The sequence below is a fragment of the Anticarsia gemmatalis genome, chromosome 16, assembly GCF_050436995.1.
Source record: "Anticarsia gemmatalis isolate Benzon Research Colony breed Stoneville strain chromosome 16, ilAntGemm2 primary, whole genome shotgun sequence".
Lineage (NCBI taxonomy): Eukaryota > Metazoa > Arthropoda > Insecta > Lepidoptera > Erebidae > Anticarsia > Anticarsia gemmatalis.
In genome coordinates, this window is record NC_134760.1 from 8476160 (window position 1) to 8532921 (window position 56762).

The window sequence follows — 56762 nt, forward strand, 5'->3', positions numbered from 1 at the left end:
CGTCGTTGAAACGTGCGTTGGGTTTTACCAATTGCTATTGGAATGTTCTTAGCAGTAGTTTTAGATTCTGATAACAGCTGTATTGCTATTGATCAGTGTTCTAAATATATTATACTTATAATACTCAAAGGTGACTGACTGATAAAGTGATCTATCAACGCATGGCATGCAGGTAGATGTTATGATCTAGGCAGCCGCTAAGAGAGTACTCCCCCAGAGATAAATTGTAGATGAAAGTTTGAATGAAAATTCTTTCCTACGTCACAAACCATGCGGCCCAAGTCGCGGGCAAAAGTTAGTAATATGAATTTCCGAAAATAAAAAAAATACCAAACCCAAATTATTTAAACCCTATGCCATGATTATTGCTAGTACTTTAGACTTCAATTATTTTTTTACGCTACCTTTTACCCTAAACAAATCTGCTTAAAGTAGCACTTTCATATACTGATTGCAGATTGGCACAGAGAAAAAAAAATTTTAGAAGATCGTCACTACATTTAAGTTACTTGTATTTTTCCCCACAGCATTGGTAAAAAGCCCACCGACCTGTGATATTAGTTACTGATATGTTTTGACATAAGAAAGGTCAACAAACTTTGTTAACAAACTGTCAACACATGATACCGTGTTGAGAAAACTAGTATATAATTGGACATTGGGAAAATGAGGATAAAAAGTAGATATAACATCTCTGACGGGATAACTCGTACTGTGATTGGTTGTCGGCAGTCCCGTATCCGTCACTAATGTCAGTTTAGTGTGTGTTTAGTCTTAAAGCCTGGGGATGCGAGAAAATATAAGTGAAAATATAAGTTGTTTTACAGTTTAAGTGTTGTTCTGATATCTACTAGTCTTCTATCTAACGATGGGGTTAGATTTTCTTTATATATCATAAATAAAGTCTATTAGCGCGTTAGTTTTTTTATGATGGATTTAAAAACATCTGTATGAATAATCTTGCTCTCGTAAAGTCAAAAATAGAAAGTTCATAATAATGAAACTGAGTTCAGAAAAGTTTCATAACAGAATGCTAATTTTAAGCAGTCACAGTTTAGAAGATAGTCTATGATTTCCTGACCATTGAATAAGAACACATTATATATACTACTTTATCCTAATGATTGACTAAGGCAACTTTTAGACTTTGTAAGCTACTAAACTGTAGGAAGCCAATTGCTTCATCATGACTAACCCAATGAAAATATTGGACTGTATAAAAAAGATTTTTCCCTACAGTCTTTGATTCGATCATACTTAAAGGTTTTATAAGTCATTGTAAAAAGTACAAATTAATATGAAATCCTGTATGAGTCAGGACTTATGTAAATTAATCGAAGATGGTCGCGGTTGCAAGTGATGCACTCAAAATCGTGAGTTGGGGCTTTATGTTGAGTGAAGAATGTTTAGACCGGGCTAGTACAACTCGCTTTTGTACGCGGCTCCATTCGCTTATAAGAATATAAATATTGTTTTCGCACATAATAATATTCTGATGGATAACGTTATGAGTAACAATCGATTACTATGTTGCATTGAGATTTTTCTATGTCTATTTTCACGTCTGAAATGCACAGAAGTACTGAGTTTTTACAGGATAGACATTAGACAAGTTTTTTTTACAGAATATACTTATTTTTATGTCTCTAATTTAAAGTGCAACACTTCTTCTAGTCGCTTCACCTTGCAAATAACAACTCCCGAACAATCTCAAGTCAGATAAGTGCTAGAAAACAGCGCTGCCAAGGATTTTAACTTTACAGTATCACTCTAAATAGTTGCTAGTTATACCTATGTACACATACGGTCATTGACTTGGTTCAAAAATAAAAGAAAATGTAAATTGCTCGCACCTGATTTATTAAAACTAGTGCAGTTGATATTTTGCTATAAATAGTGCCCCTATTTATAGTAAAATATCAATTGTACCAGTTTTAAGTCTCAAGTTTATACCTATTTTTAAAGTCGTATTGTAATTTTAAGTTATGTGTCAGAAATTACGTGTTAAAAGTTTTAACAAACCATTTTTTTAGACCAGTGATAGCTAAAAATGCTCCTCCCACGGAAGTGCGATTACGACTTGTCCCAAGGGCAAAGTGAAACATCCTGATGGAACCTTGCATGTCTGAGATTTCCTTTCTTTCAATTCCTTAACTAGCACTTGGCGAGCGGGGTGGACTCCTTATATACATATAATTACTTGTTTAAAATATTTACTGTTCATAAGATGTTCTTATTAAAACCTGCTATCTTGCACTTTATTCATTACTATTTGCGAATGCAAGGGACTCGGAAGTTTTACCAGTTGGAGTTCAAAAAGTGAATAATTAAGGATTTGTTTTACTCTTATATTGATTCTGGAATATGTACAATTATTTATGCACAAGTATAAATTGTAGGATGTTTTCGTCTGTGGACATTAAACTTACAGTAATTGTAGCAAACACTCGTATTTTGTACTTAAAATTGTTCCGTATTGTTGGATGATTTGAAATTATTAGGTGAGCACCAATTGTAATTTGTTAACCTATAACAATTTACAGGTAAAGGTAAGTTTATCAATATGGTTAAGATCTTTGGTTAAATGCATGCTCGATAGGTCTTAGTGTGCGACCATACTTCGGAATCATATGTTTTACATAAGTATTTTCTGAATACGCGGTTGCATATCAGCCAAGTTCAGGGTTTTGTTTTTAAATTTCTCGAACATTGCGTGCTAATCGTAATGCTAAACGCTCGATAAATAAAAACATCTCTCTTTCAGATTACCATGTCTCCATTCCTACTCCTCATCATGTCCATCGTGCCATGCTTTTGCCAGCGGCCATCTTACGCCGGTCTCCATGCCATCGGCTACCCAGACATTCAGTTTCAACACCAAGACCAGTTCCAAAAGCAGCCTGTACCAACTCGGCTGAACGGAGACCGCTTGTTTACCAGCCAGTTGACCAAGATGCGACAGCAAGATCAATCTTTTTACCTCATAAATAAGGAACATATTGACAATCACATGCAGTTCCCTCATACTTATCAGCATAGGCCTAGTGCGTTCAACGAGTACAGAAAATTTTAGTTTATAGTATCTAAAATTGTAGTTTATGTTTTTGTACGGTATTAAAGATGAAAAAATTTAGTACTTTTTATCTTTTCATTGCTCAATGCAGAAATTAAAGAAGCTTGGAATCCTTCTTGTTTTTAAAAAGCTAAAGTGTTGCATGTTTTGTATTTACCATCTAAGAAGTCAAACATCAAAATAAATATTTTCCATCAGCACTCATACAATTCTGTACCTATAAGTTAATTGCATCTTTCCTGAAATTTAACCATGGCCAGATCGTAGCATTACTACCCGTATTGAGGTCTGTGGAGAACCCAGTAGGTGCAAAATTTACCCGATGGCATAAACTAAACCGCTATATATTGTAGGATGTGTTACTTTGCAGACATTCTACTTGTGATAACTGCACCGCTCACTCGTTGACACTTGCTAGTTTATAAATATCGCAGTGCATTTCGCGATCGCAGTTTAAAACGTTAGAATATTGTTGTGTCCTGTTAAAAGTAAGTAGTGGACTGGTGTTTTCGAACTAGTGATTATATTATTCAATTCGAAATCAGTGACGTTCTAGTCTGTGCGGTGGCTATAAGATAAATTTTATTGTATTGTCGTTGTGAATGAACCGCTGGTGCCAGGTTCGATTCTCGGTTAATAAGTAATTTGCGCAGTCTTTAAATGGGTTTTCGCATTTTCCTAAGTGTTTTTAATTTATTATGTAGCAGTGCAAAAGAAATTATTTTGGCAACAAAGTCATATATATTTTAAAATATTGTGTTTGGTGAATGTTCTCGTCTTTCCCCTATTACATGGGACTTTGGCATCTCGTCTTTTCTGTGACCGTTCACCTCTATCGTCAATTATTTTTCTACTATTGGTGCCAAACTTAAGGTCATTAAAATAAAACGAAATGAAATTAAAACCTTAACAAGTCGAGTAAAAAAATCAGTAGCAAAATAGGAACAGTGTTTCTTATTGTCAACTACGATTTGACATACTAACTCCATACATACTATGTAAATGATTGCATATTATTTCGCATACGATAAGAAAAACAAAGCATTATATGTGCTGTAATTCACAAATTCAATTTTCTACCAACAATAATTTGTTTTATAGCTTGTGTACTTAGGTTGCGTTTGTTTTCATTTGTAAGGGTAATTGCTGGTGTAGAATAATATGTATGCACCATAAATACTCTAAATATGGGTCAAGTTTATGCAAGCGTGTGTTGACTCGATTATGTTACATAGAACAAAAGGCATTTTATTTTATTTACAAAAGGCGATCTTGGTTTCTGAGGTGTAATCTGCCAGTCTACTTATATCTTACTGAAATTATTAATGCCAAATTATAAATTGTATAATTATTCTGTAATACATTTCATTATATTTTTTAGATTCAGAATAATTCTAAATTCAGGATTTTCATCTATTCTAATATTATAAAGCTGAAGAGTTTGTTTGTTTGATTGTTTGTTTGTTTGTTTGAACGCGCTAATCTCAGGAACTACTGGTCCGATTTGAAAAATTCTTTCAGTGTTAGATAGTCCATTTATCGAGGAAGGTTATAAGCTACATATCATCACGCTACGACTAATAGAAGCAGAGTAGTAATAAAAAATGTTACAAAAACGGGGAAAATTTTGACCCATTCTCTCTAATGTGACGCAAGCGAAGTTGCGCGGGTCAGCTAGTCCTGTATAAAAACATTGACTGCTTTGACGTCGTTTGTGACTTGTATCTCTTAGGCTCAAATTCTGAGTTCGTTCATAAATCCGATCTTTTGTCTAATATCTTTTTCGTCTTACTCACACAGGCCTATGAAAGTTATACAATTTGGACTGCAGCTGTTTACGGAAAATATATACAAAGCCCGTGCAGTTGTCTAATTTAATGAAACTGACCTGAAAACCACTAATTTCGTAAATTGCCATTTACCAACCAACCCGCTACTGAGAATCGTTAACAGGACGCCAATTAACAATGTCCACTGTTCAGAGAATCTGGCACAGATTTGGTCTCTAACATTCGTCAGTCAACAGGGATTACGACAGGGTAATAGAAAATAGTAATATTATGGCGAGCACACGTAATTTTTCTTTTATAAATACCCGTTTCCTGTTGACAATTATTGAGTTGCAGTACTATAACAAAAAGCGCATTTACAAACCCATTTGATTTAGGTTTAATTTAAATGTTGTTTAGTAAGATCAATATTATATCTAAAATATCAAGTCATAATTATTTCATGTACCAAATTAATACTTAATAATTCTGTTGAAAAAATTTAATGCTTATCAATGTTTCAATGTTTTCGTCACATTAAATTTGGTATTAAAACAAAATACTACACTGTAGCACTTGGATTTTCTACTGATTGTATCTTCATATCAGCATTCCCTATTCCTATTGTTAAATATGTTTTTCTTACTTGCAGGTGAAAATGTCTCCACTAATCCTGCTCATCTTAGCTGCCGTTCCCTGCTTCTGCCAGCGTCCATTCTACGCCGGTCAGCGACCAATCGGATTCCCGGCTGTAGCTGATCCCTTAGAAGACCGTTTCGGAGACCAGCCTATACCAGCCTCGCTGAACGGTGACAGAGTATACGCAAATAAACTGTCAAACATGCCAGTTGATCAACAACCTTACTTCTTCGTAAATAGAGACCAAATTGCTGAGCATTTAAAGAACCCGCAGACTTACCCCCAAAGGCCGAGTGTGTTCAATGAAAATAGGGTTTAAGTTACTTTTTTGTATTATTAGTATTGTTATGAGCAAAGATATAAATTAATGTAAGTTATTTTAAAATAAACAACACTATTTAAAACTATATATTTTTTTATTTTGAGTTTATTATAGAATGGTTAGAGGTCAACCTATTGCTAAAGTTGGTCAAGCCGTCCATAAGGCCTTTAAATGGCTTAACGACTCTTACCTTGCTGGACAACAACCGGCATCGACTTTATACGAATGCTCGAAGCACGGAGATGTTCAGATGCCACTAAGCGGTCACCTATCTATAGAACGACTGCAACAGCGCTTGCTTAATCATTCATCGTTTACCGACCGGTGAGCGCAACTGGCTATGGGCGCCACATCAATATTGAAGAAAACACGTCGAAACATAAAATCACATTGTCAAGTTCAAGATTACGATTAGAATGCCAATGCTAAGTTTTTTCAAACCAAACATGTAAATCGATATTGGTTTTCTTACAAAATGTAATAGTTTATTTAATGGTTATGCATTCAAAAACAAATTGGGTTCTATAAACATGCATCGGTGTTCAGTCGACCAAATAATAACGCATGCTGCAAAATAAATATATAAAGGATTAAATCGTACACTACTGAGTTATTCACATTATTATGGATAGATGAATTAGTAATCTCTGCGATAAAAAAAAAACTTTTTGATAAACGCTGGACTTTAAAGGAGTAATTTTTCATTTGAGGACTGGTCAGTGGAAACCGCATCGCTTGGTGGAAAGTGAAATTTGTAAGTTGTATTTAATTTCATATTATCATATTTTAGTACTCAACAAAATAGATTTTGGATCCATTAAATTTATGTCTATTTAGAAAAGAAAACTCCCGCATTAAGAAACTCTCTTGTGTCTCGGGGACTTTACGAACAACGGAAACAAAGGTATGACTAGAACCGAAACAACTATTTGTAGACCGCAAAAATACTTAATTGTTCCGTATGGAGATCAAACCCACAACCTCCCGTCACAATGGAAGCTTTTTGCAATGGAATTTAAATTGTGCCACGGATGCAGTCAAGTCATAGGATTTTAATAATAGAAGCAGTACCAAAAAGATGCATTTTTTACTTTCAGGTCACCATGTCCCCAAGCATATTCGTGATCTTCGCGCTATTTGCTTCCGTACATATGTATGTATGCCATGACAGAGACTACGAAGTCCAAGTGCTTCGTAACAGACTATTACAAAACATGTACAACAAGAAAGTAGCACAGAGAGCGATAGGAGAAACTGATTATGATGTTATCAAGATTGATTCCATACCGTTATGGCATGCGCAGTTTTATCAAATATTTTAGTGTTAGATTTGTTATTTGATCTCTGCCTAACGTGATAGACATGATTTTATGTATGTATAGGGATTTAAAAATATGCTTGTAAATTTTTCTCTTAAGATGAGTGTCTGCTAGGAGATCCGAGCAGGAGCAATGTGTGAGCCGAAGAAAATAGTCTTGTTTTGAAAGTAAATCGCTTGAGTCTTGTAAGTCAGTCCTCACTATATGGATACATACTTAGCCCGTACTCCGTTCGTGCTCAGCTTCTCTAGCGTAGACCTTTAGTCTTAAACATAATTAAGCGTATAAGAGTAATTTAGTAAAAATAATATTATTGTATAAAAAAAAATTAGTTGAATGTATTTTTTTTAATTAAAAAATAAAATTACTTTTCTGTCCGGTTACGTTGAGTGGGCAAAAGAACACCTCCTTCCCATCATTCTGGTTTTTCATTTGTGCCCAGCAATGTGACAGCAAAGGTTTATTAAAAGTGTTTAATAAGAAAAATAAATGTTTTAGTAGCATATAAGAGCAACAGTTGTGAAAATAAAGTAACACAAAATACGGAAGCTCGAAGTGAAGGGCTGGTCTGGTTTATTAGTTAAATACCGACTACAAACATGTAACTTATAAACAAAGTCATTGTACTACATAATTACATATGTAAGACTTCCTATGTGTTACTTACAATGAATGTAAATACTTATGCAGATACTAGAAAAGCCATAAAAATTACGATAGTTATTAAAACGCCTGTCAGTTACACACACACGTTGAATGTAAAACACCCATTGAATCATGAGAAAGCCCATGGCAGTTCAGAATATACTCATATAAATAAAAAAGGCCTAATGGCACTTTGCCCGATCCGGGAATCAATGTCTCTATTCTATCACCTCGGGATCATCAGTCATAGCATTAAAGTGTGTGTATATTTTGGCATATTAACCTATTTATTCAGGCTCAAAAAGACCCATGAAAGCTAAATAAATGAATTTATATAAATAAAAGAGTGACAGAACAAAACAATAACAACGGTAACTATTTTGAATCCAATTAGCTACCTTATTTTGTCAACAGTTCGTTACAGAACAATAAACAACAAACCTACTCTATTATTTTAACGGCTCGTGCTATTTCATACAATTGAAACGTTCAATATTTATATTGTAGTTTTGAATTGAACATTCAGCCGGTCGACAAATCTCTGGTGCGGTCATTCTATGGATGGGTGGCCGCTTAGCCTATTTGAACTGAGCGTCTCCATGCTTTGGAGAGCACGTAAACATATCGATCTCGCTTGTTGCCTGCTAAGTCAACAGTGGAAAAACTATCAAAGGTTTCGGGCGATTTGAACAACTTTGACTCTAAGTTGACTACTAAGTTTATGAAAAAATTACAAATAATGAAAATAAAAAATAATTTGTGCATTTAATTGAATTGCATCGTTCAATATTTAGATTGTTATTTTATATTGAGTATTGATAGTTCGTTGTAACGATAATGTAAAAGTCAAAGGCTTTTTACGGTGTTTTGCATGTGCGTAGTTTTAGGAACTACCACTAGATGGAGTTAGTATACTTTTATACGAGCCTTGTTAAGTATTATCGTCAATTCCACCAGCTTTTAATAAATATTGGCCATTAGGTGGAACTTGTGCGGGACGGTTGTTTTGGTTTTTTGACATTTCCTTTTAGTTAATCTGCCGGATAGGTTATGCGGTACTTAGCAATAAGCCTCGAAACTGGCTGTTATAATATACTAGCTGACCCGCGCAACTTCGCTTGCGTCAAATAAGAGAGAATAGGTCATAATTTTCCCCGTTTCTGTAATATTTTTTATTACTACTCTGCTAATATTGGTCGTAGCGTGATGATATATAGCCTATAGCCTTCCTCGATAACTGGACTATCAAACACTGAAATAATTTTTCAAATCGAACCAGTAGTTCCTGAGATTAACGTGTTCAAACAAACAAACAAACTCTTCAGCTTTATAATATTAGTATAGATTCTACAATAACATTGAACACAACAACTTGCTGAGTTAAAACTGGATAGCAAAACAAAGCTTTAATGAAAAAGCGTTATTCGAAAGTCGAGCCGAGTGTACGAAGTGTCATAATTTAGTAATTATGATTCATCGATATCTCGTTATTGAAACAGTTATGACAACAGTTGGCTGATCTCTATCGAAGCAGAGAAAACAAATTCATTATTAATATTATTTGTTTTGGCTTTTGGTAATTTATTAATTAGGGTTTAAATTAACATAAATTAATTGTATTGCTGTGTTTTAATAAAGATTGAATAAATATTTGATACATTACCATTCATATCGTATATTTTATGTAGTTTTGAATTTACAAATAATTATTGCCTTTGCCTATTGGCATTAACTGTTGTAGATATGACTATACAATCTGTTATCATGTGGTTTTCAGGTTTGACATCCCAAAAATAGTTATCGTAAACAATATATTATTTCCTTTTATATTGGAGCTTAATAATTCTCTCCTGCTCTCTCTCTCTCTCTCTCTCTCTCTCTCTTCTGCTTGAAAAAATCATGTAAGAACATACTCAAGGCCTAACCCATCCCTCGAATTCGGAAGGAGACCCTTGCACAGCAGCGAGACAGCAGTGTATTTAAAGAAAAATAATATAGTTGAATCAGGACATAAAATTTTAGACTACCGTTCTATTTCCGTTTAGTTATTACCCGTCCTAATTATCTAATTAAAACCAACATTCAAAAAACCTCCAATACATTTCAATAAAGTCCATAATGCAATATTTTCATTCGTTGCAATAAACTACCCGAACGTTATATTATTATGTCACTTACCTATATTTTTATGGGAGACGTCGCCATTCCTCGTCCCGTTTTCCCATATAAATGTCAATTTGTGAAATTTGCCCTTAAAGGAATGACGCACATATTTTTTTTGTAAATTGACACGCGTATTTATAGGCTAGAGTGTAATAGATATTGATGTGAATTGCTCGATTATACGAGATGTTTTTTTGGTTTTACTGTTCGGAATATTGACTTCATTTTAGAGAGGTGATTTCTTACCACTATTTTATAGTTATCGATATTTTTTATAAAAAAATATTATGTTACTATTACTTATTATACATAGGAATAACAATACTTGTGACAAATTTAATTCGTGAAGATCTTTAACCGGCAGTAAGAAGCGGCTGAGTGAAAGCTTCCTCTCAGAATAAGTTAAAACTCTCAAAATGGAGGAAAGGTTAAGGCTTAAGTCCGCGATGTACAGGTTACAGATTTGGTTACGGTTGGACCTACGACAACAGTTAAAAAGATTGTCAAAATATTATCAATTTTTCTTATTTTTTTATTCAATTTGTCTTCAATGTAAAATGTAGTTTTAAATAAAAATTCAGCAAGTAATAAGTGAAGGAATAAAATAGAGAGGGATAACAACTTTCTTGACCGTATAATGGCAAACTCTAAGAAAACATTGAAACGATCTTCAAGAGAGAATTTAAAATTTTCATTCATATTATAATGGGCTTCATTTCTTACTTCAACTGCACTTACTATCTGTTCTTCGCAGACCGTTGGGTTACATTTAAATGTTAAGTATGGATTTTAACTACGAATATTACCCACTACTATTTTAATATTGAAAGTTTGTTAGACTTCTTTTCCTCTCGAATGCACCAATTATATAATGACATAAATTCATTTTAAATAGTTATTTACATTTGTGCCACGCATATTGTTAAAGTGGTTTACAGTAGCGCAGTTTTATTCAATCGATACGATCGAATACCATATATCGAGTATCGACCATTAGACAGTTAAAATGTACTTTAAATTAACCCCGAAGATATACGCTAGGGGCGCTGATTTGAATTTTATACATTTGTTAATAGCTAGCCAGTTATCGGTCTTTGATAGTGATAGAAAATCGCGATAGCCGTTACATTTAGTCAACTTCATTGCTCTTGTACAAAAACAAATTTAAATAGTTTTATGAATAACTGCGAAAGTTTATCATAAACATCAGTGAGTTAGCTAATAACGAAACTTTGAGCGTTAAAACTGAGACTGAATTCATTAAAACAATTAATTGCATTAATTACTTCAGAATAATTTTGTTTTGTCAAACAATTTAAAGCAATTTAGGAAATATTACTTAAAACAAATTTGTGAACGGCCATTAAGCGAATAAAGGTGTAATTTATGAAATCATTAGCACCATCTAAACAGGAAGGTTTGTAATAAAATTAATTGAACTTAATTATATTGTCATTAGTGGTGGCCGAGTGAGAGGCCTTCCATTTGGTGAGAAAATATACGAAATTGATGAATAAATCCAATTTTTATTTTTTCCGACGTGACCAGGGATATAATAATAATTTTAACTATCAACTATTGGAAATGAAGCATAAAGCACATTTCGTGCGAAATGCCGTGAACAGTAGACATAGCGTATTTTGTAGGAACTTTTTCTTCAGATAGTAGTTTTTTATTGTTGAACACTCTCTATTTGTAATTCGTTGATCGCGCATGTTGAAAATCGCGTTGCAATGTGTCAATCAAAACAACATTTGATTTGTTAATGCAAGGGTAGTGAAAATACTAAATTAAAAAACAAAGTATTTTATTTTTGCACCATTTGTTAAGTACATTATTTTGTAAAATAAATCAAAAACATGTTTGTAAATGGCAGTCAAGTATGAAAATTTCTGATCATTAATCAAAATCATGAATGAAAATCAGTCACTTTTCTTCTTATTCATATAGTTTAATAATTAATTTTGTGACTTCGCATGTAGTATGATAACTTGTGACCTTGTTCACTTAATTACAATTTTCATATTATTTTAAAATGCTTTGGCACCACACTTAATCTTATATTATTTTAATATTAGGTATATGATGATTAACATGACCCCCCAATAATAACTATGGCTCTATATTTTAGAAAAGGCTACCAACAGATTTATTCTAGATCAAAGTAACAAATGTTGCCTGTGCTTGGTATAGGCCGACAACTTAGTATAGAACCTTGAATGCGAGGTGGTGGAGGATAAATCGTGCATTCCAAGGGTCCATTTAGTCCCTGTCTGCATTGACATTACTATTGAGTGCTCACGTTAACCTGCATATAATATTAGAAATCAACAATTACATTTAGGAACTAATTAATAATATTTAAACAAACACAGCATTAGCATTGCTATCAACGAAGCTGTTCCCTCTTTGCGGGAAGTTTTGTGGTCTGTTCCTGTTTTCTTCAAGGGCTTTCCAGTTCAGCAACCAGAAGGGTTGCTGGTCGATCGGTAGAGCGCTAAGTCTTTTGACTAATTCAGCGTCACCGTAAGCTTCTATTGGCAGTCTCATTGTGGTTGTGGTACCGCCTTCGCCGAATCTGGAATAGAAAATCGATCAAGTTAATAATACCGTTTATTATTTTGTGTTTGATTCTAACTTCATTTGTCGTAAATTCAAAAAGAAACTAATTGCAAAAGTTTACTATTATACTTTGAACACGTTCAAGTGTTCGACCGTATTTTTTTAGGCTGAAGGAAATTGGTGAAGGAAGATGCTGCCCTGGACTGTGACAAGGTTGCAATATGGGAGTTTATCGCCTTTTTAATAGTAAGATATGTGGTGTGCGAGTGTGATTTTAAGAGCTAAAAGTGGAACGATATGTTCTAGAATTTGCACAATCGCAATTACAGGTTAATCTGCGTACTTATTTCAAACAAATTTGAAAGATGACCTTGCAGAATGAATAAAATTAAAGCATGACATCAAGTCCCAACATAGAGTAAATAAAAGTCTAAAACTATTAAAAACCTGTCTCTGAACGTCAATAGACGCATCATTCGACGTCACAATTATAAAAGTCGTTAAAAACAACTTAATTCACGATTAGTGAAGAATTTTAATAACTTTTGATAAATTCTCTAGACCTAGAAACTTGAATTTAGGTTGTAATAGTTTATTAATAGAAAGCGCTTAAAATTTTACGAGGTAGTTTTCAATATACATAATACTTCTAGGTTCTCATAGTTATTTTATGGTTCTACCGCTGCAGTTTGCAACAGTTTCGATGAGCAACCACTTAAATGTTTTGTAACTACACGTCAAAGTCCCTCAGTCGCTAATGTCAAATAAAACATCTCTAGAATCTTAGCAAACTAGATTTTTGATTGCTGTAGGCACAAAATGTAGTGACTTTATAAACCTTACTATTTTTCTTTTAGAGATTACATTCGCTTTAACAATCACGGTGAATTCTATAGCATCAAAATAAACCTAGATAACGCAAAAAACTATTAATATCAATTAACTATCTAACAGATTAATAGCAGCTCTAATACTATCCTTGATTAGGAAAGTAAGTGGAATAGTTACCTGTCAGAAAGGGCACTCGGAGCTTCAGTGCTTGGAGGCACGTATGGGAAGCCGATGGGCAGCCTGCCGGCGTACGGTGATCGCTGAGCGAGGCAGCTGACGACGACTGCTGACAATACTATGAGGAACTTCATTGTGGATTACTGGAATGGAAAAGAAAACATTGTAAAAAATAATCTTTTAAAAGAAAAGTAGGCTCTAATTAGTAATAAGCAGTATTTGGTTTTTATGACCAGTATGTTATTTTTAGACTATTGTGTCTACTATTAAATTTATATGATGTGTCTATGTGTTCACTGGTACAAAAAACATCCCATAACATAATTGGAAGATAGTTTGGTACTACGATTTTCCGAATGAAAATTCAAATTACTGTTTTAATCTAAATAAAATTGGTTAAACGTAGCACAAAGTCTATAAATAACTATCAAACGACGTTATCTAAAAATCTATTAAGTAGTTTAAAATCAGTTTGTAACCAACAATGTAACTTAATTGCCTGCATGACAATTAGTAATAATGCAAGTCATTTCCTGTATTAAAGCCATTTGTGGCTTGTAGAGAAGTAAATAAATAGAAATAAACAAATATGACACATAAGTTCAACTTCCTCTTGCATTTAATTAATTAACATAGTTTATTAAACAGGTATTTTGCATGCTGCAATTAAAGCAAAGGAAGTTTACTGAGGAGAATCATAACTCGTGATATTCCACGCAGAAACTTAATAGCAAAATTTCAGTTTTTTTTAAGTTCTCCGAAAGACATTCTAGTCTATCTTTACTTCATACCAGTAAGTATTACTGATGCAAATTTTGTCTTTCTGTCTTTCGTAACTATTTTAGAAATAGTTCAAAGTCAAGTTTTAAGTTTAGACCAGGAACAACGAACATAAGCACAAGATATTTTAAAATGTTACCGCGGAAATAGGGGAAATGTTAAGCTTTAAGGTTGCGGACTAGCTAGACGTATCGTTTTAATTGTAAAGGGAAAATACCAGGAAGTAAAAGGTGTCAAGTTTCAAACAAATTAGGACTGAGGTAGGACTAGCGTTTAACCCATATCGTACTGTATGTGACCCATGTCCAGCAATGGGACAGTAATGGGTTTGCTATAATAGCAGTAGTATACGTGTTTCTTATCACAAGCGTTACTAACCGCAATAAAACCACAAAGCTGATAGCTGACCTCTGTCGTGATTATATTGATAATAAAATGTGTTAGTTATTACAGACGTAAACATCAACTGTATGAATATGGGAGCTGGCTTTTTGAAAAATATACTATAAAATATCTATAAAAGTAGCTCCTCAAAACCATTCGTTTCTGTACTAAGATGAGTTTATTTCACGGATCTTTTACAAACATACGAATGACGAAAGCACCACGCGAGCCGTCAGGCGCCGAAGAAAAATGAGTCTAAGGTATATGCGTACGTATGAGTATCCAGTTCTGACTAGATACACATACTACTACAAAATATTTAGTATGCGTTCTACCTATAGTATACAAGTACTAAATAAATCCCTATTTCCTTTGTAATAGATCCTAGGTTCAAAGAGATATTATTATCAGTACCGCAGAAGAACGTTGGTTGAGGATAACAAAGCGTCTTAAACTAGGCACCCACTATAAAAACATATTAGCCTTTTTTGTTGTTTGCCAAGTAAAACGCCGAATACTCAACTTTTCTTTTTCCTTGTTTAATGGCTTGTTTTTAGGTAAAGATGGCCAGTTTGATGTACCGTTCAGAATAAATAAAAAACTTATTGGTGACTTGTCTATGATAGACAACAGGTCATTGATCGGAAGAAGTACTTTTTAAGGAAACAGCGAAATGAAAATATGCTGTATTTTAAATGATAAAACAATTGATGAAACGGAAATAAAGCTTAAAAATAGCATATTCTTAACTGTGCTATGAAATCCTTTTATTCGTTACAAAAATGAATTTTAATTAATTATATATTTTCCCAGACGACTAAATTAATGCAAAAAGAATATACTTACGAATTTATTTCTCACTAAACAAGATCACAGACACAATAGAACGAATTCTAATAATAGTATAATATTTTAATTTTATTATAAGATGTTCACTTTACAGACGTAAACAAACTAATGAATACAAACGCGCCTCACATTTTATATATAAACAAAATAAAAGACCCAATCGCGTGGGAAGGAGATAGCTAGTTGTAAAACCAGTGCGTGTAAGAGAGACGGGGTTATCTTGACCGGTGAGGTGTGACGCATAATGCATCGTAGGTTTTACTTTAAACGGATTTCCCCACACTTGAGGTTTTACGAATTCATTTTGAAGTGGAATCTTATGACGTTTATCAATATTTTAGTTCTAGAAATTAAAAGTACTATTTATTTTGTTACGTCACTCTTTACAACTAACTCTAAAACTCTTAAGAGTGGTTTTTCTAAGTGATTTTATTAACACTTTTGAGTTAAAATATCGAATGTAAGCTCTCTGTATTAAACTTTAATTAAAGCGTTAAGTTCATCGTTTAACATAAAAATTCAAGAAAATATAAGTATTCAAGATCTGAATTATATTATTACACTTTTTCAAGATTACGTTTCGTAGGCCCGTAGATTCGTTTATTGCTAACTTGTTAAAAATTTCAGACACCTTTACAAACGTTAAGGTGCTTTAAAATCTTCTTATTCTTAGGCAATCGATAGACCACCATTTTTTTTTAAATGTGCATCAAATTGAGTTCCTATAAATAGAGAAATTTGTCATAATTATGTTTGAATCTCTTTCAAGCTTTATACTTCCTTCACTTCAAACTTATACGGAAAATCCCTATTAGGAAAAACCCTACACTGTACTATATATAATATGTATTTTATTAATAAGAGCAGTTTTATGAGTCAACCTTCAAGCATTGTTTAATTTTGTGTACTGTAGTACTAGTATTAGGGCCATGGTTAGTTTTACGAGCCCTGCAGAGATAACTTCGTTTGTTCAGTATTGTTGTGTACTAAGAGCAAATAGAACCTAGTTAATTTTGATTCCAAATTCCATTTCTCATGTCACATTTATTGTGAAATCGAATAAATTATCCATCGTAGAAAACACATATATATGTGTGTTATTTTTTCAGTTTCCACTGACAACTGACAAGTGATATTGTAAAAACAAATACATAAAATCACGCCTGCTACCAATAAGGGTAGACGGCGTGATTTAGACCAGAGAACATATAAGATTTTGTATGATGAAAGGAAGATAAGAGAAGAATAAAACTTCTTAAAACATACTTCGCTTATTTTACAGTAAGGTACCTACAGGAATTAGAATAATTGAACAGATTACATAAATTGCGCAAAATCTCGTAACCGAATTTAAGATTCATATCAAAAATACGTTCTTATATTAATCGACTGAGACAGGTTATCTAAGACATAACTAGAATAGAATATGGAAATATGTTATTTATTTCCATTAATTCCTACGACCTACCTCAACCACTCATAAAAAATGATAAATTTTACAATAATATATGATTAGGAAAAACCCACATCCATAAAACAGCATATATATGACTAAGTGATTGCCTTTTCTATGTATTATGTTGATTGATTTACGTAGGCATTGATGAGAAATACATTACTACATGTCAATGACGAAGATTTAAACATAAGTCATCATAATAAACTTCTGATGTTATAGTAGTCCTTAATTGTTATTAGATGCACTTTGGGGATAATGCAGGAAGAAATTAGTTGTTTCTTTAAATAGGTAATTTTAAGAATTTAAGAATAAGTCCATTTAAGAATAAGCCATTCCGTGAATAGGTTAAAAACCTACTTAACCATAGTAAACCATAGCGGATAGTCTTTATCATGGTGTAAGAAGGAAAGATAGCCATGTTAAAAGACGAGCGATGACTATGAATGTGGACGGACATGTGAGAAAGATCGATTAATTGTTGATGCAGTTTGTATACAAAGACAACTGACTATTTGTAAATGGCAAAACGCGTGTGTACATATTTGATACACCCTTACCTATACAGCTGCGGGTATAACGGGCGTCATATTATGTATGATAGTATGTATAAATGTACTTATTTATGTACGTATTGGTACTTAAAAATTGCATGCTCATCACACATTTTGTTTTCCACAAGATTAATAAGTGTGTAACGTTGAGGCCTCCTCATTTCTCACGTCCTAATTGGCTTGTTACTTGCGTGGAAGGCATGGAAGCGGCTAAAGTGACAAATCCTCCGCTTTGATAGACGTTAATCTCGCGAGACGTATACTTCTCATAATTCAGACAAATGGATTTTGGGAACACGCTCTACTTGCAGGAAAATTTCTTTACAGCTATTTTTAAATTGTTTGCTGGTATTTTTATATTTTTTGGATATCACGCCGTGGAGGTCCGTAAGCGGTCACTCCATGTAAAATACCTGTATTTAGCTGTATCCATTGAGACTGGAAGCCGACTCCAAAATAGTTGGAAGAAAGGCTAGCTTAATGATGACGGACATCATGTCTATTAGGAGTGTTATGTCGATGTATAGGATGTAGGCGGAGATGTACAAAAGAGTATCACGTTTCGCCATTTATAATATCGGTTTCATGTATGTAGACTGCCTCCGTGGCGCCATGCCGCTACTGCTTCGGGAGGTTGTCGGGTTCGATTCCCAAACTGAACAATTATTTGTGCGATTCTCAAATAATTGTATCGAGTCTGGTTGTAATTTGTGTCCGTTATTTGTATGTTTGTTAATGTCTCTGCGACACAAGAGCATTGCTTAGTGCGGGAGTTGTCTTGAAAAAAAGAAGTACATATACATATTATATTATGGCATAGCTGACGTGTGTATAGTTAGCAAATCTATTGCCATTTACTGGGCACGTAACCAAACTCAGTGCTTTCATTGAGATAGTTTTAGTCTAGGCTACCGTTGGTAGAATAAACAAATGAGATCGATTGTAACTGCCAGCTCTTCTCATTGGCCCTACCTTCCGAACTGGCGGTAAATTCACTCTCTGTATCATTGACTATCGTAAGTGTCAGCACTTGACCTAAATGAATAAATGATTTGATTTTGATTTTCACTGGCTGTAACTGTGGGGTTAAGATATTTAAAGACACAAAAAGACATAAATACAATAAATAATAATTAACACGGTATCTATGTACCTTTTCCTGTTTGTTTAATTAATTCTAATGATTGCGACAAAGGAACTGCAGGTGTTCTTAATTAGATTGATTCTAATAATAATAATTAATACTACATAAAATAGATAAAAATAATAAACAACATATTAACTTTATACTTCCTTGAAAACAATAGATAAGAAACTCATGCAACATGCAAAAAATTGTTAAGAACGTTATACGGCATACTTAAGCTATAATTAAGCATAGCTAAGAACTTTATACCTATATAAATAAATAAAATAAATCGGTTATTATGTATAATATTTCTTGCAAAAACCATAAAATATAGATTTTTCTATATTAAATCAGACGACACTTATCATTGTCAATACATTACGCGTTGGGTACTGGGAATCACCGAGGCAGTGTTTCCTTGAAACCTCATCGCTGCGTTTAACTAAATACAGAGAAGTGACCAAATATATGCGTCCAAATTATTAATATTTATATCCTTACGCAGTGTTTGCCTTGAAGACGTAGGGAAACACTGGCCAGTACTTATTGGTATGTTATTGAGACTCAGGTAATATCTGTCTTCTTCTGGCTGTGCGTTGCATACATCTTCATGTTATTAAAAATTATTTCTTTAAACGTCTAATGTTTGAACTTCATCAATTTAGTTATCCAAAATTAATGATAATTTGTGATTCTTTCCGCATATAGTTTCCATGTAGCAAAGCTCTAATTTAGTTCTGTAACCCGCGTAAGAAAAAAATACGTTAACCTCTCTACCTGATATGAGTATCGAAACAAGGACTTTGATGTTAGAAATCTAAGTATCCCTGAACACTTACCTTCTTATTCATAAACACACTATAAACCTATTTTAGTTAAAACACTACTAAAATATGTTTTCTCTTTTTAATTTCGCTAAAGAGCGAAAGAAACAAAACTCTTTATAAGCGTTTCATAACTTCATATATTTTTATGAATAAGAGGGTTAGATTCCTTTTTTATTATTTTAAATAAATAATTTGGTTTTTAATTAAAATGTTTCTTCAAGGCTATAAAAATTGCATGGCATTTTTTGTGCGTTTACCCATTTATATCCCTATATATTAAAAGGGGACAAGCACAACATTGCCCTCTATTATTATATCCACGAGTCCTATCATTATTTTAATTGGACACAAGCAGTTTATTTTTCAATGGTATTTCCTTAAGTTTTATGATCATTTATATAGTTAACATCTTTCCTGGCACTTTAATATCTCTGGGATAGACTATAATATTATTGTTTTGTCAAAAAATATATCGTATATATGTAGGTACTAAAAAATTGAATTTCGTTAATAATATGTTTTTCGAAACCGAAAAGAAAACGAAAAAAGCCGTAGGAAGATGTTAATTACTACTATAAAATGATAAAAAATATGTAAATACACATAACCCAATTCTTCTCATAAATAATTAAGTAATAATTATATCGAGTCATCAAATACTAATATATGTACTGAACTACTAAAAAAAAATATTACTACTCTGATCAAATATATCTAAACGTAATTAGTATTGGCTGTCTCTTTAGATGTGTACTCGTGCTAATTAAATTCTTCTCATTACTCCAGACTACATACGTAGATAAAGTACTAGATACTACACAGTAATAGATGTACTATGTGTTTGGTGATATATTATTTTTAGGTTTAAAAATGTAATTTGCTAGCTGTATATAAAATAATTCGTAAAATGTCTCAAACAACGCTTGTTCTGTTAGAAATGGTTACGATTGAAAGGAATTCCATGCATGCATAATCCATACTAATATTATAAATGCGAAAGTAACTCTGTCTGTCTGTCTGTCTGTGTGTCTGCTACTCAATCACGTCTAAACTACTGAACCAATTTGCATGAAATTTGGTATGGAGATATTTTTATACCCGAGAAAGGACATAGGCTACTTTTTACCCCGGGAAAATGACGCATTTTCCGGGAAAATTCAGAAGATTCAACGAAGTCGCCATTGAATCAACAAAATTCCGTTGCCATGGCAACTGTTTTAATGGCGGATATGCCTTAGCGCGACTTCGTTATACTAAGAGATATAAATAATTTTGAGAATATTTTTAGTGAAAAAAAAGCATATTTTATATCATCATGCTACGACCACTAGGAGCAGAGTACCTAACAGTAAAAAGCGTTACAAAAACATGGAAAATTCTGACCCATTCTCTTTTATGTGACGCAAGCGAAGTTGCGCGGGTCAGCTAGTATTTTATATTTTTAATAGTAATTTCATTTGTAATTTATTAAGCCTAACGTATTATTATTTATTAAAAAAAACACATTATATCTAATCAATCATTTAAATAACAAAATTAAACCACGTTTTAAAATTCTATAATAATATTATTATTCAAATGACATTTTATTAACCTACCAACACCACAAAATCACAAAAACAAACGTCTTTTTTAAACAAATCTAGAAAAGTAAAAAATACGAATTCCTATCTCTGTCTCTTTACAAGGTAGAGGATCTATTTAATAGTTCCATCGGAGGTTCCTATTAGCAGTGCCCTTTTGTCAAGAGTCTATGTCCACTCTAAAGCCTAACTCAATTATTGAGCTTCTCTCAAAAGACGTGAGTAAAATTTTAGTGCTTTGTTAACGTAAGTAGTTGTACTGAAAAGAGAATTTTGTGCGCAGGAATTAGGAATAAACTTCGAAATTGATAATGTGAATGGGTAATTAGTTTTTAGTAAGTATATCAACTAAATATCTGAGTAAAATTAACAATCATCTTCGAATAATCATAAAATTAATGTCGTGAAACTAAATTAGTAATCTATTTGTAATACAAAACAAACATAATATGTACTTACTCTCATGTACAATTGCTAATAGTCGTTTTAAGATTTAGTTTGATTATGATTTAATTGATAGTAACGTTTATTATTTAAGTTAGTTCATAAATGAACAATTGTAAACCATTGAATGGAAGAATTATATCTCCTATGCGTAAAACTAGAAAAAGATTACGTCTTTATCAATAAGGCGAATTGAAAAAAGAGCCTCTGGGTATTAGTAATTTATTTTTCCCCCAAGTTTTTCCGATTTTATTTATATTCATGTCTTCTTGTCCAAATATCCACTTCCTTTGAACTAGCTAAATACTTCCGAATTCTTGAACATTTGTCCCCACTTTATAACTCAGATATTAAGCCCAATAAAACCCAATCCGCTGTCATGTATAATCTTTAACATGAAAGGGCTACCTAAAACCAATTCAGAAGACTATTCTGACCTCTGTAAACCTTACCAACTGCTTAAATCAAAGACCAAGTTATACTGGTCACTTTAATATAATTATTAAAAGGAAAAATGTATGAAAGGTTTTCGGGATTTTTATTTGGATTAAGAATAAAAGGCTTTAGCGTTATTATAAAGGCCTTTGTTTGCCGGCCTCGGTATGTGGAAGAAAAGGCTAGGTAAATATGTGCCTAATACAAACTCATATTATATGTACGATGATTTATGACCTATTTTAGACTAAAAATAGGTGTTCTTCGTTTTTCTATATATTATATGTATTTCAACTGAGTCAATATATCTAGTTTGAATTCATATTTTTAAGTCATGTGTGTCCGATCTTGACACTGCAAAAAGGAAACACCGTATTACGTCTAAATCAGGGGCTCCCAACCTTTTTTTAGTCCGGGACCGCTTTTATATTATTCTTGTTAGCAGGGACCACTATGTAAGCATATATTGAAAATAAAGTGTAATCATGGTGAAAATTTAAATTTTTAAATCTTTCGCGGACCATATTTTAACTTTATTTTAATTTAGACCATTGGCTGGGAACCACTAGTCTAAATAAACAAAGTGTACACTGTAGAGTTATACGTCGATACGTATTTTCAAATTAGAAAAAATGAAGGCAAATTATTCTTAACACATAATTTATGATAGTCAATTTAAACAGCATATTGTTTTCTTTTAATAAACAGTGTAAATGATTTCTAACTAGTGTCAACATAAGCACTAACTGTATGTTTTTCAATGTAACCTATAATTAAGCTTAAATGCGAGAAATTGCAATTTATTTCCATTTCGTAGAACCGGTTAACGGGTGCACTCAATTTACAGTTTCGTAGAACCTTTAAACCAAAACAAAGTAGTTAATTTAATTTAACTATGTAGTTAAATTCCACAAAATATATGTTTGGAAGCAAAAGATATTTAAGGTATTTATCGAGTATATTGTAGTGCTTCAAGTCCAATTCGTTTTTTAATTCTGTGAAAGTGGTACAATACAGTCTGTCTAACTAGACCCAAAAGATATAGAGCAGAAAAATAATACTTACATATTTTTATAAAAGGTTATAAGTTTTAAAAAGGCTTGTATATCACTAAGCACCATAAATCTCTTTCATACTTTTCGATAGTAATCAGTTATTAGCCACGCTTTTCAGTTTTCTTCTGAATTTACTTATAGTGAAATAATGCAATATTGCAAAGCGGGTAGTTTTTTATCCCAACTTTAATTACTTATTACATGTAGGAATCGTATTTACGACCTCCTGGCACCATTGTTGCGGTGTTGTGACCATTTAACCGTTAAATGATAAAGCCATGTTCATATGAATTCGTTTTAAATTGCAGTCCTAACACATTTTAAGTGTATCGTAATTTTCGCCTGCTCCCATAGGAAAAACACGTAATTTTACGCTTATACACAAAATACAGGCACGATTCGAATAAAACGTTGATCCATTAAGTGCTCTTGTTCGCGGTTCCTTCGAGGGTTTTAATGTCACGCGATACAGTTGCGCGTCACTATTGAATTAAGATCTTTTTCCCATTTTAGAGATATTTTTTTCGTTAAATTTATAGAGTTGAATTAATGCTTAATTTGGTGTGCCAGTTAATTTCTTATTTTTCCGCGAAATTATTTTCCAGTAATACAAAAAGTTGAAAGCTCTTTGCACAGTTCAAGTTATACTTGAGCGTAGAAAAGTGTTTACAGAATGTACATAAAGATTTAAAAAACTGAAACGAATTTAGTACACATTGTGTATTAATTTCGTTTAAAGGATATCCTTTTATTTTTAAAATTAATGAATGTCCCAAAATCTTAAAAAGTATGATATAAGAAATATATTAATGCCATCAAAAACATTCTGTAAAAACCTCAAGTCTCGCCGTAAAAAGTTGTGAGATCTATGTATATAATACCAAGTCGATTAATCTATTTAGTCTCTACTTAAAGGACCTTCTGTCTTAAGTTATTACGTATGTTATTATCATGCCAATTTAAAAAAAAATGCCTTTAAAACAAATAGACCGACCTGGCCATCGCATGCTTTGATTATTAGTATGTATCACACTACACAACACGACGAGAAGTTAATGCTCCTGAAATGTTAATGGCGAATTTGTGTTTTCTTGCGATGACCAAGTCGATCTATTTGTTTTAAAGGTATTTTTTTTAAATTGGCATGATAATAACATACGTAATAACTTAAGACAGAAGGTCCTTTAAGTAGAGACTAAATAGATTAATCGACTTGGTATTATATACATAGATCTCACAACTTTTTACGGCGAGACTTGAGGTTTTTACAGAATGTTTTTGATGGCATCTCACTTCTTTTTGTAGAGCGAACATAAGTCCAATTCGTATGGAAAGACGTTTTTTTTTCATAATTCAACATATTTTCCTATGGGAATGTTGTTCAGTTTCATGGGCTAAACACCCTTACCCACCCTATACCCCCTCCCGTTATGCCTCATATAGTAGGTACCTATTTACACCTATTTATTTTATTTTCTACAGTAATAATAATTCATTAACTGCAAATGTAACCTTGTAATCTTATACATTTATATGGGATTACAAAGTTATTGTTGCAGTTGGTGTATTCAGAAAACTGGACCGAAATTAGAAAGTATTGAATTTTTCCCATGATTAAGACACTAAGCCCTATTTGTATTCTAAATTTTAAGCTTCTAAGTCTGCTAGAAGTACCTTAGACTTTTGATGATCGGTGAGTCAGTGAGTCAGTGAATCAGTGAGTGACAAAATTCAAAATTTTAACAAGTTGTCATTCTTAAACTACTGGTTCAAATTGACTGAAATTTTAAATATACCGTGTTTTTACAATGACTGATTAGTTGCTGAAAATCCAGGCTTCTTGTTTTATCCACAACGAAATTATAGGGGTGTCAAAAATAGCCCGAATTGCTTCGAGAAAAGGATGTTACGGCCGTGCCGCTTTTTTTTGCTCGACTTGCGGGGGCACTTCCGTGCCCCCAGAAAATTGTATTACGATCCCACTTTCTCTAGACTAAAAACACTTCTAAAATATATCAATATTTAATAATCTTTTATCCAACACCACATAGAACTACTAGCATAAATATACGTATATTAATACCCGCAAGTCAATAGATACTCAAACAGCGAACATTGACGTCACATTATTTCAGCCAAGCACATATTGACAGAGTGCTTCAGCCCCTTATTTTCCATACACTAGATGTTTCCCGTTAGGAATAATGATGTGCATATAAGTACGGATTATGTTTGCAAAGTGGTGGTTTGAGTACTAATAGGAGTAATGGTATTCAAAGAAAATATGTAACTTCGAATCTCTAGTCAGGACAAGTAAGTACTTTTAGGCCTAGATTTTACCTTATTAACCTAGCAACCTAGGTTAATAAAGTTAGTAGTAGAAAGTATATAGTTCTGTTATACTTTTAAATTTGAGTGTTGTTGACGACGAAATAGAAAATCTGGTTTTAAGTGTTTTTGAAGCTACTTTGGAGACGATCATAGTTAGGTATCTATTTTTATACATTTTGAAGCTTCTCGCAGCCGTATAACGTTTTAATTGTACATCATAAATATAAAATGATGTGAAAATGTTGTGTTAAAACTCACCTTTTTATTTGTTCCACTGTAAATATTCTTTAAAACTACTTCAATGTTATTTTGCTTTTTATAAGTAGATTTAACCTTTAGACTCCGACTACGCATCTCAAACATCATGTTATTTTCCCCGGCTGTTTTTGTTTGAGTCTGACAAACAAAACTGATTGCTTTCCCTCTGGATCATGTCCAGGAACGGAAGCAGATTCTAATTATCTCTTGCATCTGTTTGCAAATGTACTTTATTTTGATACCTACTATATCATAGTTGATCGTGGGCGTTTCTATTTTGGTAGCTTTTTTATCAAGTTAGGTTTAGGAAGAAAGGCAAGACTGAACACAAGGTCTTGGAAACGAATTTTCGAACTATGGTATTGACGTCTCGGACTATCTCAATGGAAATAAAGTGTGACTTTATGTATGGATCGCAATGAAGTGGAGCTCTTTAATTCAGAGTGTATTTTTTAGAAATATGGTGTTTCCATGTTTCACACACTTTCTCTAAACGAAGTTGCAGCCTGAGATTAATTAAAAGTACCCTTTAGAAACTCATTTTGTTGTTTATTCCTAAGGAGCATAGGACAAGCTTTATGCTTTTTTATTGCCTAGCATCAGAGTCGAAACCTCAGCGTCAGTCTGTAGATGCATATCTTACTTTACAACATGAACTAGAGTGGAGAATATTACCTTCTAATATAATACGAATTTCTAGTTTAAAGAATGTGTAGTGTAGATTTTAATTAATCATTTGAGTATTGAAAGTTATGCTCTATTAAATTTATTTGGTGCAGCTCATTCAATAAACCATTCACACATTGAGTGCGGTCGCTTTGTCCAGTGCTTGTTCGTGACGTAATCATTTTAACCTGCTTTTATATAATAAAAAGTAGTAATTTTTGTTGAACTATGTTCTGAATGAAAGGTTAAAATATTTAATTAATATCCTTTACAAAATAAAGTCGGTTTTATATTATGTGGTGGTTAGGATTGTCATCAAACCAAAATCACTAAAGACGGGTTGCGGGTTCGATTATTACATGAAACAAAATGTTTGTGAGTGAGTCAAGATTAGATCTTAGTACACGACTTTAACTATTCAGATTAGTGCAAAACATATATTTTTGTAAGTATATTCCAATTATTTAATTCGGTCACGAATAAGATTTCTAGTTTTCCACAACTTCAGTCCTTTCAAACTCAAGATTATCAAAACTGAAACGAATTTAATGTAGCGAGACGCAGCCTGGCCGAGAAACTCGTTCCTTGAATTATTCCTTTCGGGTTCACTGTAGCTCAAACGAGGCAATTTACTTCCAAAATAGGGATGTTGCTAATACAATAAAGACAAAACAGATTTTCGTTATAAATAATTCGTTGGAGAAGGTTTGGTGACAAATAATAGGCGCTTTGACGACTGGAGCGCTTGTTAGTTGACAACTACTCACACTATGTAATGCAGAGAAATAGACAACCTTAAACCCGGTCTGTGATAAATAAAACATAAATCTTCCTTTAAATTGCTTTTGAGTTTCTTTTGGTGGACTTACCTCGTCTGTATGTTTTTAAAACAATCATCTGGGGGCACGGAAGTGCCCCCGCAAGTCGAGCAAAAAAAAGCGGCACGGCCGTACCATCCTTTTCTCGAAGCAATTCGGGCTATTTTCTACCCCCCTATAATGTCGTTGTGGATAAAACAAGAAGCCTGAATTTTCAGCTACTAATTATTCATTGTATAAACACGGTATATTTAAAATTTCAGTCAATTTGAACCAGTAGTTTAAAAATTACAACTTGTTAAAATTTTGAATTTTGTCACTCACTGATTCACTGACTCACTGACTCACCGATCATCAAAAGTATAAGGTACTTCTAGCAGACTTAGAAGCTTAAAATTTAGAATACAAATAGGGTTTAGTGTCTTAATCATGGGAAAAATTCAATATTTTCTAATTTCGGTCCAGTTTTCTAAATACACTAACTGCAACATTAACTTTGTAATCCCATATAAATGTATAAGATTACAAGATTACATTTGCAGTTAAGAATCATTATTACTGTAGAAAATAATAAATAATAGGTGTAGATAGGTACATACTATATGAGGCATAACGGGAGGGGATATAAGGTGGGTAAGGGTGCTTAGCCCATGAAACTGAAAAACATTCCCATAGGAAAATATGTTGAATTATAAGAAAAAACGTCTTTCCATACAAATTGGACTTATGTTCGTTCTACAAAAAGAAGTGAGATGCCACCAAAAACATTCTGTAAAACCTCAAGTCTCGCAGCTCAGTCTTTCTGGCGTAAAAAGTGGTGAGATCTATATAATACCAAGTCGATTAATCTATTTCGTCTCTACTTAAAGGACCTTCTGTCTTAAGTTATTACATAAGTTATTATCATGCCAATATTAAAAATATTTTACGTTTAAAACAAAAAGATCGACTTGGTCATCGCATGAAAACACAAATTCGCCATTAAAATTTCAGGAGCATTAACTTCTCGTCGTGCTGTGTAGTGTAATACATACAAATCATGCGATGGCCAGGTCGGTCTATTTGTTTTAAACGTAAAATATTTTTAATATTGGCATGATAATAACTTATGTAATAACTTAAGACAGAAGGTCCTTTAAGTAGAGACGAAATAGATTAATCGACTTGGTATTATATAGATCTCACCACTTTTTACGCCAGAAAGACTGAGCTGCGAGACTTGAGGTTTTACAGAATGTTTTTGGTGGCATAACTTTTTACTTGATCGACCGATTTTGATAATTCTTTTCTTGTTTGAAAACTAGTCCTTTCGGTCCTTTTATAATCTAACTAGTAGTTTTTGCTTTATCCTTAAATATGCGTAGCCAAATTGTTAAACTTACATACCCTATGCAAGTAGACAAAAACCTGACCGTAACAAATTTTCCTACATTAAAGGGTGAAGGAAACTTCAATTAAGAAATACACATAGAACATTTAATCTAATAGTCATGATAGTCTTTGTAGTCATGGAAACCGGAGAATACGACAGTTTCCTTGAATATGTTCTTCATAGCATGACGTTGACAGAACTCCAGTCCTACTTCAACGTACCCTGAAATAGCAAAATGATTATTTGATGACATAAATGCTTATTGCAAAATGATTATTATGAGTCAGCTCGTAACCACTTTCGACTCGATCGAAACGTCGGGTAGCAAATTATGTATCGTCAACCTTAAAATTGTCGTCACTTTTAAGACCCGTTAGCAATACAATATTATGAGTTTTTACACATTTCACGCGATAGTTTAAAAATTTTAATGATTATTTGAGAAACTGAATGCTCACTTATGATCAATGACTATACTCAGAAACCGTATGTATCCTTAAATCAAGCTTGTATTTTAATGCCAATCAATTATAATTATTAGAAAGGATGAAGTATTTAATCAATACTAATTTAATAAATATAAAGTTACAGGTGTCTGTATAACTGAGAAGAGGAAACATTATTTATTTTATCTAAATATTAGTTGGCAAGGCATTACAATCATGTTGCACCACATCGTCAAAATACGGGCATAACTTAATACAAAATAAAACAACTATAAAATACTACCATTATCTTCGTCACCCCTACAATTGAGCATGTCCAAATAGCAGCCGTTGTTGAAGGTCCTGTATTTATAGAACCTTAGCTTAGAGGCCCCACACACCGGCCTGTAGTGGTTCGGACAGAACACAGGGCACGAGTCGCCGTAGAACCTTCTCAAGTTATTCAGTTGACTTTTTATACAGAAGTCGATGTCTTGTTCGAAGAAACCTGAAAACATAATCATGGCTGTGTATACCTACATACAGAGACATAAAATTGCGCCTTGTATCTTCATGGGTGGTTAGAGACAAGAGAACGCCATTTGGTACTTGGTATAGTAAAGGGTATTTGTCATTGAAAATATTTTTTTTAGAGTCGCAGTCGAAAATGTTTAGAAATTATTGTTAGGTACATGAAGAGACGTATATTGCAATAGTTATATTTTTTCTTAATTCTAAACTTACAACAAAATGGTCAGACTGAAGTAAAATGTCATAGACATCATATTATAAATACAAAACTTGGCATGAATCTTCTTTAAAATGATTCGGCACACGCTATAAAAAAAATGTACCTATTACAAAACATGGATCAATTAATTTATTTCTCTTGAAAGTAAACAAACTAAGTATTAATACCAGTTTCTATTAAACTTAAACTAAAGTTGCAGTCTTAAACTTCATTTAAAGCAAGTAAACACACGTCAAAACAGCAGTTTAATTCCCAACATCGTGATAGCGCATTAATGCGCGACGAGGCCTAGTTCTCAACTCTATCTAGAACAACAACCTGTAGCGTGGCGCGAACAATACATGCATTTCTCTTGTGAATAACTACTGGACAATTATGAGAGTTTCGTGTTGCAGATTTACTTGAATGTTGTATACATAGGGTGTTGTTTTTGGTTAGTCTTTGTTTATTTAGATTTAGAGAAAATAAAAGCAAAATGAGTAACTAAAATGTAGTATAATTGGTGCTAAAAATAGAGTTCATAATTACAGTATTTATAAAAATGCAGAAAACACAGTAGAATATATAAATAAGCTATTGAAATATTTTTCAAAACAGAATTTCTAACATAGCAATAAATCTATCGTATTGAGATATTAAGTAGAAACAATTACTACTATTCCGAGTTGCAAGAGATATAATTTCATCACTGTCCCATTCTAATGGGTCTCGTCTCGAAATGAGAGAGGATTTAAACAAGCAAAGAAAATAGTAAATACATGTCCTTCAGCATGCGAACACAATAGCAATTTCTATTTTAGTACTTCTACTAAACAAAGAGCCGCACCAATTACTGTTTTCACCTTTAAGTAAAGTTGTAGGTGTTATAAATGTAACCTAAATTAGACCTAACTCACGCTATAATCCTAATACTAAACAACATTTAGTAAAACATATAGAGGTACAGAAACCAATGAACTTCATTCGTTACAATTATGTGGGTACAATATATTAGTTAATTTGCTAATAGGAATGAAAGCAATAAAAGCCAAGTGGTGTAAGTATCTCACGTAAAGAATTCGGTGGTTCAAAACATAGGCAAGACTAACGATATTTCAAAGTTGTTTAACTTTTTTTTTTAAGGCAACTACCGCACTAAAAGTTGCTCTTGTGTCGCGGGGACTTTTACAAACACACAAACAACGGACACAAAGCACAACCAGACCCGAAACAATGATTTGTGGATCGCACAAATAATTACTCCGTGTGGGAATCGAACCCACAACCTCCCGTTTCAGTGGTATCGGCGTGGCGACCTAAACCACTGCGCCACGGAGGCAGTAAGAAGAGCATCGTGATAAAAACTTGTGTGGCTTAAAGTTCTAATAAATAGTTTTTGAACAATTTTGCAAGGTTTGCTTGGTATCTGGTCATTTTAATTTTAGCTTAAACTTTTTCTCATTGTGGGAGTAGATTTGTACCTTGCAGTAGTACAGTAATGCGTTACGTTTTCACTTTACTTATAGGATTAATAGAGTGTAAAGTCTTAATATGCATTTACTTGAGAAACGAATATTATTTAGTTATTGGATTAGTGATAAGCTTTCGTAAATAAATTAATGTCAACTTTACAGTATTAATTTCAGTACTAAGTAACTTATATTAGAATTTTTATTAAATTATCAGAGTGAATTGAATATGATTTCAGATATGTTACTTTAAAGTGTCTGCATAATTAAATTAATTCTTCTTAGAAGATAATGCTATTATGTAATGAAAGTAATTTAATATTAACAAGATTTTGAGTGCACTCTGATATTTAAAAAAAGCTTATTGGAATTTCCAAAACCGAGTCTGTTTCGATTTCCATTTTGATTTCGCTTCATTTATAGTATGAAAGTTGTCTTTTATAAAATAAATTTATTACAAAACGCTTCTATTTGCATTATACACGTGATTTAGGCTGTTATTTTCCATCATTTATTTACTTTATTTATTGACTTATTTCCTTATTGCATATAACACAAAGTGCATTTAATGATGTCGTATAGAAACATACACATACATAACGGTGGTAAAACACACGCACATCATAAATGCTATAGCTCGAGATGAAAGGATTATTAGCACATGACTGAGCTTTGAACGAGAGTATTAGCTAGTTTTAGTGATAGCTTTTTGTTACAGAATTATGAACACTGATACTCTCTTTGCAAATTGCAACTACATACATGAGTAAAATTGAGTTTTAGAATACCCACTGCTGAGCAAGGCTCTCCTTCAAACAAGAGACGGGTTTATGCCTTGAGTCCTCCACGCTAGGCAAGATTTTTATATAATAGTTATAGAAAGATTGTTAATAAATACATTCACGCAATGGTTTTCATCGTATTTGATATCTAGATTTTAAAACCTTTTTGTCTAAGTGATAGTGATCCTCGGCGGTCAGAATGAAAAATTGATGATTAGCATTTAAAAAAAAATACATAACTTAAAAAGATGATAAAAAGAGAATATCGTCAAACAAAAACAAACCATAAAATAAAAGCAATACGTACCAATATTATGGCACTCTCCATACGCAATCATGGCACATTTACTTGAGAACATTTTATATGTTTTGTTCTCGGCGTCAAAAGCACACGCCATTTTGTCTCCCTGCGGACATTGTATGTTGCAGACATCGCACATTGCTACAGTTACCGCTAGAAAAAATAGACGTTGTTCTATTAAATGAGGTGCCTGAATTATTTAAAACTTCATTTTGTTGAGTATGTTAGGTTTTATGGACAGTAATAAAAAGGGTTGTGTATACTCTTTAGGTTATTTTAGTAAGTAGTATTTTTTCTGCACTTTACATACTTATTACACGACCTAGATAAGTACTAAAGTATTATTTATTCTTTGTATTTTTTTTTCTAGTCAATGCAAATTTATGAGTCATTTTCAAAGTTAAACATTGTGTTATGGGTCAATCAGATACAAATACAAATAAATATGTTTACGTATGATTTCCAGCGTTCTATGAAATTGACTGAAGATGGACATACTTAAATCATATTTTATTCAACATCTAAAACCAACTAGGTAAAATATATCTTATCAACAACTATAAAAACACTAGCAATTTATACCAAGAAAACACCCGAGATAGTTGCTAAAGACAATTTAGTTTTAAATGAGAAACCCAGGGATTGATCGTTCGGCATTATTTACTTCAGGCGTGCCGTTGTGTAGGCGACAATGCATAATGTAGCCACGTAAAAGGACAATGGAACAGGCTTTTAAGCTTGCATTGTCTTGATTTAGTACCCCGCGGTTGGTTGTTAGGTTGATAACGCGTTTCAAACTATGCGGTGAGCAGAACAAATTCTCTTAGTTTCTAGGGAATTTTGCTGCACTAGATTTTAAATCGGAGCTGGTGAGAATTGTTCTAAGTAACTGCTTTTACTAAGAACGTTTATTTACAAAAACGGCACTTTTTCAAGATAGTTTGTTGTTTACGTGTTTAATGTTGTTGTGTATGCATGTTTGTTACACTTTCACGCAAAAACTACTTAACGGATTTCGTTGAAATTTCGTACACTATAACATATCCTGTACATATCCTGGATTGATACATAATATCGATTTTTACTCCGAGAAATCTTCACAGACGGGCAAAGTTCCAAACTAAATTTGTATTAAATAAAAATAAGAACTCACTATATAAAACAACACAACACAGCAACAAGTTTGACATGTTCTTACAAAAAATAATTGCACAAGAAATTAATTATGAACTTGTTCAACGCAATCATACTGTTACGTATTTATGATAGAATTTCAATTAAGATAAAACATTCGCGTCCGACATTTAGAGACAAGGTATAACTGTATTGAAATTTATTTGTTCGTGTTCTGAGAAGAACAAAAATCGAAAGAACTTAAAGATCAGCTTTTCTTGTAAAGGATTTTCTGGTAATTGTAGGTAATTAATATTCAGAGATGCGCCCAATTTTTTTTGCAACATTATTCTGTTTTTTTTTTGTGCAATATTTTATTAACAATTTAAGAAAAACGCCCAAACTAAATCATGTTAGGTTAGAAATATGTGTTGTCGAAATATTGTCTGTCCACCAGAACTCTATAACAGTTAGGTAGTAGTGAAAAAGAAAAATATTTAATTCAGAGTCCTGAATGATAATGTACAATAAAATTTGACAAAGACTAGAAATGGGTGGTACCATCCTCGCACAATAAATACAAATCTACGTAGTGTACCCCTTCAGTATTATGTAAATAAACACAACTAATTAATCTCCAAACCTAACAAGTTGATCACCCAAAATTAGTTTGAATCAAACTTACTGATTAGCAACAAACTCTCAAAAGATCCCGAGTTTAAACTCAAAGTCCAGAGATAAGACCGTGACGCGAAGATTGAAGCGACAATTTGCAACTGAACAAACTTGCAACAAACTTTGTTCAAAACTACACGATGTTTTAAGAGGAATTCCTTGTTATGGGGCTTTCGAAGGACCATAATGACTGTCAATATTAAACTATATTGGAGGCTTACGGTATTTGATTACAATTGATAGTTTTAGTTCCTGTAGGGAATATGTCAATGTGGATCAGTGATACGTAATATGTTTGACTTGTAATTTATTATAGTAACAAAAACTGGGTTTAACAGATTACCATATGGATCTCGTGTATTGCTGTTTAAGTAGATACCGTTCAAAGTCATGACTCTGGGGGTCACAGAAAATTGATTTGAAAGAAAAAAAGGCCTGACGCTTAGTAAATAAATCAAGCGTAGTTTCATCCCAATGCCCACTGCTATCAATTGAAAGAGATGTGTAAAGTAAAACGCAGATGGCGTTGGCGATGGCTTTTATCCCATGGTGGTTGACTTTACTTATCTGTAATTTACGCTTAGCCACGTTTCCCTTGCATACAAACTACTGACAGCTTTTATTCTAACAAATAGATTTACTTGTGTGTCATACTGAACAGAAACTGGTTGCCGGAACTTACGATTGTTTATTTTGTTTTGTAGTACTTTTAAAAGTAAACACCAATTTTTATCACAGATGACTTTATAATCGTAAACGATTCAATTACTACCTACTAAAGTGCAAAATCGCACTTATTTTCACAACGAAATCAAACTAATAAAACGTGCACTTACTAAGAACTCGGAATTAAAGCGTACTCTATACCTAAGAGGTGGAGGCAGGGGGTACGATTTGTAAACAGCAGTTAGTCGTAAAGTGACCACAATCGATTAACTAAATCGTAGCGATTTGCAGTAAAAATGCGAGCCGTGTGTTCGGAATTGCCATTACTGTTGTTTATACACGTGTTTATGTTCCGGGTTGAATGTTTTAGATTGTTTGTTGTTGAGATTTGTTTGTAAAAATAAGATTTATGGATAGATAGTATTAGATAAAAAATTGCGCGCCTGAAATCAATTTGACGGCATAATTTCCTTAACAACGTTTTTCGCAGTATACATTTGAGGAGTGTATACACTTTCTTTTGATTTCTGCCTACCCCTATGAGAAAAAGGCGTGAATTTATGTGCTTATATTATATACAACGTGTCCCAAAACTCAACGTCAAAACGAAAACCTGAGCTAGGCCGAGTTGTGTTGGCTCTCAAAAAATAATTTAAAAAAATCTATCTCGTGTAGTTTAAAAATGACAACCATTTTTGTAAAATTGCCACCCTCTGATGAGTTTAGTCTACTGTGTCAACAAATGACTTCTTTTCTAGTTCTTTTTTTATGTGGAGTATTCTTAAGTAACGCTCCCACAATATTCAATTCATTATTTGCACACAACTTCATTGGAATATCAGAAAATATCCCTTTTATGGCGAATTATGCCGTGAAAATAATTTCATCACTCAACTTTGACAGTCTGTCCTGAAAAATAATTGTACTACGCTTTTTCGGCATGTACCTTCAAAAATTGGCGCATTTAATGAGCTTTCGAAAATGGTATAACACTTACTAAATTATATCATAGACGATGAGAAAATAAAAAAAATCTTAAGATAGTCGATATTTAACGTATTATTATTTCGTCATAAAACTTTCTCAAAATTATTCTTTCGTCATCTAGGCGTTCTGTGAGGTGTACTTAAAGAGAAGTAATGTTTAATTATTGACGATTAAGAAAAGGTTCATTATAATCATCAGATTTTAATAATAATTGATCTTTATTTAAACAATTCCAAATACAATAAATGTTACTAACACCATGAATGTAGCGTCACTATCCGTCCCACTCTTAAATTTCTTCGTCGCTTTATGCGACTGCCGCCCAAGAGGTCTCGGGTTCGAATCCTGGGTCGAGCCAAAAAGTAATTTTAGAGATTTTCTGTTAAAAAAATTCTCAGAGATTGCCCGCAGGTAGAAAGTGTATAATATGTATTTACATTTTAGCTTGATTTTATTTTTGCACAATTATACCAACATTTTCCTTGAAATTAATGAAATATAATAATACCTAATTGAACTAATACTCAAAAATAAATAGTAGTGAGTTCCTTTTAAAAGGACAGAGAACCAACGTTTTTTCTACAAAAATATATATCATGAAAGTTGCAGAAAGTGTGGCTATAAATTTTCACGTATCGGCCATTTTATGGACAGGTTTGATTCAGTACACCTTTTTATTGTGAGACCTATAGAATGGGGCCGACGTCTAACGTTCACATTTCTACTAACAGTTTCATATCAGTAATATGATATGATTTTCTTCCGTTTACTGTAGTTTTGCTACGTAATTTGTTTTTAGGGTTGGGTTGTTTGGTACAAAGATGATGTAAAAGACTAATATTGTGATATAAGTTATGACTGTTTTCCCAAAGAAATGAAGTGTAATAGCTTATCTACCAATGGTTTTTAGTGAACGAGTATACGAGGGCGCTTTTGAATTTATTTTTTTCATTTAGATATGGCTCATTTCGAAAACAAAACAAACAAAAATTTTTAATGCTATTTGTTTGGCTTATAAAGATTACCAGTTATTTATCAGTTAGTTATCCTTCGCCTTCATTGTACTGTGTAGAAGTACTTTATAATAACATTGTTTAATGATATCTATAAAGCTTAATAAGCTTTAAATTTAAATGCTTTAGCTTTAATATAATCTTATAAGCATTACTTCCCAGTTATTGGTTCTTAGTGCGTATAACCGCTAAACGATTCTGGTAAAGTGTCTTTCAACCTGAGTAAGACACAGGGGTGGCGTAGCTTTTCACGATAAAAAGATAATTTTTTACCTACTATAAATTTATAAACTTTAGCTTGATTTACATTTCGACGGAAAAATAATTAATTTATAATCGTGTTGAGAAACCTTAGATGCAGACATTCTTAAAATGGGCTACCCAATGGCTCAATAGTAGTTTAATAATAAAACGTGTCTGCGCTTCCGCGGACTTGAAAACTAGCACACTAGTTTGACCACTGAACACACAAAAGTTTGGAAAGGGAGTATTATTATCAAAATACTTTCAAAAAGCTTCCGTAGTGTTGCCATCCCTACAATAAAAGATTAAAGGTTAATTGTCTAAGTGTAATTTTATCCCGTTTTCCAATTACAGCGGACAATAATAGTATCAATTAGAGTTAAAGCGAAACATCTTTGCAATTAGCAATCTTGCGGTACAATAAAAATAATTAGAAACGTACTAACTATATCCTGTGATAATGGCTTTTGGCGGGCCACGTTATGGTTACAATCAGCTTACCTTAATGTAATTTTAGAAAATATATTTTTGTATACGTAAAATTAAATTTGAACAAACTAGGGCACTAGTTTTACCGCCAATAATATTTTCTGCGATTACCTACAGGTAGTACCATTGGTTAGAAAATGTTATAATATATTAGCCCTTTGACCGCCACGGTCGGCTTTACTTGACAAATCAGAAAGTGTAGACGCTTTCGACGGCAAATGTGGACAAAAATATAACGTCGTGAGCATGTTTAGATTTGTCGAGTACCTATAGCCGACCGTGGTGGTCAAAAGGTTAATATATATCTACAATACTATTATAACTACATACTTAAAAAATAACAAATCTTCCGGATACCTTAGACGTGCTAAAATTTCATATCACATTTCCTTAATGGCTATTCGATAGTCTATAGTGGCTGGAAGTAGGAAGCCGCCTTTCTGTATGCATGAAGCCGTTTCATGTCCGCTACAAACTTGTGTATGGGCAATGTAATTGGAGATGTGGTGTGAATTTAGTTTCATATATTAATATTACACTTGATATAAGTCAATTTCAAAGATAATAATTTTCACTAAATTATTACAAGATCAAGTAGACTCATATCCGTCAAGGAAACTTTTTTTCAGCGCAACTATAACTGAAGCGAGTATTTATAACACCCCTCTTTTTCCGGTCGGGGGGGAAAAAATATTTTTAAAGACCAGAGTGTGAACCATATTTCAGCACAATTTTCCAATCCTAAAATAAAAAGTACTTCGAAGCACAAGTTCCTATTCTCACTCAAATACACACTAGCTTCATTTACTGCAAAGTTAATAAAATCAACTTTCTATAAGACTTCATTCGCGTTTTCTTCACTGAGTCGTACAAAAGACGTATTATCATCACTCGTTTGATTGATGGTGTCGAAACGATCGGCCATACAATATCAAAATATTTGAACATCATTAATTTATTAAGCGACAGGCCGGAAAATAACTTGTATTTTTCCCGAATAAATTAAGTACGTATTTTCATTTCGAAATTAATGCATGTATTGTGTTTCGCTATTAATTTCTAGTCTTTTGGCAACTGATTTCGCTTGTTTGTAGAACAAAGTAAAACTGACTAAATTCTGAGGAAATTTTTTCAGAGTCTTACACTTTAGTAGGTAACAAGTTAAGAGTTTGAAACATACTGCAAAAATATTTCCAACGGCGTTCGCTAGAGGCGCTGATCCGATTTTTTCTTTTTTATCCATAGCTATCTAGTTACTTGCTTCTCGCCAAAAGTGGTGGCTATTGCCGAGAGAACAGAATGGCGCTTTAGGTTTCAATTATCTAATACTCATATCGAACTTAAAAAAAAAACATTACGCATTTATTAACTCAATTGCATTGTTTCAGAAACACAATGGCAAAGTGTACTAAAAACAGTTTCATCAAACAATTTTACTCAATCATCGGAGTAAGTACCAAAGTGAAGACGTCTAATGTATCCAAGGTTCATTGAACAATATTCTATCGACATTGTTATTGTCTGTAATAAAAAGAAAACGAAATAATGGCTTTTGAAAGAATGCGTTAAACAACCTTCCCAGAAAATACGATTTGATCAAAATTGATGGGATTTTAAGTAATTACATTCAAATATATTATGATTTTGTTTTGATTGATGATTGGTGCTTCTTTTGTGTTCGATTTGATTGTGTTGTAATCGAAATTTTATGTAAAAAAAGTTAAAGTGTTAGCTAATGTATCAAAATATGCATTTTGTTAAAAGCTTTACACTATGTAGATCCATACTTATTGTCAGGTGATAAAACCAGCCATTAGAAATTTTATATATTGTTGAGATTCAAAATTTTAGTTTAAAAAACTTTAGTTTCTGAAATAAGTACTTTTATTTATACGTATTTCATCTTATTTTCATTTATTTTTATTTTGAGTGTCTATCACACAACTAAATTCTTTTATTTTATTGTGATTTAATTTTACTTGTAAAAATGTACGAGATTCTTATGTATATAGTTTCAAATGGAAGATGTAAGAACAAAGTCCACAGTAATATTCCTTGAAAGTTGTACATTTGTTTCTTACAAGAACAATATAAATTGTAATATTCAATCTCGCTTCGGTTTCCTACTCCAATACGTTACTCCAAAGAATGAACAAGAAAATTGATGGTTTTTACGCTAAGAAAAAATGTAAGAAAAGCGAGTGAAAATTGCTTTTGACGTTGCCCATAGTACATTGTACTAATGATATAGAGAAAAGATTTGTGTGAACAAACATAGTTGGCTGAGTTCTCTTCTGAAATTGGATTACGTTTCTTTTGTCTTGAAATAGTTCGTGGAAACTGGTGTAGTTTCATTGAAAATATATGTGGGGATAATTTAATAACAGTTAATAAAAGTACTGTGTTGGCAATCTATGAATAATGTCTTCAAAATTCATATAATACAGTATTTATGTAATAAGATAAATTATAAAAAGAAATACAGTCGAATTGAGAACCTCCTCATTTTTTTGAAGACGGTTAAATTAAATACATATACAGTAAATTAATCACACCTAAAAGAAGACAAATTTTAAGGTTTCAACAGTTATCTTGTTAATTGGACAAAATGCATAATTTGTACAAACACGATTGTGTTCGAGCTTTAGGGACAGCCAATAATTTATATAGATAATGGAACAAAGAATACAATTTATTGCTACTGCAATTTTAAAACATGCCTTTGGAATACTGCCACGATACAATTTTAACATTTGTTTTGACAAAACAAACTACGAAGTTTTCGTTCTGTCAGTGATCAACTTAGTGCCTGACTTGTTAAAGATGCCCGATGGTTTTTGTCATTATTTAACGATGAATTAATATTATTAGCATACCATACGCTTACGAAGAAACTCACCTGAAGAAAATTTATTTGGCTTTATTAAATAAATGAAATATATCTTGAGGCGTAACTCGTCAACGAAGTCCCAGGCACAGTTCTTTAACTCCCACATCGTTATAAGTCTGGCAAACGTAACTAGCTATCTACACCTCTAGTGGTTTCTAAGGTACATTTGGCGGTAGTTTATCTATTTAAACTGTCCTGTATATATTATATGAGCTTAAACACTACTGAATAGATAAGCTACCGCAGAAACCGGGGTTAGATTATGCTGTGATCCGATGACAATATGATCTCATTGAGACGATCTAATGATGAGATTGGAGGGTGGGTAATGGAGCCATGATAGTGCTACTAGGAGCCATCCTACCTTATTACGAAAGACATCATAGACGGTAAGTCATTGACTTATGTTAAAGCCTCATACAACTTTGTATGAAACTTAAAGTCAAATGGAAAAAAAACGTTAAATATTAAATGTTGATCAAAAGCATTTCTATCGCTTGTGATACTTAAGAATTGCCTAAAATTAAGGGACTACTATTACTATTTTTGTATTTACTATTCTTTATTTGGCCGTAAGAATGATCAATCAATTGGCTGTATATTGAAAAAAAAAATTAGGCTACTATTTTTAATTGTAAATAGATTGATGTAATATCTGTAGACTAGTTAATTAACATTTTAGAACGCACTAATAAATATTTTGTTGACAATAGACTACTATCAGTTTGTTGCCGGCAATTCATTGAATGTGTTTTGTGTTTGAGCGATATCCATGATTTGTTTTGAATATAATTGAAAATTATGGACTTTGATGATAGGCAAAACAATACTGGCAAAATGAATAGAAGTATATTATTTTATTTAGTAGTATTTTGGCAAGAGAAATCAGTTTAAACTAGATGTGTTTTGAAGCAAAGTTTTGTATTGTTGTTCACCGTTTTGAGCCAGAAGTCTGAGTTAGTTTAAGTTGTTGTCAGGTGTCTACTTTGAATACAAAGCGTTGTGGTGGCGAGGCGTGAAAGTATTGAAAAATATTGAGTGCAATTGAATATTGCATATTTCATACAGATGCTGAGAAAAACCCAAATCGAGATAAACGTAAGTTTTTAATTGATCTCAGGAACTATTACGTTTATATGACATTTTTGACTGTATTTGGTTATTGATATACCTATTTATCGAAAATTAGACTACTAACCGTAATATATAGATGTATATTACGATTAAGACATAATATATGTACAAGTCGAACAGACAATGAGAAAGACACGGTAGATTGTTTAAAGCCTCGTTGACAGTGGAGTCCTTAAAAACTTTACCTTTACTACGGATTCAATCCATTTAGTAATAGTCTTTTTATAAAATGTCTATAGACATCTGAAAATAACTAGAAAATTGCTATTTTGATTACATAATACGCACATTATTATTCTAGTTCAGTGTTCTATCGAAATAATAATGGAGTCTCAAATCATTGAGACACACGATTCCATTAAAACCTTCTTTACCTCGAGATAAGAAAACCATTTCCAAATAAGGTTTGAATCCAAATAATACTTTTAAAACTTTCTTATGTTTGAAGTACTGAGGTAAGGATGTGTATACATTAGTATTCATAGATAGCGCACAAAATACAAAATAGCAACATATTTTGTATTTTACGTAAATAATTGTAAAGAAAGGGTGGACTAATCCAACGCCAAAAAATAATTAATTAGACCATATAAGGTTGAAAATCTAAGTTATTTAATTTTAATAGACAAAGCAATAAATAATGTGTAAACATTTAAAACTGCGTGAAATGTTTCGATGTACAATGCGTTGAAAGTAACGACGCAAACAGTTCATAAATGAGACCATTGCAGTAGAAAATTGAATAAATATATTAATATAGTTAAATGATGCCTAATGTTTCAAGCAAAAGTTTCATTGAATACACACCTTAACACACGTGAAAATAAAAGTTTACTTCAAACCTATTTTTATTCTATGTATTTTATAAATATTTGAAAAAGTTTACAATAAGTTTCGAGTATGTTTATTGAGTGCTTGTTAGTTAAATAATTCTTTCAAATACTTTTTCTGAACTCTACTACTAGTAGTAGTTACTGCAGTTAGTAAATAGAAGCTAAAAAGTTGAATTATCTATTTCACACTTGAGTGAGAAGAAAAATCGATATCAATATAATGAGCATTACTTTTTGAAAGGTTTTTACCCTGAGTGTCAATAGAAACTTATTGTACAAGCAAAAGGACTCTGTTTCGTAAAATTCAAGTCAAACTTATCACAAATCTCTTGAAAGAAGTAATGCTATAATTTGAGCTATGGACGATTTTTTGATAGAACGACTCTCGCATTACGACTTAGAAACTCTTGTGGTACACAAGCTTAATAACTACTGACGCAATAATTTGCAGCCAGACCTGAATCTAATATTTATGGATCACACAGTCATTATTTGTTTAACAATCGAATATGAAATACCCATACAGTATCGACATGATGCCAAAACAAGCCACTGTGAATTTTTTACCTTTCCTTGCAAAAAAAGTCCTTTCACCTCCAAAACCACGTCTAATATTAGTGAACAATATTCCTAGAGCCTACGAAGCATTGTTTATGTAATACTTCGATATCTAGACGCTTCCCAGTAAGCTCTGAACAAAGCCAGCCAATTTACTCGAGGACATAGTCATTTGGCTTTAACACGTTGTGAACACGAATTGAGATTAATTTAGTAAAGGGTTTTCGAGACGAGGTTAATCGTAGCCAATCTGTTCTGTGTAGTTTACATCAATGATACTTATGTCTTAATTTGTTCTAGAAACTTTAGTAGGCTTTCATCGAGAAAAACTAGACTGATAACTTAGCAATTGAAAAGTTTCTGGAAGAATCAGTTACTTATTGTTATTCGTTCTCTAAGACAATAAGTTCATCTTATTTGTATTGAAACAAAGAAAACAAATATAATAATTATCGTCAACTAATAAATATCAATAAACAGATGTTTAAATCAACCTGGAACAAGTAAACTCTGCGCATGCTGATGAATCTTGTAACTTATGATCAATGCCAAAAAAAAACGACAAAAATATGATTAAGGAAACACGAGAAAAACTAATTTTGTCGCTATCACTGTGTGGTATAAGAATATTCAGTAATTCAGCGTGATATTTAGAACAACAATGAAATTTAATAACACTGTACACATGAGCTTATACATACGTTTTAAAGTTATAAAAATAATTTAACCTTTAAAATAAATGTCCGTAAGTTCGCCTCAACATTTTTGTTAATTAAAAACGTATGCCTCACAACACTTTGCAACTACTAACAAGGAGCTTAGTAACAAAAAGTGCTTGGAGTTTTCATTTTATGATATTTTAAACGTTAAAGCTCTTCAAACTTAGTGTCTACGAAAATCTGTCTGACATGCTTGAAACAACTGACTATTTTGTTGAGTTTTAAAATTGTGTTGAAGATATAAAAACTGTTGGTTTTCATTCTACTAAGGATTAGGTCCAGCGTTTTTTAAATGAGTTCATTTATATTCGACTCTTAGTGTTTGGGAAGGCTGTTGCTAGATAACAATATGCCTTCAGATTAGAAACTTCACTGAATGAGAACTATATTCGAGTAACTCAACAGCATCATCCCACACAACGTAATACATAAATCGACTCACGAATCACGAAGTATTGAATGACCCTACTTAGCCAGTTTTGGTGGACTCAAGGGCTATCCCCTCTCTCATTGCGAGAGTAGACTGGTGCCCAGGTACATTTATAACTAGACATAAAAATTACGAAGGCAATAAAACTCAACATTGTTTCCACCAATTCATGTCGAATAGCTGGATAGATGATAGAATTGAGGACAAACTTAAATGATTATAAAAAAGAAGAAAAACATTTTCCATACAAAACCTCTGCTATGACATTGTCTTTGTCGCGTGATCCTAAACTTCGTTTCTTTATCTTTGACCCAAAGCACAATCAAGTAATGCATTATACATATTTATTCGTAAACCTTAGGAGATGTGTTTCGTTTTTCATACGGTCTTGAGGGAGTAAATTAGTGGTATTATGGCTCAAGACAATTTAAATATGTTAATATAAAAGAATATATTTGGAGGTTGTTATATTATACTGTTGAGTAATGACGTGTGTAATTCTGCTCCATTTTTCTTAAAGTTGTGAAAGGTTAAGATCAGTTTTAATATATGAAAATTAAAAAATGATTTCATAAGTATTTTTTATTGTTAGCGATCTTTTGTTGAAGTTCATTCATAGCATTCATACGTAGTGTTTGTTTTTAAATATATTGGTTTCCTTGTTAAAGAACGAGTTATAACCAAGCCGTAAAACAAAATAGAGATCTTATAAAAAAATGCGTAGATTAAAATAATTTAGAACGTTGCTATAACAGCTTAACAAAATGTTCCGTAAGACAGCTTTATTTCACGTATATAAACCATTTTCAATAGTACCCCAATGAATCTACAGAGCGACCGCAGAACGTAAAAGCCTTCTGATTTCATTACTCGCCGTGTGAACTAGTTAGACTACATAAATGCACTACCATTATACCAATGTCGTTCATTAGCTACCTTTGAATTGAACTAGCATTCAACCAATAATTCAAATCGAATAATGGTTGAAATTGCGTAGAAATCACACGAATATGAGGTTAAAATTATATCAAACGCATACCTACTTTAACCCCTGAGGCCTGACGGGTCATATCTGGTACTTCTAAAGAAATACGTTTCGTGCTTGCTTAAATAAAAATAACCGTACGGGAAACGAAATGTTACGTCATTGTCAACATAATGAAAATAAGAATTGGCATTTGATGTCATTCGGCGTTTGTCAAAATGGCGGACAAAAACAGACCTGCGCGGACGCCGGGTAGCCCTCTTATGACTCGTCCCCAGGAGGTTAAGCCAACCTGCACTTGGTCAGTGTAGTGGACTCATTGCCTAACCCCTAGACCAGCATTGGGACCGTAATGGTTTCAAAAAACTTTGAAAAACGTACTTTAGATGATTTTCTCACGAGACATGGATGAGGTTTTAGCTGAAATAGTGTCATATATTATTATTATCTTTTAAAGCACAAAATACTATTGAATAGGATAGGAAAAATGTATCGATCACAAAGTTTAGTCTAGACTATAATTAAGATTATAATTTTCTAGAAACAATCCAGTTTATAGATAAGAGTTTCAAGCTTAACATGACGACTTCTCTATACCACTGATACTAGGGAAGATTCCTTATAAAATATTCAGTAGGTAACATTTATTGAGAATAAACAATAAAACGTAATACCTACTTAATAAAAGGTCAAAGATACACTTCTTTGCGAATTTAAATGATTTATAATGTTATAAGATCCTACCGTAAGCGGAAAATGTAGGAAAAACAAAATGGAAATATAGAGGAGCGTTGTTGGCGTATTTGTGGTTTCAGCCACAAATCATGTTTGTTTTCGAGAGACAAGAGAATAACAGTTACTTTACCGTATTAGATATTATCGAAACGCTTACACAGTATAATATTATCGTGTCTATAAAATATTGTGTGTGGTGAGGAATGTTCTTCAAAATTATGCATGGTTTTCTCTGAATGTTTTTCTTTAACAGTAGAAGCAAGTGAAAGAGAGCGTGATCATTATTAGGCGAACTACTGTTGTTCTAAACTGTCATATAGTACTATATAGGTATTTCTCTTTCTTCCATTCGTTTAGTTTATTGTCTACCTACAGTCAAAGGCGTTTAAGCTTTCAAAGTGATTTGGAAAGATTTTTAAATGACTAGAAGCGAGTAAAAGGTGCAGCGCAGACGGCACACTTTTTGTGCGATCGAGTCTGTGTACTAATGTGGTAAAGTCTATTAAAAACTTAAACTTACCGTATTTTGTTTTTTCTTTAGACTCATACATGTCCAAACAGGAGCGGAATAAACAATACAGCACACTTCATCCCACATTTTTCTTTTTAAATGTCTATCATGATATTCTGCAGACTCGATCGCACACAAAAAGTGTGCCGTCTGCGCTGCACCAAAACGTAATCTAGAAACAATTGGCTCATAAGTCTAACCGATGACCCATACACTAAAGGTTACATAAGCAAACGTTAGTTTTAAGCGTTCCGTGCAATTAGCTCTACATGTATGTATGTTCAGTTATATAAAGTTACTAAACGCTTTTATTACATAACAGTCCTAAATGCTAACATAATAATATTGTCATTCCATACAGCCTAAACGGGAGCGAATAAATCACTCAAACATTTCAGTTTCCAATCCGCTCTCAGACACTCGCCTGTCGAAACCTCATTGACACCTGGACTTAATCTCATGCAATATTCATGCACCACACTCGGGCCGGCGTATAAAACGACATTTTGTTTACAAATAGGCACTCAGTAGCAGATGCGAGTGACTCCCGAGGGACCTTAGCGCAGTTAAGGATCCTTTTCGAGGGTCTAAATGTGTAAAGGCTCGTTTTTAGAGCGACTAGCAGATTCACAGTTGCTTTGAGTGAAAGCGTTCGAGCGTAGCGGTTATTTGGTGTATTGCATCGCACATAGACTCGTCACGTTTTTTAGGAACTCTTTATATACGTATGGAATAAAAGTGATACATTTAGATTTACTTCCTTGCTCTGATGAAAATTTGTTGTCTTAACAATAAACTTCTAAAACATTTCTTCATACATTTTTAAAAATAATGAAAAATATGGAATTCAAGAAACACCAAGTCAATTCAATTTCTATTAGAAGTTAGGAAAACTATTTCTTTTTGCGGAGACTAATCTAAAAATACTGTAAACTAACAAGAAAAGCCATTACAAGGCTAATATTCCTTTTCAATATAAATGTGTCGATGTAATTACAGATACACTATTTTTAACTCTTCAGACTCGACTACTGGGTCATGACGGAAAACCACATCATTGTTGAAAATATAGACATTTTTCTAAAGGAAACCATATGAGAACCTATAGTAATTAAGCTACATAAAAAATGCGTCCAACATTTTATTGAATCAACTGCAGCTGTTTTCATTGGCTACTGAGGTAAACAGTTGACCAAAAGCCCATTCTCCACCATTCAAATCTTTCATTTGCAGTCACCCATGTCACGTTATTTAGTTATTCGATATTTTAACATTCCATTGTTCGTAAAATTTTATTACTCCTTTAAATAAAACTAAAACACATTTTCGTTTGATTAGACATTGAAGTGAAAACCTATCAAGATTTTTATAGCAAATAAACGTAAGATTGTAACTTGAAAACGTGAAAATATATATTTGTTTTGAGTATATTCTTATTAGAGTTTTTACAACGTGTAATCGCAGGAGAGTTATCCAAATATTCGAAAAACAAAATCCATAAAAGTTTATATATTATTTTCAGAAATATTTTCTGTTTTTCTGAAATATATTTTGTTTAGAAACAACAGTTTTCAGCGTCATAATATTAAATTAATCCGTCTAGACAAAGTAGAGTTTGGCTAAAAGGCTCTAGGAATGCATGCCCAATGTTTCGTGAAATATCGGGCTGGGGTATTAAGACAAATATTTGTAGTAAACGTACCGTTCTACGAATGGATGTATTGATGAGTATGACTTGAAAGACAAGGGTCTAACTGAAAGTTTCATTCAACTTATTGAAATGTTTCGTTGTAGCGTTGCGATGAATTTAAATACTGTTTTCAGAAATTTCGCCTCTAAATTGTATTTTGGATTCAACTCAAAGCATGTTCTCACGTTTTAATATCATAGATATAGGTATATCGTTTCTGGCTTAATGGTAATAACCAAAAGAGAAAAGGCTGTATAGCCAATTAAAAATTATTATCATCGGACTTTAGTTTGGCAGTTTTCAATACAATAACTTCTCTTTATTCAATATTGGCAGTAATTTTATCTAGCGCTCCTTATTATTTCTGAAACATGATAGTCACGAAAGTGGACTGCATTTTCACCCCTTACTTATTATATGAAAATACAGGAGATTTGTTTAATTTTGAGAAGTTTTGTGTCTCAAGAGTATCCTAATAGCAATGATTTATTAGAACAAAATCTTAATTTGCAATGGCAATTACGCGTCAGATAATATTGCGTATATTTCTCTTCTAGGAGCATCATTCACACTTGAAGTCTAGACTCGCTCATAAATCTCTAGTATTACTAATGTCGGGGCAGTGTTCGCTTTGTAAATTAGACATAAATAAGGCTCTGTATAATATCAGCCTCTTAGACTAGAGATATTAGTAGAGAGAGGACTGTGGACATTAAAACTTTAAAGTGTTTATATGATCAAGTAAAATATAAAAATAAATTGTTTATAGTTTAAGTAGAAAATAAACGAGATATGGATATTTCTAGAATGTTTATATCCAAAATGTTTAAGGGGTTCCTAGCGGTTCTCTTGACAAGTAAATTTTGAAATTAGACAGGTGAAGTTAATCCTTTGCATTTGTCTAAATTACTGTCCCATTGTTAAACTAGTATAGTTTGAAAAATAGTCTCAATTTTGGTTATTGATAAGACAATATTGAGTGTATGAAACCTAATCAAAGTAAATTATAATACTTTCCACATCAAATAAATAATAATACTTTCCACGGTTTGCTTACATTTATTTTTAATTTATTCAAACAGAAGGTGTCTAATCACACATACAAAACAGTTCCCAAAATTCCCTGTTAATTACTATTGTTACTTCACAATTTATAGGTGTGAAGTTTCACAGAATTAACCCTTGGAACTATGTACAATAACTTAGCGTAGCTTAAAGTGATTTAAGTTATGTTAGATATCGCAAACATGTTGTTTAACTTAGTGTGGAACTTAATCTGTTATGTGAAAAGTTATTATCTATGAGACTACGGCTGGGAATAGGTAGGTATTGATATTCAATTCTCGTAAAGGAATTGTTGATTACTTGTTTTCTAGTGATTTGATGACCAGTAATGATCACATCGTTCTATACATTTTTTTTATTTACATAAAACTGAAGCATCGGTTTTTTTTTTTCACACAGTACACCTATTTTATTTACTTGAAAGTATAGGCATTTAGAAAATTTTAAAGTATTTAAAACAGACTAAAGGAGTTTTGTAAAATTATAATAACAATAAAATTTGGTTTTCGGGTCGTAAAGTGTTATTGGGACAAACGAAAATATGCAGTACCTCTTTAATTCTTTTTACATAAATACATACAAAAAATCACGCCTTAGTCTTCACAAATTTCCCTTCCCTTATTCACATCCATACATTCTGTTGTAAAGGACAATGTCAGTTCCCAGTACAGTGTAACAATACCTGTAATTCTCTTGCCATTAACTAATACATACGGTCCGCTAATTCCACGAAATCGGACTAATCAGATATAGGCACTAGTTGTGATTTATTGATCAAATACGACTGAGTGTACACACGACCCGTAAGCTCCCCTAAATAGAATTATCCCTAGAGGGATGTTTACGTAAATAACTCTTAATAGGATATTGAACGACGATATTTGTGTGAAAAGGGATTAACTCTTTAGGTATTTGTTCAAGGAGAAGATTTCCGCCTTTGAAACGACGTATAGATTTATTTGAAAGTCTTTGTTGCTGTCTTAGGCTTACTACACACATATTGGTTCGGCAAAGTCGAATATGTGTAGATGAATGCTCGGGAAAAATTGCCCGAATGTTGAAACCAAATTGTAACTATCAGACAGACGAAAGAACTACCCGATCGGCACAAGCTGAACGGGTGCAGTAATTGCTTCGAGTCGATTTTTACGTAATCGAATATGTGTGTAGCAGCAACAGGTAAAAATGTTAATAAAAATACGCATAAACAAATTCAAATTCAACTTATTTAAAATTAACATGATTACAATAAAAATATCGCTCTAGAATTACTAATTAAGATTCAATTCATTACTATTAACATAATTTCCTTTGTCGTCTCGACAGTTGCAACAACCATGATCATTAAACACGATACCTACCAACATGATACCTCTCTTCAATACAAAGAGGTCTCAGCTAATGGAGTGATTAAAACATTTATATGGCTAAAGGAAGGGATTGACGAATTGATTGCGGGCCACAGCTACATAAAAACCTCATTATGAGGGTGCGGAAAAGGTTAAGGGAAGCTTATGGCGGTTAAGATAAGGATGCCCATAATCAACGATATTTCCTAATCAGGATACCTTTTTGCTGTAGTAAGTGATTTTGCGATGTAGAGGTTATTGTATACTGTTATATTTCATATATTTGACAACTTATTTAAAATAATGTAGAGGTACAATACTATATTATGTAGAGGATAATATTGCTTAAATTTACGGTAATACCTCTAGAATATGAGTAAGGTTTGTTTGTTCTTAAATTCACAGTTTTTTTTTTTTACATTTATCTTTTGTTAAGGTGATATTGGTTTAAACAGTGAGTGTGTTAAATGTTAAAGTAAAGTTCGAAGAAGGTTTTTCTGGCAGCAACGAATGCTGAATGCAAATCAATTCGCAAAACCACGTCGTTAAAACTTTTAAAATATTCTAGATCCACGAACTATCTTGATGCTTTTGGAATATTGAAATTTTGTCGTTGTTTATTGTTTTTATTAGAGAGAAAACGAAAGGTGGTTTTTGCTAAAAGTTATGTAAGTATGAACTTTGATTTCAGTTAAGTTTATCTTCTCATTATTTAATACACGAAATGTCTTGTAAAAGGTCAGGTGCCTGGTACTCATAACTGGCGGTTCTATATGATAAGATTTAATATTATGGATGATGACGAGGCAAGGAAAGTTTGTAAGGATCGCACCAAGTCGCGATCTTTGGTCTCTGTCGTTTCTTTCCCATAGATGTGCCTATATGGGAAAAAAACTTATTTTTTTGTATTAATTGTAATTTTATTATAATAATTGTATTTTATAATTATGTAACGTAACTTAAATATAACATAACTTTTATATTATTATGTAACACATGCAAAATTTTAAAATTATTCATTATCATAAGAAAAGCTTTAAAAGAAAATACAATGAAAATGTGTTATCAAATATCCGGGCATGAATTATCAAATTGACTTGACGTGACGTTGACGGTGTGTTTTGTTTGAGCCTTTGATACACAAACAAAGTAGAATAAAGCTTTTTCGTATTTGTATTTACTAAAATGGCATTGTTAAAATTCACTTTTCCGACAAAAATTGATTTTGTATTTGTTTTAATGGAGATTAGATTTCAATCAGCTTATGACGTCAATATGATAAAAAATTACTTTACTGATATAATTTTACGCTTGTTAATCCTGAAGGTATCCATAATGTCGGGCCCCGTGTATCAGGCGTGCTTATTGCTATATACCGGTTACGTTATCAGATTCCAGGCTATAGTTGAGAAATATTCTAATATAAAGTAAGAAAGTCCAACAGTACTTTGACCGATCGGAAACGAACCCAAGACCGCATGAACAGCAGTGGGATACACTGCCGACGGCGCCAAAGGGGCAGTAAAATTTTTATAATGTCTTTAATTTTTACTTTAGTTTAGCTTTATTCATTATTATATGGCATTCAACAGTTTGTTATCTTTCATTCGACACACGAACACACCACACATATAATTTATTTTAATATATTATACAAAATATACCTCGTCACTCGTGTATTGCGAGTGACAATGTAAGCCAAATTAGGTCAATGATACCGTGGTCCCATTATGATAAAGGGCTTAACTTAACAATGCCGAAAACGTGATGTCGCAGAATTAATTTATATGATGACGTCACATAATCTGTATGATATAAATCCGGTGGAGGAAATCTTTCCACAATCAGTAGTGATTGATTACTTGCGATGTATGAATAAATAACGGCTTTCAATACTTTTTTATTCGTGTTAACACGTATTTTCTCTTTTTATTACACTAGAACAATCTTATATGAATAAAATATCTAATATCAAGGGTAAAAGTAACACAATAAAATAAATTGGGACCACAAAATTCTTTGGGCTTTTAAATCATGAAAATATACTCCAGTCTTTTGAATAAAAATATGGGAAAATTGTTAAAAATCTCTTCACGGTTTGCAGAGAGACTGCGAAACAAACATGCAAACAAATAGTTGACCTGTAGCGTGATTCTGTACAGTCAGTACTGTCAAGTATCGAAAGTTTGACATTCAGAATGTACTGCCAAAATTGTTCCTACGACGCCCGTCAGAGGCGATGATCCGATTTTCATGCAAAATTTCTCGATGACAAGCCGGTTGTCGGTAGTCGATAGTAGTTGAGAAACAAGCTACTGATAACCTCCTTCTTTTTCAATACAGTTAAAAATACGTTATACGAAATACGTGCGTTCAGTAATAAGATTTACAGCTCCCAGTAGTGGAGCATCCATTTAAATTTAATATTGGCCTGAACGAAGTATTCTCAAGACACTATATTGTACAGAGATCCGTTACCACTATTTTAAGCTTGTGGTCTTGTGGGTTGAGACAGCTAAAAGCTGGTATTTGGGAAGAATTTATTAGTACTAAGGTATTTGAAACGAGGCTTTTTTTGTACTTTGGCTTCTTGTTTTCAACGGTAATTGAACAAGATCTGGTAATTGCTAGTCATTATAAAATGCTGGAAAAGATTTGAATTCGTCTGAACTTATGGAGTACGCACATTTTTTTAGGAGGCTCCATCTTTTTCTATATCTGTACTTAATTATCTATAAAATAATATTCTATCTAGTATGATTTTAAGGCCAAATGATTAAACCGAGCTTTAGGAAATTTAGAGAGATAGAACCCTAGCTGATATAGAAACTATATGAATACATGAACCTATGTCGTTCAGGTAATCTCTATTTTGTAGATGACACTTACTCTGAGAGATCTACAATTAGTGCTCTGGTATATGCAAGTTTATTCAAGCCATGTGGAACAGGGATTCTCTCAGACTCTAATTCAAACCCATTTGATGTAAGGTCAAAGGTCAGCTTCAAGCTCATAAAGTTCTTCACATCAGAAACAATTATTCTGCAAACGATGCTCTAAATCAACAACTTAGTAGAGAGTCTTGTATGCAGGGTCCGTGGCTGTTGGAGGTATACAAACCACTAAAATATCTGTGACCGGTAGGATGCAGTTAACGGTGGAGTATTTGATATAGCTACTTCATTTTAGAAAAAAAAATCAAGATTTTTCAATCGTCTCGTTGCAAGTTCACTGACTTAAGTCAGCCTGTGACAACAGCCAGTGTAACCTGTGTCCAAAACGTCAGGCAATCTAAGATAAAATGCATCTTCGAGTTGATCCCGTCTTCCATTATATCGGGGGTTCCCAATTATATTATTTTATATTATTCTTGTTATCAGGGACATCTATGTTAGTATATTAAAGATAAAGTGAATAAAAGATCATGAAAAGTTTTAATTTTAAAGTCATTCGCGGACCATATTTGACTTCCGCGGACCACCGGTTAGGAACCACAGCATTATATCATAAACAAAGAATGATTATTGATAACCTAGAAAAGTCATGCAGACCAAGGCTCTTTACTAAGTAGTCAGAATATACAAACGAGTGTTTCAGAACGTAGCGATTAAATTGGCCTAAACGACTGAACGAACATGAATCTGCCTAATCATGTTCAGTTGTAAACCGCTACATCTGACAATCTCATTATCTGTCTGCTGTGCGTTTGGTTTTGCCGGCTAATCCGGTCCGAGCTCGCTTTGCAATATTCCACTTGTTAATCTTTTGACTGAATTATTTACGTAACTATTATTCAAATTATAAGTAGCTTAAATCTATTTGCCAGATGAGAGCATAGATGAGTAGTGTCAGGCTTGAACAGGTAGGTACGTAATTAAATGCTTAGGCCAAAATCTCGTTATCAGATTTAGCATTCAAAATTGCTATCAGCCAAATCCCGTGAATCAGTGATCAGCAAACTCTCTTTTAGATTTCCAGTTCTTTCGTCTCTTCCTTGGACTTCCAATATGATTGTTTACTGGGTCTTGAAGTTACAGTAGACAAAAATAAAATGTACACCGTAAGACACCCTAAGTGTATCTTTAAAACCTGAGATATTATTTCGCAAAACATGAACTCATAAGACGTCACATTTCACGTCACTCCTAAACCTGCCTGTTCAAACCGCATGTTCCCAAATTCTCGGTTAAATTTTCACTGCGTTCATCTCGTCTGAAAGCGTATTCAATGTAACACCACATCATGTATGTAGCAAGTTTACTGCAGTTGTAATTAGCACGTGAATTATTCTCTTCATAGCACATTATTGTCTTGGGGAAGAACTTTCTGAAACTCGGGAGACTGTCATAACTTTGAAATTGTACCGAAAGTGGGTCGTGGGTGTTTGATTCTGAACTGAACTCATTGGTTTATCACGAACTAAATTTAAAGTTTTATATTGCATCTTCGTGCAGGTATTGATATTTTTATCTAGTGTATTTGAATTTTTCTTGCACCCTCTACATGTTATAATGCCACCAAATACCGAATCCTTGCTTATTTTCAGTATGATATTAAAACATTACTCTAACGGCTAGTTCCACAGTTAAAAACTTAATGTCTGATAGTCTATCCGTTAGATAAAACTGTTTTTCTCAACTGTCAAATTCAAAGCTATAAGCTATCTGAGACTTATCAGAAGTTATGAAATCTAAACGAAGTTACGTTTCGGTTCTTAGCTATATGACAAAAAATATTATAAACTAAGAATAAAAGACAGGAAGTAATGTCAGAATCTTCAGTCAGATCAGAATTATTTAATTGACTATGACGTATAACACAATCATTTGCTTTTTTCCCGTATAGTCTTATATTATACATTTCTATTTTATTACTTTTCCCGTGTTTACATGTTACCAGTATTAAAGTAACAATGTATGTCAGGATGATCCCTCCCTTAATGAAATGTTGCCGGCTTCGTAAATATTATGTTGCATACCTGGTGCGTTTATGAAATTAATATTACTGCCACTTCCTTCCTCAATAAAGCCTTGGAGTTGCATCAAATTATAAACGAGATTTTGTAATTTTATTATGTTTACTTAGATGCTTGAGGGAAAAATATGAATCCAGCAATATTACTTTATCAGACCCCACAATTTATGGATGTATGGGTTTAAAACATTTTATATTCTTCTTCTTGGTCGCTACACTCTTGACAGAGTGGTCGTGGTCGTCAGTCGTAGTCATCGGGGTCATCGGTCATACCTTAATAATAATATCACCTTAGACCATAACGTTGCTCTCCATCTGATGCGTGGCAGTCAAACGCAAACCAATCAATATAAAAAAAAAGAATATTTTGAGAAATTTTAGTTATTTTCTTTCCTCTACATGAAAATAGGTACCATAAGTCTTGAATAGCCTTCCACTGTTTTTGCTTTGAGGTATCTTCATCTCTCGTGTACAAAATAGAGAGCCACAACACAATATCTCTTTTAAAATACATAGCTGCATAACTTTAAAAAAGTCGTATAATAAATGTTCAAAATGTGCTTTAAAATTGATTTCACATCATAAATTCGTTGCTACCAGAAATGTGGCGTTTTAAATCGTTTTAGTATCCAGTCCAATATCCGATATATTTCCTAGTTCACAATGAGGTTGCATGTAGGACTTTCACGTAGAAGTAGTTCATTCACATTAGGAAACCGTTTTGAGAGAAATCTACTGCATTTCTTACGATTACACCGAGATATGTCGGATTTTGAAAATAACCATACGATATTGTAATTGCAGATTCATTTTCGTCTTTGTTCATAGATAAAATTCGGTACTATCGACTATATATATTATATGAAGAAAATACTAAGTTCCAGGGGCGCTTATCAGTTTTTCATGGAAAGTTTGTGGAAAACTTCTCGATTTTCTATAGTCGATAGAGAAAGATCATTTTATTTTGTACTAAAAAAGAATCTTGGTAGCAAGTGTATAATTAGAGTAATGTTATTTACGATATGTGTGGTCGCAAAAACCCTTCAGGCCGTAAAACATACAAGTATTTCTAGACCCCAATTCATATTGTTTCTATGTTAACAAGACGAACAAATATCTAGTGTATCCAATATCATATTTCAAGAAAAAATCCTCGACATGCCTTTCGAATATGATCTTACAAAACATTCCGTAACCTTTTTCAAAGAGAAAAATATATTTCTTGTTACTGTTTTTTAAGCAAATATTATCACTTTCATCCGTTTGTTAGAACTTCAACGATATGTACGTTTGCGTATTTCTACAAAAGTTTCGAGTACGTACATATTTGACTAAGGATCTGTTCAAAGGAATGAAAATATACATAAAGTGTTACGTACGTGTTATGTAGAAATCTTTTTTGCTTTGTGCATTTTATAATACAGCAATTGTGTTCGTGGATGTGTACGTAAGTGCTTGGAATAACTGTCTTTGTGTCATGACAGATAAAAAAGTCGAAAGGAGACCGTTTATGAGCTCAATGATACCGTTTTAAGGACATGACTCATTTGCAACC

At 32.7% G+C, this 56762-nt stretch overlaps 3 protein-coding genes across 3 annotated transcripts; 1 reads left to right on the forward strand and 2 right to left on the reverse strand.

The window, feature by feature from the left end:
* Positions 1-3434: 3434 nt before the first annotated feature.
* Positions 3435-5888, forward strand: LOC142979353 (uncharacterized). Its single transcript, XM_076124218.1, has 2 exons — positions 3435-3561; positions 5495-5888. Exon 2 carries the CDS (start codon positions 5501-5503, stop codon positions 5798-5800), a length of 300 nt encoding a protein of 99 aa, XP_075980333.1. The 5' UTR covers positions 3435-3561; positions 5495-5500; the 3' UTR covers positions 5801-5888.
* A 5832-nt stretch (positions 5889-11720) lies between these two features.
* On the reverse strand, positions 11721-15623 carry LOC142979315 (uncharacterized). The gene is made up of 3 exons (XM_076124164.1): positions 15511-15623; positions 13501-13643; positions 11721-12508 (listed from the first exon to the last, which is right to left on the reverse strand). The coding sequence occupies exons 2-3, from the start codon at positions 13632-13634 to the stop codon at positions 12292-12294; spliced, it is 351 nt and encodes a 116-aa protein (XP_075980279.1). The 5' UTR covers positions 13635-13643; positions 15511-15623; the 3' UTR covers positions 11721-12291.
* Positions 15624-28523: 12900 nt separating this feature from the next.
* Positions 28524-33398, reverse strand: LOC142979514 (uncharacterized). The gene is made up of 4 exons (XM_076124453.1): positions 33302-33398; positions 32155-32301; positions 29171-29374; positions 28524-28663 (listed from the first exon to the last, which is right to left on the reverse strand). The coding sequence occupies exons 1-4, from the start codon at positions 33336-33338 to the stop codon at positions 28551-28553; spliced, it is 501 nt and encodes a 166-aa protein (XP_075980568.1). The 5' UTR covers positions 33339-33398; the 3' UTR covers positions 28524-28550.
* Positions 33399-56762: the final 23364 nt, after the last annotated feature.

Coding starts and splice junctions, on each gene's coding strand:
- LOC142979353 (XM_076124218.1), top strand. CDS start 5,501: ATGTCTCCACTAATCCTGCTCATCTTAGCTGCCGTTCCCTGCTTCTGC.
- LOC142979315 (XM_076124164.1), bottom strand. CDS start 13,634: ATGAAGTTCCTCATAGTATTGTCAGCAGTCGTCGTCAGCTGCCTCGCT. Junction 12,509..13,500: donor CCGAGTGCCCTTTCTGACAG/GTAACTATTCCA, acceptor TTTCTATTCCAG/ATTCGGCGAAGGCGGTACCA.
- LOC142979514 (XM_076124453.1), bottom strand. CDS start 33,338: ATGTCAAACTTGTTGCTGTGTTGTGTTGTTTTATATA. Junction 32,302..33,301: donor GTGTTGTGTTGTTTTATATA/GTGAGTTCTTAT, acceptor TATTTTTTCTAG/CGGTAACTGTAGCAATGTGC. Junction 29,375..32,154: donor TGGAGAGTGCCATAATATTG/GTACGTATTGCT, acceptor TTATGTTTTCAG/GTTTCTTCGAACAAGACATC.